At 34.6% G+C, this 72,089-nt stretch overlaps 4 protein-coding genes across 6 annotated transcripts; 1 reads left to right on the top strand and 3 right to left on the bottom strand.

Moving 5' to 3' along the window:
• The first annotated feature begins 17,404 nt into the window (after nt 1-17,404).
• On the top strand, nt 17,405-24,183 carry LOC110623970 (origin of replication complex subunit 4). Its single transcript, XM_021769009.2, has 17 exons — nt 17,405-17,557; nt 17,928-18,153; nt 18,305-18,395; nt 18,495-18,551; nt 18,982-19,029; nt 20,091-20,141; nt 20,217-20,260; nt 20,347-20,410; nt 20,612-20,698; nt 20,904-20,995; nt 21,071-21,152; nt 21,521-21,606; nt 21,711-21,820; nt 22,308-22,400; nt 22,505-22,569; nt 22,701-22,844; nt 23,873-24,183. Exons 2-17 carry the CDS (start codon nt 18,044-18,046, stop codon nt 23,900-23,902), a joined length of 1,254 nt encoding a protein of 417 aa, XP_021624701.1. The 5' UTR covers nt 17,405-17,557; nt 17,928-18,043; the 3' UTR covers nt 23,903-24,183.
• Nucleotides 24,184-24,406: 223 nt separating this feature from the next.
• Nucleotides 24,407-58,264, bottom strand: LOC110623972. 3 transcript variants are annotated; one of them, XM_043961005.1, is made up of 11 exons: nt 57,968-58,264; nt 57,406-57,481; nt 56,988-57,054; nt 56,537-56,790; nt 54,014-54,620; nt 45,878-46,531; nt 44,706-45,146; nt 33,849-34,043; nt 25,516-25,572; nt 24,927-24,989; nt 24,407-24,826 (listed from the first exon to the last, which is right to left on the bottom strand). In XM_043961005.1, the coding sequence occupies exons 1-11, from the start codon at nt 57,987-57,989 to the stop codon at nt 24,743-24,745; spliced, it is 2,520 nt and encodes an 839-aa protein (XP_043816940.1). In that variant the 5' UTR covers nt 57,990-58,264; the 3' UTR covers nt 24,407-24,742. The 3 variants fall into 3 exon arrangements, with proteins under 3 accessions (XP_043816940.1, XP_043816943.1, XP_043816942.1); XM_043961008.1 differs by lacking the exon at nt 57,406-57,481 and having other exon boundaries at nt 57,968-58,263; XM_043961007.1 differs by lacking the exons at nt 24,407-24,826; nt 24,927-24,989; nt 25,516-25,572 and adding an exon at nt 25,586-27,763.
• LOC122724901 (secreted RxLR effector protein 161-like) lies at nt 48,656-49,237 on the bottom strand. Its single transcript, XM_043961009.1, has one exon. The coding sequence runs from the start codon at nt 49,235-49,237 to the stop codon at nt 48,656-48,658; it is 582 nt and encodes a 193-aa protein (XP_043816944.1).
• LOC122724902 (uncharacterized mitochondrial protein AtMg00820-like) lies at nt 49,798-50,301 on the bottom strand. Its single transcript, XM_043961010.1, has one exon. It carries the CDS (start codon nt 50,299-50,301, stop codon nt 49,798-49,800), a length of 504 nt encoding a protein of 167 aa, XP_043816945.1.
• Nucleotides 58,265-72,089: the final 13,825 nt, after the last annotated feature.

The raw sequence follows: 72,089 nt of genomic DNA, 5'->3' as shown, positions 1-72,089 counted from the left end.
AATTTCCATATCGAACTTTGTGACAGGCCTGCGACATTCGTCACACTTTTGAAAGTCATGCATTTCAAAATTTCCTTTTCCGAAAAGCTATCGTGGGTCTCTATTGGACGTCGGCAGCAAAAGTTAGGCCCGGTTCAAGTCTACGGTAAAGTCTAAGGCTAATTGCTTCATGTCATTCCCTTCCACTTATAAAGAACTCGACCTCGAGTTGTTGTCATCAGGGTAGTACTGAAATAGATCCGCCACGTTAAACATCTTGGAAATTTTCATCTCATGTGGGAGGTTAAGAACATAGGCATTATCATTAATCTTCTGAATGATCCGGAATGGACCAATCTTCTTGGCATCAAGCTTTTTGTGTCCTCCACCATGCTTTTTGTGTAAATATACCATAACTTGATCACCGACATTGAAGAACTTGAAACGCCTATGTTTATCAGCTGTATCTTTATATTTTTCATTGGCTTCTTTAAGGCATTGTTGTACTTGTTTGAAAACATCCACGTGCTGCTTTGCCAAGTTGCTTGCTGCAATACTGTTGTGAGAACTTGTGGGAAGGGCAATAAGATCAACTGTATGCGTTGGGACTTTCCTGTACACAACAGCAAACGGTGACATCTTTGTGGAGCTATAGACAGCACTGTTGTAAGTAAATTCTGCTTAGGCAAGAGCAAGATCCCAAGCAGTTTTTTTGTTACTGCAGATGCAGCGCATAAGATTGCCAAGTGTGCAGTTTACCACTTCAGTTTGTCCATCAGTTTGGGGATGTGCAGCACTGCTATATCGAAGTTCAGTTCTAAAACGTTTCCATAAAGTCACCCAGAAGTGAGCTAGAAACTTCACATCTCTGTCAAAAGTAATGGTCTTAGGGACACCATGTAAGCGAACAACCTCTTGGAAAAATAGTTTTGCCACATGAGAAGCATCATTAGTTTTCTTGCAAGGAATGAAATGCGCTATTTTGGAGAACTTGTCAACAACTACAAAAATGGAATCAGATCCACGTTAAGTACATGGAAGACCAAGAACAAAATTCATAGACAAGTCCTCCCAAGGATGTGCTGGAATAGGTAGTGGAGTGTATAAGCCTGTATTCTGCGAATGTCCCTTCTGAGTTTGACACACTGGGCACTTCTGAACCATCCGACCTGTATCCCTTTTTAATTGTGGCCAGTAAAAACGCTCATCTAACCCAACAATAGTCTTGTCACGCCCCAAATGACCACTCAAACCTCCTCCATGGACTTCTCGAATCAGCTTTTCCCGCAAAGAAGATCGAGGAATGCATAACTTGTTCTCCTTAAAAAGAAAGCCATCATGTATCAAGAACCCATCAGTAGGCTGGTGAGTTCGGACTCTAGTCCATATCTCAGCAAAGTCATCATCTGTAGCATACAAATCCTTCAAAAATTCAAAACCTACAATCTCCTGATTAACTGTAATCAACAGAAAAGCCCTCCTACTCAAAGCATCTGCCACCTTATTACTATGGCTAGCCTTATGTTTGATGACATAATGAAAGGCTCCAAAGTAAGCTGCCCATCGAGCATACATATTATTCACATGTTTTTGAGTTTTAAAATGGATCAAAGATTGATGATCTGTGTGAATAATAAACTCTCACCCCATTAGATACTGCTTTCAAGTTTTAAAAGCCCGGAATACTGCATATAGCTCCTGCTCATAAGTAGACCACTTTTTTCTAGCTTCATTCAGTTTCTCACTAAAAAAGGTAATAGGCCTTTTAGTGTAACGACCCGGAAATCCGACCCGTTACCGGCGCTAGGATCCAGATCGGCTTAAGGCCGCCGGGACCCGTAGCAAGCCTACATACCTCCTGTAAACCTGTGGAATCCCATACATAACAACATATACATGATCTGTAAAATTTTTTCTTTTGTCTTATCCAAGCAAAACCTGTGCATGCACAAAATCATACATAAACCCCACACTGGAGTCCTCATCAAATACTCCAATGGGGTATCATCATCATACATATCAGCTTGGATAATCATGGTCATTAACATCATTACTCATTAAACATTCTGTACATAATGGGGATTCACACACCTCTAGGTCAAGCACTACTATAATCCTCAATACATCATCAAATCATTCATTACATTACATGGTCATAAATACTCATTACATCATGTTCATGTCCACTACTATCTATTACAACATACATGACTTGACTTCACTCTAGCCGACTTCTAGATCTATCCTGTACCTGCAACTTTGGGGATAAAGGGAGAGGGGTGAGCTACTAGAGCCCAGTGAGCAGAAACTAAAAACATTTGTTTTAATTCCTCCATTTTTAGGTATATTATTATTCATTTTATTATTATTATTATCATTATAACTTTTTCTTATTCATGCTTTCATGTATGCGCCATAACACAAACATTTCACAACTAGGATGAACTTGTCACCATTTAGCCCCTATCTTTCTTACTTATACATGCCGGGGGCGTAGAGCCGTAGCAGGCACACCCGGACTTCCATAATCAGTCATAGTGCCAGGGGCGTAGAGCCATAGCAGGCACACCTGGACTCACATAGGCTATCATGACGTACAAGGGCTAATGGATCATTCAACATTCATCCACATCAACAACCAAGTATGCAATGCAACATATTCGTGAATTCTAGTGCAACAACCTAATATTGCATGGCATAATGATGCATGGGCAATGCTTTATGATTCATTCATTTATTCATTTACTTTAAAGCTTAAGGGGTTGTTCCACTCACATGGTAACTGAAGCTTTAGCAACGAACTCTGAACGACTATCTCACAACCGGGGGTCTCGGTTCCTCGGGTCCGAACCTACACAGGTGGACTCAAATGAGGCACCAAACATACATGAACATGACTCTAAAATACTCCCCAAAGACCCCCTAAAACATCCTGAAAACATCACATGAAAACATGCAAGAAATGGCTGAACATGGCACTTTCGGCGGCAGGTTCGGCGGCCGAAAGTCCCTCTGCAGCCGAAAGTCATGCAGGTTCGGCGGCACTTTCGGCGGCCGAACCTCCCAGACAGAGACGAAACTTGAGTTTCGGGGGCAGGCTTCGGCAGCCGAAACTGCCTCCACAAGGGGGTTCGGTGGCCGAAAGTTACTTCGGCGGCCGAACCTGAGTTTCTGCCGAAGGGCAGAAACTTGGCTCCCTTGTGTCCACAGCCTCCAAAACGCCTCAAAACATGCATAAACTTGTTTCTACACAGGCATACACATCATACCTCGCACCTAGGGGTCTCAAACTATAATATACCCCAACTACAACACTTCAAACCACACATTTCCAACATACATTGTTCAAATCTCAACATAAACCTATAAACCTAACAACAAGCCTATACATGCATTCTACCCCATCAACTTGCATAAAACTTTCATAAAACATAAAAGAAGCATAGATCGAAGCTTACCTCTTGAAGATCGAGAGGAAGAACGATCCTAGCTCGGAAAATGGAGGGATTTAGCTCCAAGACTTCCAAGCTCCAAACTTGCTTAAAAACACTCAAAAACTTTTGTGGAACCTTAAAACTCAAAGAAAATGGTGGGGATTGAAGGAAAAACACAAGATTTGGGAGAGGGAGGTCGGAAGCTCGCTGTGGCTGAAAATGGGAGAAAACTCTCCCATTTCGGCTAAGTGCCCCTTTTATAGGTGGCTGGCCAGGCCACGTTCGGGGGCCGAAGGTGCCTCCGCATGCATGCAAGGTTCGGCGGCCGAACTTGGAGTTCGGCGGCCGAACCTGCATTTCCTCACTCAAAACTTTCGGGCGCCTAAAGTCCCTCCGAAAGCATGCATGTTCGGCGGCCGAACTTCGGAGTTCGGCGGCCGAACCTGGGTTTTCCTCCAAAGATTTTTTCACGCAAAACTCATTTAATTTCTTACTTAAAAACATGAAATACATGAAAACATTTCATAAAATCATAGTTTTACCCTTCTAGAGGTTTCCGACATCCGAGGTCCCACCGGACGGTAGGGATTCCGATACCGGAGTCTAGCCGGGTATTACATTCTCCCCCCCTTAAGAACATTCGTCCCCGAATGTTCCTCACTAACATACAAAGCATGGCATGAATCATAACATACAACATAGCATACAATATCTCATACATGCAACACATAGAACGACTAACACTCACCTCAAAACAGATGGGGGTATTGCTGGAGCATAGACTCCCGGGTCTCCCAGGTGCATTCCTCTAAGTTGTGGTGGTTCCAAAGGACCTTTACCATCGGGATTTCCTTGTTCCTCAGCTTTCTGATCTGAGTGTCTAGGATCCGCACTGGCTGTTCTACATAGGTGAGATCCTCATGGATCTCCATATCAGGCTCACTAAGAACCTTTCCAGGATCCGACACGAACTTCCGTAACAGAGAAACATGGAAAACCGGATGGATTCTCTCCATCGAAGCAGGCAAGTCTAGCTTGTACGACACATTACCGACCCTCTGAAGCACCTCGAAAGGACCGATGTACCGTGGAGCTAACTTACCCTTCTTCCCGAACCGAACCACTCCTTTCATAGGAGACACCTTGAGTAAAACCAAATCCCCCTCCTGAAACTCTAGCTGTCTTCTACGGATATCTGCATAACTCTTCTGCCGACTAGCAGCAGTCTTGATCCTCTCTCTGATTATGGGTACCACCCTGCTGGTAAGCTCTACTAACTCCGGACCCGCAAGAGTCCTCTCACCTACCTCCTCCCAGCAGATAGGTGATCTGCACTTCCTCCCATACAAAGCTTCATATGGAGCCATCCCTATGCTAGCATGATAGCTGTTATTGTAGGCAAACTCCACCAAAGGTAGATGCTGCCTCCAAGAACCGCCAAAATCTAGCACACACATTCTGAGCATATCCTCTATTGTCTGGATGGTCCTCTCTGACTGTCCGTCTGTCTGTGGGTGGAAGGCAGTACTGAAGTCTAATCTGGTACCCATAGCGTTCTGCAGACTCCGCCAAAACCTGGAGGTGAACTGGGGCCCTCTATCTGACACTATAGATACCGGGACCTCATGCAGTCTGACAATTTCATCTACGTACACCTGTGCCAACTTGTCCACAGAGTAACCACTCCTGACAGGGATGAAGTGAGCAGATTTGGTGAGTCTGTCCACAATCACCCATATGGAGTCCAATCTGTTGGACGTTGCCGGTAACCCCACTACGAAGTCCATAGCTATATTCTCCCATTTCCACTCTGGAATCGGTAGTGGGTTCAACATTCCAGCCGGCTTCTGATGCTCTAGTTTCACCCTCTGACACACATCGCAGGCTGACACGAACAGTGCCACGTCCTTCTTCATAGCTGGCCACCAATACACTCTCTTCAGATCCTGATACATCTTGGTGGCTCCAGGGTGAACACTATACCTGGTATTATAGGCTTCCCCCATAATATCTCCCTTCAGACCAATGTCATCTGGCACACATAATCTGTTCCCGTAGCGGAGGATCCCCTTATCATCAAACTTAAACTCATTACTCTGGCCTGACTGAACCGTTCTGGCTATCCTGACCAACTCTGGGTCCTCATGCTGTTTCTGAGCTACCTGCTCCAGAAACACGGGTGTCAGTCTCATCTGAGCCACTAAGGCACCTGTGCCAGACAACTCCAACTGTAATCCCTCACTCATAAGTCTGTGGAACTCCTTCACCACCGGCCTCCTCTCTGCTGAAATGTGGGATAGACTGCCGAGTGATTTCCGGCTTAGGGCGTCTGCCACAACATTCGCCTTACCCGGATGGTACTGAATCTTGCAATCGTAGTCACTCAACAGCTCTACCCATCTCCTCTGCCTCAAATTCAAATCTCTCTGACTCAAGATGTGCTACAGGCTCTTATGATCTGTGAAGATCTCACACTTTACCCCATAAAGGTAATGCCTCCACATCTTGAGTGCAAAGATCACTGCTGCCATCTCTAGGTCATGTGTGGGGTAATTCAGCTCATGCTTCTTCAGCTGCCTAGAAGCATAAGCGATCACCCGCTCATTTTGCATTAGCACACAACCCAGTCCCACACGGGACGCATCACAATATACTGAGAAGTCATCATCACTTTTTGGTAGAGCTAACACCGGTGCTGAAGTCAACCTCCTCTTAAGCTCCTCAAAGCTTTCCTCACACTGATCGGTCCATATGAACTTCTGATTCTTTTTTGTCAATTTGGTCATAGGAGCAGCAATCTTTGAGAAGTCCTGAACGAACCTCCTGTAGTAACCTGCTAAACCCAGAAAACTTTTGATCTCGGTCACTGTGGTGGGTCTAGGCCAGTTAGCTACAGCCTCTACCTTCTTGGGGTCTACTTCAATACCCTGTTCTGACACAATGTGCCCCAAGAATGAAATGCTCCTAAGCCAAAACTCACACTTGGAGAACTTGGCATACAAGCCATGCTCTCTCAAGGTCTGCAAAACTGTCCTCAGGTGACGGGCATGCTCCTCTGCATTTCTGGAATACACTAAGATATCATCTATGAAGACAATAACGAAGTGATCCAGATACTGACTGAATACTCTGTTCATGAGGTCCATGAATGCTGCAGGGGCGTTGGTCAACCCAAACGGCATCACAAGGAACTCATAGTGCCCATACCTGGTCCTGAAAGCTGTCTTCGGTACATCTTCATTCCTTATCCTCAACTGATGGTACCCTGATCTCAGATCTATTTTGGAGAAACAACTTGCTCCTGCTAGCTGGTCGAATAGATCATCGATCCTCGGCAAAGGGTACTTGTTCTTGGTAGTGACCTTGTTCAACTGTCTGTAGTCGATACAAAGTCTGAGGGATCCATCCTTCTTCCTCACAAACAAAACCGGAGCACCCCAAGGTGAAGTACTCGGTCGGATGAAACCCTTATCTACCAGCTCTTGCAACTGTTCCTTCAGTTCTTTCAATTCAGCTGGTGCCATCCTGTAGGGAGGGATAGAGATCGGTCTGGTACCAGGCATTAACTCAATCTCGAACTCTATCTCCCTAGCAGGTGGTAACCCTGGCAGCTCGTCTGGGAAAACATCTAAGAACTCACTCACCACAGGCACTGAGGCGGGCTCTCTGACATGACTATCTAACTCCCTCACATGAGCTAGAAACCCCTGACATCCCCTCCTAAGCAACCTACGAGCCTGAAGAGCTGAGATCAGACCTCTAGGTGTACCCCTCTTGTCTCCTCTGAAGACGACCTCTGACCCATCCTGATCTCTGAATCTGACTACCTTGTCTCTACAGTCCAAGGTAGCACCATGGGTCGATAACCAATCCATCCCTAGAATGACGTCAAAATCTGTCAAATCTAGAACCACAAGGTCGGCGGAAAGGCATCTCCCCTCTATGAAAACTGGACTACATTGGCAGACTGCCTCTGCCACTGACGGGTCACACTTGGGTCCACTGACCCATAGGGGACACTCTAACCCAGAGACCATCAATCCTACCCTCTCCACGACTCTCGGAGCAATAAAAGAATGAGATGCACCCGGGTCCATTAAGGCATACACATCAGAACAACCAATGATGAGATTACCTGCCACCACGGTGTTGGATGTGTTGGCCTCCTGCTGAGTCATAGTGAAGATCCGTGCCGGAGCTGATGGACCTTCACCTCTGTATCCTGCTGATGAAGAGGCTGACCCTCTCTCTCTGCCTCTGCCACTGGCCTGTGTTGCGGCTGGAGCTACTGGCTGCACCACACTGCCGGAGGTTGTCTGCTGAGACGGTGCTGTAAAGGCTCCTCTAGGACAGTCTCGAGCCAAATGACCCGCCTGTCCGCATCTGAAACATGTGTTTGTCCCTGCCAGACATACTCCCTTGTGTGGTCTCCCACATCTCATACATGTTGTAACCTCTGCGCCAGAGCTTGAGCCACTGCCTAAACCCAGACCTGACTTGATCTTGTTCCAGAACTTATTCTTCTTAGATTTTCTGTGGCCTCTGTCCCACTTCTTACTGCCTGCAACTGCTGCACTTAGAGAAGAAGAGTCTACCCTTTCCCCACCTGGGGTCTTGGAACCAGAAGACTGTGCCACTGACTGTTTTACCTTCCCCTCAACGATAGCACTAGCCTCCATTCTCCTAGCCATATCCACTATGGCATGGAAACTCTCTCTCTCTGCTGACTGTACCAAAGAGGAATACCTGGAGTGCAGCCTCATAATATATCTCCTTGACTTCTTTTGATCTGTGTCCAAATTCAGCCCAGCATATGGCAACAACTCCAGGAACCTGTCTGTGTACTCATCTATACTCATGTCATCAGTTTGCCTCAACTGCTCGAATTCTATCATCTTCAATTCCCTTGAACTATCAGGGAAAGCCCACCCTGCAAACTCGTTTGCAAACTCTTCCCAATTCATGCTGTCCACTCTCGGGTTCACATAATTCTTGAACCACTCCCGTGCCTTCTTGCACTTAAACGTGAACCCGGCCATCTGAATGGCTCTACTGTCATCAGCCCCTATCTCATCTGTAATTGCCTTGACCCGCTCCAAGTACACGAACGGATCATCACCGGTTTCAAACTGGGGAGCACCCAGCTTCATATAATCGGTCATCTTGACCTTGCTCCCTCCAGATGAGGTAGGTTTGGGTACTTGTGTTTCCGGGACAGTAGATACTGGTGGTGGTGGAGGTACAACATCCCCTGGGGTAGGGTTTGCTGTACTAGTATAGGGAGGTGGAGGTGGGTACATGGGGTACTGAGAGTATGGTGGGTAGTAAGGTGGGTATGGCATATGTGGAGGATAAGGGCTAAAACTGGGGTAATCCGATGTACCTCCCATCGAATACCCTGGATGGTGTGAATAGGGTGGGTAGTGATGTGGCTGGACATAACTCGAGGCCTGAGTGCCTCCTTCTGATTCTCCCATGCCCTCTTCCGGCATGCTCACACCGAGACTGCCATCCCTCCTTTGATCTACTTCCATATCCTCAGACATTCCTCCCTGCACTGTTCCCCTTACTGATCTGCTTCTACCCAGATCCAAAGACCTTCTAGGGTCTCTAGCTACTCTGTCTCTGTTGGACCTACTGGACATTGCCCTAGGCAAAGCTGAAGGACGGGCATCAGCGCCCTCGTCCTGAGGTGGCACTCCAGTCAATCGTGCAGATCGACGAGTTCCTCTCATTCTATTTTCTGAAAAACAGCACATAGTATAAGCAATCATTAGCATCATATGGTTCATGTGGAAACACATGAACCCTCATCACATACATAGCATCACATCATAGCATTTATGCACATGCATATTATCATGGCATATCATATCATCATATAGACAGGACTCTACATCCTATCCTAGTGGACATGATTTTCCTAGTGTGCTTGACCTTCTAGAACATCTATGAGCCCGACACTCTAGGTCCGATCATATGAACCTAGGGCTCTGATACCACTCTGTAACGACCCGGAAATCCGACCCGTTACCGGCGCTAGGATCCAGATCGGCTTAAGGCCGCCGGGACCCGTAGCAAGCCTACATACCTCCTGTAAACCTGTGGAATCCCATACATAACAACATATACATGATCTGTAAAATTTTTTCTTTTGTCTTATCCAAGCAAAACCTGTGCATGCACAAAATCATACATAAACCCCACACTGGAGTCCTCATCAAATACTCCAATGGGGTATCATCATCATACATATCAGCTTGGATAATCATGGTCATTAACATCATTACTCATTAAACATTCTGTACATAATGGGGATTCACACACCTCTAGGTCAAGCACTACTATAATCCTCAATACATCATCAAATCATTCATTACATTACATGGTCATAAATACTCATTACATCATGTTCATGTCCACTACTATCTATTACAACATACATGACTTGACTTCACTCTAGCCGACTTCTAGATCTATCCTGTACCTGCAACTTTGGGGATAAAGGGAGAGGGGTGAGCTACTAGAGCCCAGTGAGCAGAAACTAAAAACATTTGTTTTAATTCCTCCATTTTTAGGTATATTATTATTCATTTTATTATTATTATTATCATTATAACTTTTTCTTATTCATGCTTTCATGTATGCGCCATAACACAAATATTTCACAACTAGGATGAACTTGTCACCATTTAACCCCTATCTTTCTTACTTATACATGCCGGGGGCGTAGAGCCGTAGCAGGCACACCCGGACTTCCATAATCAGTCATAGTGCCAGGGGCGTAGAGCCATAGCAGGCACACCTGGACTCACATAGGCTATCATGACGTACAAGGGCTAATGGATCATTCAACATTCATCCACATCAACAACCAAGTATGCAATGCAACATATTCGTGAATTCTAGTGCAACAACCTAATATTGCATGGCATAATGATGCATGGGCAATGCTTTATGATTCATTCATTTATTCATTTACTTTAAAGCTTAAGGGGTTGTTCCACTCACATGGTAACTGAAGCTTTAGCAACGAACTCTGAACGACTATCTCACAACCGGGGGTCTCGGTTCCTCGGGTCCGAACCTACACAGGTGGACTCAAATGAGGCACCAAACATACATGAACATGACTCTAAAATACTCCCCAAAGACCCCCTAAAACATCCTGAAAACATCACATGAAAACATGCAAGAAATGGCTGAACAGGGCACTTTCGGCGGCAGGTTCGGCGGCCGAAAGTCCCTCTGCAGCCGAAAGTCATGCAGGTTCGGCGGCACTTTCGGCGGCCGAACCTCCCAGACAGAGACGAAACTTGAGTTTCGGGGGCAGGCTTCGGCAGCCGAAACTGCCTCCACAAGGGGGTTCGGCGGCCGAAAGTTACTTCGGCGGCCGAACCTGAGTTTCTGCCGAAGGGCAGAAACTTGGCTCCCTTGTGTCCACAGCCTCCAAAACGCCTCAAAACATGCATAAACTTGTTTCTACACAGGCATACACATCATACCTCGCACCTAGGGGTCTCAAACTATAATATACCCCAACTACAACACTTCAAACCACACATTTCCAACATACATTGTTCAAATCTCAACATAAACCTATAAACCTAACAACAAGCCTATACATGCATTCTACCCCATCAACTTGCATAAAACTTTCATAAAACATAAAAGAAGCATAGATCGAAGCTTACCTCTTGAAGATCGAGAGGAAGAACGATCCTAGCTCGGAAAATGGAGGAATTTAGCTCCAAGACTTCCAAGCTCCAAACTTGCTTAAAAACACTCAAAAACTTTTGTGGAACCTTAAAACTCAAAGAAAATGGTGGGGATTGAAGGAAAAACACAAGATTTGGGAGAGGGAGGTCGGAAGCTCGCTGTGGCTGAAAATGGGAGAAAACTCTCCCATTTCGGCTAAGTGCCCCTTTTATAGGTGGCTGGCCAGGCCACGTTCGGGGGCCGAAGGTGCCTCCGCATGCATGCAAGGTTCGGCGGCCGAACTTGGAGTTCGGCGGCCGAACCTGCATTTCCTCACTCAAAACTTTCGGGCGCCTAAAGTCCCTCCGAAAGCATGCATGTTCGGCGGCCGAACTTCGGAGTTCGGCGGCCGAACCTGGGTTTTCCTCCAAAGATTTTTTCACGCAAAACTCATTTAATTTCTTACTTAAAAACATGAAATACATGAAAACATTTCATAAAATCATAGTTTTACCCTTCTAGAGGTTTCCGACATCCGAGGTCCCACCGGACGGTAGGGATTCCGATACCGGAGTCTAGCCGGGTATTACATTTAGACTGTGACAATACTCCACCAATTCCAACCCCATAAGCATCATATTCAACCTCAAACAGTTTATCAAAATCGGGTAGAGCAAGAATAGGGGCAGAAGTAAGCTTATCTTTAATCTCTTCAAAACTCTTGTTGGCAGCTTCAGTCCATGCAAATTTTTGCACTCTCTCTTTCTTCAAGCAATCTGTGATAGGAACAATGATGCTGCTGAAATTTCTGATAAACCGTCAATAGAAAATAGCAAGGCCATGAAAGCTGCGAACTTTAGAAATAGTTTTGGGGATGGGCCAATTCCGTATTGCTTCTACCTTCTTCTCATCAACATGTATCCCTTCTGCACTAACAACGAACCCCAAGAACAGAACGCGCTCCGTCATATAAATGCGCTTCTTAAGATTAATAACTAGCTCACTTTCTTGCAAGGCTGTCATGACTTGACGGAGATGCTGTAAATATTCTTCTTCACTGCGACTAAAAATCAAGATGTCATCAAAATAAACAACCACAAATTTGCGTAAGAAAGCACACAAAACCTGGTTCATGAGTCGCATAAAAGTACTAGGTGCATTCATCAGATCAAAGGGCATAACCAGCCACTCATACAAGCCTTCCTTAGTCTTGAAGGCAGTCTTCCATTCATCTCCCTCCTTGATCTGAACTTGGTGATAGCCACTTTTAAGGTCAATTTTAGAAAAGACTTTAGACCCGGATAGCTGATCCAGCATGTCATCCAATCGTGGAATAGGAAATCGATACTGAATTGTAATTTTGTTGATGGCCCTGCTATCCACGCACATTCTCCAAGTTCTATCTTTCTTTGGAACTAATAGGGCAGGTACTTTGCAAGGGCTAATGCTCTCTCGAATATGCCAATTCTTTAGTAATTCTTCAACCTGTTCTTGGAGGATTTTACTCTCCTTTGGACTCATCTTGTAATGAGGCAGATTCGGTAATTTTGATCCAGGAATGAGATCAATCTGATGTTGGATATCCCGCAGAGATGGAAGCTTGGATGATTCCTCCACTATCTTAGGAAACGCTTTCAACAGCTTTTTGACGGGTGGTGGTAAAGATGGTGCATCCTCCATTGTACCTTTTGCTCTCACCAATAAAGCCATTGTGCCTCCAGATTTCTCAATTGTGCCTGATAGCCCACTCCCGTGGAAATAACAACAACATTCTTCTCTTCCACTTTAGAATATTTCGCAGAATCGGAAGGCAAGATAGTAATATTCTTTTGATTCCATGTGAACATGTATGAATTCTCCTTCCCCTTATGCAAAGCATCAACATCGAACTGCCAAGGGCGACCTAGCAAAATTCCATAGCAATCCATATCCACATCATCATAATTAATAGGTTCAGTATAAGATTTATCGATCGAGATAGGTACGCTGCAGATTCTATTGACCTCAATTATCGGACCTTCCTTAATCCATTCGACCTTGTATGGCGAAGGGTGCGGCTGTGTAGGCAACTGCAATTTCTCCACCAATTGCTTAGCTATCAGATTCTCACAACTATAGCTATCTATAATTAGCCTGCAAGTTGCCTCTTCTACTCGACACTTTACCTGAAAAATCTTCCTCCTTTGCGTCTTATCCTCCTGTTTTGTTAAGCATAAGATTTTCTTTACCACATAGGTGACATTTCCATCTTCAGAACCAGCAATAGATTTGTCGTCGTCATCCACTTTCTCGTCAGTTTTAGCCACCTACTCAACTATATTAACCTGTCAGCGATCAGTATTAACTCCTCTACATTCTGGACAATTATTTGATCGATGACCAGGTTGCTTGCAGCGGTAACATATATCTCCCGTTGGCTTATGATAAAGATTGGTTCTGCCTCCTTTGTCTGCTATAGTGGTGACTGCCTTTCCCTTATTGTCTCCCTTTTCTTCCATGGTATTCTGAGGATTGCTAGAATTTACAATCTTAGAAGGCTGCCCGCTGTAATTGCCTCTATACTGCTGCGTCCCTATTGAACCAGAATTTTTGTAATTGAAATTCCGGTTGTACTACTGTCGTGGCTGCCAATCAACACGCTTTTCTGCCCTTTTTGCCATCTCAATAACGTCTACCAAGGTGAAAATCGCAGCTACTCCCATCATACAACGAATTTCGTGGTTCAGGCCCCTCTGATAATGAGCAACCTGTTGGGCTTCGTTCTCACAGTTTTCACACCTCGCCTGCAACCTCAAAAACTCCTCGGTATATTCATCCACCCGTCGGTTCCTCTGTACACAGTCATGATACCGGTTATACAAAACCTGAGCGTGATTGCTAGGCAAGAACCGTTGTTCAAATATCTGTTTCATCAACATCCAGTTTCGTATGGGTTCCAGCCTCCTCCGATAGCGTTCGTTTTGAATCGAATTTCAATTTCACCAGGCTGTTGCACCCCCTTTTAACTTATAAGTCACAATCAGAACCTTGCGATCCTCTTCCATGTTCATAACTTCGAAAAAAACGTTCAACCTCTGCCAGCCAATCAAGAACAGATTCCACATCCAGTGAACCAGAAAAGTTTTGAAATTTTATCTTGATCTTGTAACCTTCCTGATAATTCTGATGGAGATTTGCAGGCAAAGGATTGGCGACTGGATGGGGGTGTGCGCGGCGGCGGGTTGGTGTAGTCCTTGCTGCTAGGTAAGCTATCCGATCATCTTCCTCAATTTTGCCAAAGATGCCTCAATCGCAGCAAGTCGCACCTCTTGGTTATCTGCCATGGTCAAACTTAGCTCTGATACCAATATGATAAAGGACTATTTAAACTCCGTTAGGACTTTTAACCAATATCGTTTGGTTAAGACGAAATAAGAGAAAAAATAGGTTAGAAAACTAAAAGTCTTATTGAAATTCCTCAAAAAATGAAAAGTGAGTTTCTAATAGTCATGAGAGGCTATTTATAATAGAAAATAAAACCCTAATATGCAAAATTAGAAAATATCCAAAATATCTAAAAAAATAATTAAAATGCAAAATTGACTCCTAAACAATGGAATTTCCATATTGAACTTTGTGACAGGCCTGCAACCCTCGTCACACTTTTGAAAGTCATGCGTCTCGAAATTCCCTTTTCGAAAAGTTATTGTGGGTCTCTATCGGATGTCGGCAGCAAAAGTTAGGACCGATTTAAATCTGTCGTAAAATTCAAAACTAATTGCTCCATGTTAATTATTAATCTATTTAAATTGATTGAAAATATTCTTCATTAAATTTTATTATAGCAGTTTTTTTTACATTTAAATTCTATTTATTGAAATTTTATTGTAAATTAAGTTATTTTTTAAAAAAATAATAAATTAAAAATAAATCATAAATAAAAATAATTTTAAATTAATGATTGGCGTGAATTGATGTTTATAAAAAAAAATGCAACTACATGATTAGATAAATTTATATTATTATTTTTAATTAATATAAAGAAATTTATTGTATTAAATTTAAAAGGAGTATTTTCATTTGTTTAGAAAATTATAAGTTATTTTTAGTATTTTTATTTATTTATAAAATTATAAATTATGATAATAATAAGTTTTATATTTTTAAACGCCAAAATGAAAAGAATAATTGAATTTCTAAGGATATTTTTGAATTGATTATATATTTTAAAATTAGATCTGTCTTCTATCTTTTTTAATTTTACAAATTAAAATATTTAAATTATGCAAACTTAATTCATTTTAAAAAAAATTATATTAAATGTTATATAAATCCAGTAATATTATAATATTTAAAAAATAAAATTTTGTAATATATTAAATTTATGATCACTATTAAATAATAAATTTAATAGTAGATAATTATTACTTATTTCAAATATTTAAAAAATTTGATTAGTATATAAATTCATGATGTTTTGGATATATATACTATGAATATTTGAAAAGAACGATTTTTATATTGTAGAATGAAAAGAACGATTTTTATATTATAGAATAAAAAGAGAAAAGATAAAATTTCAATTTAGTTATTATTTGTTTTTGTGGTTAACGAAGGGTTTAAATAAATTAAATTTAAATTTGGATGAGTTTTAATGAAGAAATATTGTACATGTTATTACTTTTCAAGTATTTTCTTTTTACTATTAAATTTGTACCATTAACTTTTCAATTTTCAAGCACAGATTCCATTTCTTAACTTTCAATTGTATACTCTCAATTTTTTGAAATATCATTTGTGCCTTCTTTTAATCTCCAATCATTTATGTATAATTTTATTTAATAATTTCAAAATCACCTTTTTATTGTTATTTTAATATATAATTATATATTTAATAAAAATTAGAAATCGCTCAAGTTATAAATTATAAGTTAATATATATTATTAAAATAATTACATTTACTTTAATTTTTATTTTAATAAATGAATGAAATATGTATATAAATTTAAAATTGAGATTAAAAATATTTAAATAAATATTTACTGAATATTAAATAATATGTTGTTCTTTTAATTATCAATAATTATATTTGAATATTAAAGTAAAAAAAATAATATTTATTATAAATAAATATTTATATTTTAGTTATATACATTAAAAAATAAAAATATCAAAATTAAGATAATATTATTGAAATAAATTTAACTTTTGATAATATTAAATTATTAAATAAAAATTTTAAATTAAAAAAAATGATAGTAGAATATTAGATGAAAATATATAACAATTTAAATTTTTAATGAAAATATTAAAATATTATTATAATTCTAATTATTTAATAAAACGTTTAAATTTATAAGATTAAAATTATATATATATATATATAGCTTTTAAAATTATTAATAATAATATTTAATATATCATTTTAAAATGGATGATAATTCAATTAGATTTATAAAATAAAAATTATAAATTGTTAAAGTGATAATGATAATATAAAATTATTAGATAATTTTATAAATAACTTGATAATTAGAAGAAAATCAAAATATAAATAATTTGATAATATAAATTTTTTAGATAATACGGTGTTTTTTTAATTACTAATAATATATTTAATTTTAAAATAAAAAATTATAACTTATTAAAATAATAAATCATAATATAAAAAATCAATGTTAATAATTTAAACTAAGAATTAATACAAATGTAATTTAAATATAATAAAATTTATTCTCTATTTTTATAAAAATTCATTATATTAATTTTAAATTTTAATTTTATAATATTAAAAGAATAAATTAACTTAACGTAGTATTTATTAAAAATAATTAACATTATCATTTGATTTATTAAAAAATAATGATAAAATATTAAATAATTTAAATAATAAATTTATTTAATTTATAAAAATATATTAAATATTAAATTATTAGAATAATATTAAAATAGTAAATAATAAATTTAAATTTTAAAATTTTTTATTATTTATACTTAAATTATTATAATTAATTTTTTATTATAATTTAAATTTATAATATATATAAATAAATAAAATTTATAAATATTATAACAAATTTAAAAATGTAAAACGAAGATTAAATAGCATTAATAAAATATTAAATTTGTAGATAGCAATAATTTTGGTTGGTTCTGGTATAGTAGTATCATTTTTTGTTGGCCTAATAATAAGACTTGATTTTGGGTCCGGTCCGGATCATCATTGGCCCTGGTGCATTCCAACTCCACTCGTTTGGGTCGAATTGGTTAGGGGGTTCGTTCGCCTTTTCCTGAATTTATTCTTTTTAATATATAAAAATAATTTAATAATACGGCTATTCCCATTCTATTTCGATCCTTCCCGCCACACTCTACTTCATCGTCCACAGCTCTCACTCTCCACCGCCGCTCCTACCGCCAGTGAAACGCTAGTGCCTAGCGTCACCGATCAGGAGCTACTTCTCAGGCAATGACTCTCTCTCTCTCTCTCTGTCGCCTATTTGTTAATATTGGTGCTTTGTTGTTCGGTTCTCGAAAAGTAACTTAAACATTATTTGATTCTTTTAAGTGTTTAGGGTTACTTTGATTATCAGGTATAATTCGTTTTTTTATAGGTTTAATCAGAATTTAAATCGATTCAGAATTTCAAAGCATTTAAGAGCAAATAATAGGAAAATCTCTACAAGTAAAGCCTTTTTTAGCAATTTCTCTGCAGATTTTCATTTCAAAGTACAGATTTTTGCATCTTCTCACTTGATTGTTACATTGCTTGCTTTTCTGTGTTGTTGATTTTTCTTTACCATTGTTATTTATTTTCTGTTTCCTGTGCTTTCTAGAGTTATGCATGGAATATTGACGAGAGTCAGGAAGAAGAGAGCCTGGATGGGTGAAATTTGACGCTAAAATGTGCTGAGGTTCACTTGTGGCTTAGTCAAGATATATATTCTCCATAATGGGATTTCAAAGTCAAGTAGAGAAAGCTAAACATCTCATCAGGAGCAGGCTCTGTAACCCTAATTTCATCATCAAGCCTCTCTCTGATTCTCCAGACAGCAATTATAGGTACTGTTTTCAAGAGAATCCTGAATAAAACCAAAAAGAAAATTTGCAATTCAAGAGAATTATTCCAAGTGTGGATGTTTTAAAACTGTTCTGCAGTTTGCAGGTTTTTCTCTTACTATTTTATTATTATTACTTATTTTTTCTTTTGCAGCAAGTTGAAGTTTACAATATCAAGCTCAATCACAGAGGCATGCAACAATTCAATTCTGCTTGTTGGCCCCCGTGGTTCTGGAAAAATTGCAGTATGGATAACACATGATTAGCCTTTATTGGGCCTCAGTTTATATTTTTATATTATTTTTTATTATTCTTATTCACATATGTATATCATATATTTTTAGGTATTGGAGCTTGTTCTCAATGATTTGCTGCAGGAATATCCAGATACGATATCCTTAGTATGTATAATTCTTCCACATTTGGATGTTTGTAATTGTGAAAAAAGACGGTTTTTCACCAACATTTGTACTTCCAATGTCCACAGTTTTGTTTAAACAGTTCTGAATGAGAGAGTCAATGCTCCACCCCCCTGCACACACCCGCAGAATGTAGCTATGTCTCCATTTAGTTGCTGAGGAATGCGGAAGAAAGAGAGAGAGAGAGAGAGAGAGAGTGAGAGTTGTGTTTCCTGAAATAACTAATAAAGCTAGACTACGGTGGTCAATTGGAATTATATATTCCTTGATACGTGTTTATATTTGCTGATTGTAGACAAGATACCATATAGGATATGATAAGCTGATTTGTACTGGTCCATTGATGCATATACCCCTTTGTTATTAAACTCTGACCCTGACGTTGATTTATAATAATGGGTTTCTGTTGCAGATAAGATTGAATGGGCTGTTGCATAGTGATGAAAATTGCGCCTTTAAGGTTATAACTGCTTGCTATAATTTTTTTTCTCCTTTTTATGATCCTGTTTAACTTTGTAAATTTAAACATGATGGTTTGCAATTGATTTATGTTTTCATCTTGTTAAATTGCTGCTCTTGTATGGTAGGATTAAGTAGGATCCTTTCAACGTGACTTTGCCTCATGCTTTACTTTTTTTGTTCAACTTGATGCTGGTGATAACAAGTGCCATGAAATCTACTTATTTATGCAAATGAGGCTGGAACTCCAGTTGCATTCTAGGAGAAAAGAAAGCAAGGTGCATAACTAGTACAATGTAGAGAGTTGTGAGAAGGAGCTATAAAGCCAATCCAAGTCATTTGGATTCAAGCTTAGTTGGGTTGAGCTGAGGTGACCAGGCTGGAACTCCAATTTTAGTACTTAGTAAAGTGATGAAAGATGGTGAATTTAAATTTTAAAAGCTTAATAGGTGTTAGGTGCTTATCTTTGGAAAAGGATATTTAACCAGCAAATAGAATATTTCAGGACATGTTTTTGCATTGCTTATGGAAATGGATGATCATATAGACTATAAACAGGTTTTTCCAGTGCAATTCATAGAGTTGGATTTGTTTTTTTTTTTTTAATTGTATTTTGATGGATATACGATGCATATCATCTATGGAAACCATGTGAAAGAACCACTTATGAAATTATTTTCAAATTTGTAAGCAAGTCAACAACTAATAAAATGCACTTATAAAGCGTATTTAGGCTTCTTGGATAAGCTAATTAAAAACAGTTAGATCTTGAGGGGATAGTTTAACATTCACTAATGACAGTATGAGGGAGATTATGTAGTGTGTTGTGCATCTCAACAATGACTTATTGCACACTGATGATCATCAACAGTGGGTGAACTGCTTAACTTCATGTAAATTTCACTCGAATACAGAAGGGTTCAATTTTTTTGTGATTCTGACCATCCGTGTAATTTGCTGTTGTTGACGGTTTACCCTGCATTGAAATGAAGTTTAATTGCTACTTCTACTTTTTCTTCTGGCAATAACTCTTGTACATTTTTAATGTTTATATCTGTGTAGGAAATTGCCAAACAGCTATGCTTGGAGCATAACTTGCTGTTTTCAAAAATGGTAACATGAAATATGCTTTTGAATTCACTATAATTAATTTGTGAAGGCTTAATATTTCTTCATTTTGTGATATAGGCATCATTTGATGATAACTCCCAGTTCATGATAGCTATGTTACGGTAAGTGAATAATCTTTTATATTGCCAGCACTTATAACTCATGTTAAATTGTTTTGAGATTTGATATATTTGTTTCTTGTTGTCAGAGAGTGTGGATTAGCACATAAAACAATTATTTTCACACTAGATGAGTTTGACCAATTTGCACAGGCAAGAATGCCTTGTACCCTTCCTTTTTGTAATTGCGGAATCCTAGCGTTAGATGTTTCAAATTCTACATGGGTTTCATATTTTCTGTTGATGATGGTCTGCACTTTTAATCATCCTCACATCACATAGAATAAACAAGTGATTTTAGGTTTGAAATCTCTGATAATGGTGCTACCAATTTCCATTGTCTGGTATTTCCAGGGAAAACAGCGATTACTTTATAGCTTGCTGGATGCAATGAATACAGTAACTTCCCAAGCTGTTGTCATTGGCGTGAGTTGCCGATTGGTATGTTGTTTGTTCTGTTTTCCTACATTCCCTCTTCTGTTTGGTATTGCCATTATGTATTATATGTTTATTAGTATTATGAGGTTCCTATGTTCTAGATCAGAAAGAGAAATACGTCCAAATTAGATAAAATTAGCAATAAACCAACTAATGATAAAATAAATGGTATTAGTGAATATTCATGAAAAAGTAAACTACATTGCAGGATGTTGATCAGCTTTTGGAGAAAAGAATAAGGTCTCGTTTTTCACATAGAAAGTTATTGTTTCTTCCTCCATCTAAGGAAGATGTGCAAAGGTGATTTTCCTACTCTGAGATAGTAGAGTATGGTGCTTACTGCCAGAGATGATATCTTTTTTTCTGGTTATGCAGGTTGCTGGAGCATGTGTTATCTTTGCCAATGGACTCAAGTTTTCCTCACGATTATGCTGCTCAATTCAATGGAAAGCTTCAAGTATCCTTTACATAGTCTTTTGTTCCTTATTGATAATAGAAGTGAATGTCTCTTATGGTAGTTTTTGTTGAATAATTATGTCCATATCCAAGTCAACATCCATAATATCTTCCATGAGGTTCATGAGCTGATAACTTTTCCAGAGAAAAATATGGTAAAAATTTTAGCACAGAATTGCTCCTGTGATAAGAGGCATATGCTAGTAATTTGTAAATTGTTATTGTATCAGTGATAATCATTTGAAGCATCTAAATATTGTATACAAGGTTGTCATTTGTGTATTCCAGAATTAGTTTTACTTGCTGTCATTTTCTTACTTTTTAATGGTTGCTTTTCTCCAAAATTAGTGGAGTCCTTGACTTCTGCAGAATCTTTTGGCAGACGACAGATTTAAAGAAATTATTAGTAGTTATTTAAATTCCAATTCTACCATCAACCATTTGGTGAGGTTTCTGTAAGTTTTTCTTCCTCCATCTAGAAACATCAAATCTTATTTAATTCTACACCTGTCAAAATTATTGTACGCCATAATCTTCTAAAGTCTGTTATTGATGCCAGGTTTATTGTTGTCTCTTTCTGGGAATCAAAGTCTGGCTTCCTGTCTCTTGAGAACTTCAAAAGTGCACTTTCAAGCATCCTAAGGCAGCCAAAGCAGGAATGCATAAAAGGTCTGAGAATCTTATTTTTTGTCCATGGGTCTTTTTGTTCACAATATGATTTTTGCCTCAATAAATATTTAATGCTAGTATGGTGGTTCTCCTTTGTTTCACATCAAGTTATGCCATTACATCTCGCAGAGAACGCATCCCTGCCCAACATGTGATAATAGTCCATTCTTTGCAATTTTTGTTCCAGTTTCCATTGTTGGGCAGATTATTCTCTTGCTACATAAATGAACAAGATTAAGAATGGTACTGTTTCTTGAAAAAGTACTCAATAGTTTAGATCTTTTTAAAGATGTGGCCCTAAATTGGGAAGAATATAGCCAAACCCAGCTAGCTTGGGATTAAGGTTTAGTCTAGGAGAGTTGACCATTTTATTGCTTGAACTTCTAATATTTTTACTAGAAAGTATTGCAAACCAAACGATTTCATTGCTTTTCTGATGCAATTTTATGGGGAACGTGATATAATGACACTTTTTCTTGTCAAGCAGACTGCTCAATATTAGAACTTTATGTCCTTGTGTGCATGAAGCGGTTGGAAGTTAAAGAGCAGAACTCGTATAACTTCAATTCTGTAATGAAAGGTCTATTTCTGATTCTTTTTGAAAGTTCATTTATGTATTTGTATTCTTGTTACATAACTGTCGTTGTGTATTTGCAAATTCCAATGCGTACATGGCATGTGCAGAGTACAAAAGCGTTCAGGATTCATTCCAGACGTCTGACTATTATGCACGTAATGTATGCTTACGGGTACGTGTAGTTCCTAATGGAACTCCTTTTTATATGAATGAAAGATGTAATATAATATAATATGATATAATACTAGTCTACTGAGAAGTTGCTATTCAGTTTAAACAATATTTTTGTCCTAATTTCTGCAGTCATTCGAACGGCTCATACAACGAGAATTAATTTGTTTCACGGACAACAGAGCTCAAGGTCAATCTGTTGAATTTCGTCCAGTGAAGCTTCTAGTCTCATATGCTGAACTACAAGAGGGGCTGAAATCATATCGTTCTTGTCCTGTAAGTTACTCCCACAATAACTGAAATGTAACTGCATAGTGATGTCACAACGTATTGTTTACCTGCACAAATAAACAAGTCAACATTGTGTTTCGGAAGTCGCCTGGTGCTGTTGAGATCATGGTTTTAAATAAAGGCGCAATGACCGTTTTTTATATGTTTTTAACCTCCCCTTTTCCCGTTATTTAAAGGATAAGAAAAATTTGTTCTTGCAACGGCCGATATATAATTGTAATGGCGGTTATTTGCCGTTAAATTTCAGTTACCTAATACCTAATTTTCTTTTAAGTCATATGGGAGTAACAACTTTTTCTAGATCAGAAAGTTTTATACTGATATATCTCACTTCTCAAATTTTCATCAAAAATTGGTCTACAAATCTCACTTCTTTTGTCGTTAGCTAAGATAATCAAATATTTTTTTAATTCTACACATTTATATCTTATAAATTTGAGCTATTTATTTTTGTTTTTGTAATTTTTTATTGTCTACAAATCTCACTTCTTTTATCGATGATCAAATATTTTTCTAATTCTACACATTTATACCTTATAAATTTGAGCTATTTATTTTTGTTTTTGTAATTTTTTATTTATATGTTAAAGAAAATAATATTAATTGCAAGTTCTTTTTCTTAAATTTAGCGTAAAAAGAATTATTCTTTATTATTATCTACACTGTTATGTAGTTATAAATTAATTATTGTTAGAGATGTTTAATAATGATGGATTGAACGTCGTTATTTGATGTATTAATACTTATTATTTAATTGAAAATTTTAGTTAAATCACACTTTTATATGTTTTTTTATGAGTTTTATAATTTTTTTAAAAAAATCAGTAATAGACTGTTATCGTTATGGTATAGCCTGTCATAGGCCTGTTTTTGTCACCTGTGACTGACCGCGAATGTGGCCACGATTTTTAGATGCTTATATTTTCCTCACTTCTACCCTCCAAAGTTTATATTCGTTAGCAATTGATATGTTAAAAGCGAGTGACTGGTGCATCTTTGGATTGTTTTGGCAGATTATTCTTCAAAAATTAATGGAACATTAGAATCAGAAGGGCGTCATCAGACAACATCAATGGTTGATTAGCTTCAAGTATAGATGTCCAGAGAATTGCGGAATCTGCGAATTCATCTCTGCTGACTCACTTAGGATCACCGAACCGATCCTTTCTGCAGCCACTGCTGGCGGTAACCCAGTTTTATAGTCAATGTTCACCTTACATAATTGTCATTTGTTATCTTCTCATTGTGTCTAGCGATTGCTATTGACCATTCAAGGACAACGAATTTCTTTGGTGAAAAAAGAAAAAGCTATTTTATTATTTTAATATTCTTTTAATTAAAGTACGTCGAGTTTAATTTTAGATCAAATTTTAATACTATCAACGATGGTTACATGATTTTCTTAATGCTCAAGTGCAATCAAAGCTTTCACCAAATTAGCTCCACCCACAAAGGCCGTCTTGAGATGAGAGGAGATTGACATATTACAATATTTAATTAATTTTTTTTACCAACTTATCAATTGATAATGGGTGCGCATCAAAACAAATCAAGCAAACTCCAAGAAGTTGCAGTATTAATGAGAAATTACCAGACGTTCCAAACTAAACTGACCCGATAGATGCAGGTTCTTGTTAGTATCGGATGATTTTGGTCATTAAATGTATCGAATGGGCTAACACATAAACAAACCTAGCTGCAATATCAATACATTGTCCTAGAAAATGGACATTTGCCATTCCCAGAACTTGTGTTTATTAAACAACAGAATCTGTCTCTTTTTTTATTTTTCTTAAATTATTTACATTTAATTATACAAGAATGATGGGCATTGGAATGCATTTGTGATGTATAGTTGTGTGTGCGTTAGCAAGTAAATGTGATCAGCCTCCCATACTATTGGATGATTGTGAATGTTGGCTATAAGAGCATTCCTTAGTACGGTCACCAGATGCTAGCAAATTGACCTGCAAATCGAGTCTTATAGCTTAGAGCCTCTAGGGGAACTAGAACATATAAACATGTAGAGATGGTATAGAACAAAGAATCACAAGGCATGAGTCGTACCTTGACGATTTCATACTTCGAGTTTGGACGCATGTATGCTGCTAAGATGCTCATGTTGAAATCCTGTAAACAGGCATTAAGAAAACACAAAGCAAAATGAGAAGCGAAGCAACATTCATAGAACCCAACTCGAATGGGTGAGTTGTGACAGGTAACCATCTTTTGACACATGTTTTGTGTCTGTTTAGCATGGAATGTTCCATTAAAAACAAATTAGTCTCTTTGGCACTAATGCTTGGTGGGAGGGAAGACTTTACATTTTCAAAAAGTAATTTGCAAGTATTAATTTTCTGTTTTCGAAATTCTGTGTTAAAATGTGTTAGAAAATTGTCTTTTAAGTGGAAATTCAAATTTGTTCTTTTCTCGAGAAACTAAAACCCAACAAACACTTAATCTTATGAAACTCAGGTTATAGAACAACAACATGAGAAACAACTTTCAGCAACATGTAAATAATAATAAAGAAATTCAAGTCTCATTAGTAAAATTTACAAAAATGCAGAAAGTTAATGGAAATGTGAAAGATTTAAAGGACATAATTCCAATTACCAAAAGCATGCTGAGAGTAAATAGGAAAATTGAAACTCACCCTGAAAGGATCACCCCTCAAAGACTGCACATACATTGAAGTCCCGGAGCCTCGTCCCTTCATGAGAAACATATAATATGAAAACATACATGAGAACGAAAAGCTAATCATGTTAGTTTTAAAATGTAACCCAAACCCACTTTGGCATAAGATCAATACTGGTTAATGAAAGGACATTTATGGTTAAAATTCAATTGAACAACTCTTTTTCCTCTAACCTTGATCCTTTTGAATAAACTCTTATAGTTTGATCACTTCAGAACATAAAATATGATAACATAAAACTATAATCTGGGAGGATCATAAAAGTATGAAAACATAAAACTGTCATCCAGGACAAAGACCAAGAAACCATGAAATAATATAAAGCCAACTCCAACAAGGTACCAACTTAACTGTTACTTATTATTGAAAACCTATTTTAAATTTTTCATAATTATATCATTTTAAATTTTTTTACTTCACTGTACCAATAAATGATTTAACACATAATTTGAAAAATAGATACTATACATAATTATAGAATGTTTAATTATTCGGGTGGGGTAGCCATTGAATTTGAAGAATTTTAGGAGAGAATTTTTATTCTATTCCAATTGAACTGATTTTTACAAAGTTTCAGTATTTATATATAAAGAATCAACCTAAATTAGAAATATTTACAATAAGAATAAAATCCCTTAAAACAAGCCTAATTAAGATCCCAAAAATTTGAATTCTCCTAATTAGGAACTTTCTATGTTACTTCCCTTCAAGTTGATGCATAGATATCACACATGACCAAGATATGATAGATCTTGTTGCTGATCCCTTTAGTAAACACATCAGCTAGTTGTTCATCGAAAGTCACGTGATCTAGCCTCCAGACACTATTTAATAACTTCTCTTTAATGAAATGTCGATCAATCTCTATATGCTTCGTTCGGTCATGTTGAATCGAATTGTAAGTTATACTGATGACAACCAGTACAAGAGGAGTTTCTCCCTCTCCAATAATTTCAATTCCTAAAACAATCTCTGCAACCATAAGAGTTCACAAATACCTTATGCTATCACTCTATATTCTGCCTCAGCACTTGATCGAACAACAACACTTTGTTTTTTGCTTCTCTAAGTGACAAGGTTTCCTTCCACAAGTGTGCAATAACCACTAGTCGACCTTCTATCGTCTAGGGATCTAGCTCAATCTGCATTTGTGAATGAATGTATACAAAGATGATCGTGTTTAGAGAATAGGAGACATTTTCCAGAAGCAGACTTCAAGTATCGCAAAATGCGAAAAACAGCTTACATGCGAGACTCGCGAGAATCATGCATAAATTGACTGACTAAGCTGACTGCATATGCTATGTCTGGTCAAGTATGCGAAAGATAAATCAATCTGCCTATCAATCCTTGATAGATATCCACTGATTCACCAATCCCTGCTTATAGCTTGTGATTGCTCTCAATGGGAGTTTCTACTGGTTTGCAACCTAACATACCAGCTTCTTCTAAAAGATCCATAATATATTTTTTCTGAAAAATAAAAATTTCCTTCTTTAACCTGGCAACCTCGATTCTCAAGAAATATTGCAGTTTTTCTAGATTTTTAATTTTGAACTCCTAAGCTAAAAACTTTTTCAGCCGAGTCATCTCTTTATTGTCATCCTCTGTCATTACTATGTCATTAATATAAACTATAAGAAGAGTAATTTTATCCTTGTAATGTTTGATAAATAGGGTATGATCAGTATTGCTCTGTTGATAGCCAAAGGAAATCATAGCTCTACTGAATCGATCAAACCAAAATCTAGGTGACTGCTTCAACCCATACAAAGCCTTCTTTAGCCTACACACCTTTCCTTGTGTTTTTTCATCAGTAAATCTAGGAGGGATTTCCATATACACTTCCTCCTCCAAATCTCAATTGAGGAATGCATTTTCACATCAAATTGTTGTAGATCCCAATCAAAGTAGACAGCACAAGATAGCTATACTCTGATTGAGTTCACTTTAGCAATAGGGGCAAATGTCTCCTGGTAATGCACTACATAGGTATGAGTGTGTCCCTTGACCACTAGTCTAGGATTGAATCTTTCAATTGATGCATCTACTTCGTATTTCACAGTGAACACCAATTGCAGCCAACAAATTTCTTCTCAGGTGGGAGAGTCACAAGCTTCCAAATCTCATTTTTGGCCAGTACATTCATCTCTTCAATCATTGCTCCCTTCCATTTATGATCTGCAAGAACTTCCTTTCAATCCTGTGCAATAGACACAGAGTAAATAGATAAGACAAACGCTCAATAGGATGGAGACAACGAATCATAAAAGAGAAAGTTAGAAATAGAGTGCTTCGTCCAAGATCTAACTCTTTTTCTTTGAGCAATTTATTTATTTAGATCATCAAAAGGCTCAAGATTTAGGGATGACTCACCAGATAGAGAAGAGAAAGATTTATGACACTGAGTAGACTGCACAATGACTTTTTCTGCTTCTATTTTGTCTCTTCTTGAGTATCTCCTTAAATCTAGTTTATCCAAACGCCCAATTTGGTCACTAATAGTCTCCCCCTGTATAATAGTCTTTAATGACTAATAGTCTCCCTCTGTATAGTACTCTCCTCTAGAGTAAAACGTTCTAAAGTTATAGGACTAGGAATCATCTTTTCTCTCTCATTGTCTTCCCCCTGAAGAGGTGCTGGGGTAATACTGAAGGAAGTAAGGTTCAGTCTCTCTAAATGTAACATTCATACTGAGAAAATATTTTCTAGATGGAGGTTGGTAACACTTGTAACCCTTATGTGTGAGAGAGTACCCAACAAACACACATTTAATAGCACTCAGATCGAGCTTTCCACCTGTCCTAGTATGAAACACATGCATCCAAATACCTTTGGTGAAACAATATAAGCTTTTTTTGTAAGGTTCATGGTGAAAAAGAAAGATCGGGCTACTTCCAATAGGTATCTATTTTTTCTTTCAGCAACACCATTTTGGGCACTAGTATAAGGAGAACTAGTTTGATGCAGTATCCCATTAGATTCCAGATAAGTAGAAAAACGGTCATCCATGTACTCTGTACCATTATCAGTTCTCAAAACTTTTATCTTAACATCAAATTGAGTACAAATCATCTTGTAAAAAGATTGAAAGTAAGAAACCACATCACTCTTTGCCTTTATCAAATAAACCCAAGTCATACGAGTGCAATAATCAATAAAAGTAACAAACCAATGATTACCAGATAATGAGACCATTTGAGTAGGTCCCCAAACGTCAGAATAGATGGTCACAAAGATATCGTACTCCTATTGTTACTGAAGGGCCTATTGTTACTGGAGGGATAAGAGGTTCTTGTATGCTTAGCATACTCACAAGCATCACAAACTAAAGAACCATATTGCGCCTTGAAAAATAAATCAGGATAAAGTTTCTCTAAAACAAAAAAGGATGGATATCCTAACTGTCGATGCCACTGTATGATTTCCTGGTTGACATCTTGATTTCTTCCAAAAAGAGTCCAAGGTAAATTCAAACTCAGATTTCCTTTTAACATATATAAGCTATCGTGCAGTCTACCATTAGACTCTAGATGAGCAGACAACGGCCATCTATGTGCTCTGTACATTATCAGTTCTCAAAACTTTTATCTTAGCATCAAATTGAGTATAAATCATCTTGTAAAAAACCACATCACTCTTTACCTTTATCAAATAAACCCAAGTCATGCGAGTGCAATAATTAATAAAAGTAATAAATCAATGATTACCAAATAGTGAGACCGTATAAGTCTCCAAACGTCATAATGGATGGTCACAAAAGGGATCGTACTCCTATTGTTACTAGAGGGATAAAGGTTCTTGTATGCTTAGCATACTCACAAGCATCACAAACTAAAGAACCACATTGAGCCTTGAAAAATAAATTAGGATAAAATTTCTCTAAAACAAAGAAGGATGGGTGTCCTAACTGTCGATACCACTATATGATTTTCTGCTTGACATCCTAATTTCTTCTAAAAAGAGTCCGAGGTGAATTCAAACTCAGATTCCCTTCCAACATATATAAGCCACCATGCAGTCTACCATTAGACTCTAGATAAGCAGAAAAACAACCATCAATAAACTCTGTACCATTATCAGTTCTCAAAATTTTTATCTTAGCATCAAATTGAGTACAAATCATCTTGTGAAAAGACTGAAAGCAAGAAACCATGTCACTCTTTGCCTTTATCAAATAAACCCAAGTCATGCGAGTGCAACTATACATAAAAGTAACAAACCAACGATTACCAGATAGTGAGACCACCTGAGTAAGTCCCCAAATGTCAGAATGGACGGTCACAAAAGGGATCGTACTCCTATTGTTACTGGAGGGATAAGAGATTCTTATATACTTAGCATACTCACAAGCATTACAAACTAAAAGAACCACATTGAGCTTTGAAAAATAAATCAGGATAAAATTTCTCTAAAACAAAGAAGGATGGGTGTCCTAACCGTCGATACCACTGTATGATTTCCTAGTTGACATCCTGATTTCTTCCAAAAAGAGTCCGAGATGAATTCAAACTCTGATTCTCTTCTAAAATATATAAGCCATCATGCAATCTACTATTGCCAATTCTCTTTCCAGTTTGAAGATCTTGAATAGGACAATGGTAAGGAAAAAATTCAATTTTACAGTCAAGTGCTTTGGTGAGAGCACTAACAGGTAAAAATTAATAGGAAAACAAAGAACATAAAAAACAGAGGATAGCTTGATATTTGGAGCATGGTTTTAAAAAATGGCCATTATGTAACGGGTTTTGGAGGGGCCGTTACCCGTTATCTGTTATACAACGGCCCCTCTTGATTTGCAGGCGTAACAGCCGTAACGGTAACGGCCGTTACCGACCGTTATATAACGGTAACGACCATTACTAATAATTAAAATTCTTTTATATCCTTTATCTTCTGCTCCCTATTCTCATTTTTGTTAGTTTCTACACTTTTCAGTAGTTTCAAAGACTATACTTTTAAGTTTTCTCTTCCTTTTCTCTTTCAAATTTCAACCTTCCCTGCATATTTCTCGTATAAACTTAGATCCATTATAAACTACTCTATTTTCAAGTTTATTTCTTCTAAAAAGTTAGTTAAATTTTATCTATTTTAGTTTTTAATTGTTTTTTTTTTCCTTTTTTTTTAAGTTTTTGTGGATTAAAGTGTTAATTTGAGTTAAAATTGTACTTTAAGCTATTAGTTTACTCGATTTATAAAGATTATGTTGATTTTTCTTATTTTAGACTATATGATGTTTAACTTAAGTTAAATAATCTATATTTTATATATTTATATTTATTATGCATTTGTATACATTGTTCTAAATTACATCTAATCAATATCATTTTATTTATGAACTTTGCAAATTTTTTTTAAAAAATTTGCGTAGCGCCAGGTCGTTACCATTATGTTACGGTCGTTACAGGCCTGTTTCTGTTGCCCGCGACCACGACCGCTATTTAAAACCATGATTTGGAGTACAAACAATAGAATTAGTTCCAGATATAGGAGTGAAAGAACCATCTGCGATTCTGACATTATCTTTTTGTAGACATGGAAGATAATTAAAGAAGCCTTCAGAAGAGTCCGTCATATGTCTATTTGCATCAGAATCAATAATCCATAGAGCAAAATTAAGAGACGAAACAAAAACATTATCAGAAGTCCTTACATTACCCATATAAGTCACTGCCTTTTCAAGAAAAAGTTTTTCTGTAAAAATCAGTGAAAAATTATTGTTATTGAAGAAATAATTACTGTTCGCTGGTGAAAAAGGCATGGGTCCAACAGATTAGAAGCACGACTTAAAGGCAAATCTGTCGGAAAGGATCACTGCTAGAAAAACCACCGGAAAATGTACCCCATGCCAGAAAAAAGTGAATCAAGTCATGGATCCACACAGGTTAGAGGCACGACTTGAAAGTGAGTCTGCCGAAAAAGATCGCCGTCAAAAAAGACCATTGGAAAACACGACATGCGCCAACGCATGGGAAAGACGCAGAATCTTTTCGAGAGCGTGTGAGCCTCACGCGCATGACTTTCCTGCGTCGGAGCTGGACGGCTGGCCGACGACGGTCTGGTGACCCTGCTAGTAGCAGCGGTGAGATGAAAAAAGATTCCTAGATAGGGTAGTACCAAAAAGGTAGATCTAGGGTTTTAGAGACCCTAAGAGAAAAATTGAATTTAAACCCTAAAATTAAGAAAAAAATTCCGATACCATGTATCAGAAAAATTTTGGGAGAAATTTTTTATTCTATTCCAATTGAATTAATCTTTACAAGGTTTGAGTATTTATACACAAAGAATCAACATAAATTAGAAATATTTACAATAAGAATAAAATCCCTTAAAACAAGTCTAATTAGGATCCCTAAGATTTAAATCCTCTTAATTAGGAACTTCTATGTTGGTCAATAGAATTCCTTTTTATATCTTAGAGGCATACTTAAATTCACAAAATTTCATAAAAGCTTCTCAATAAAAAATATATTTTCATATTATATACAACGGTGTCTCATTATGTTCAATCTACGGTGCAACACAATTTAATGCAGTACTTAAATTATATAAATAGCGTTTGTAAAGATAAAAGCGGAAAATACCATCGCAAAAAGTTGAAAGAAGACAACTCATCAAACAACACGGCTACTCCTTATTCTTATTATCAAAGTTGACACAGAAATGAATTTGAGTTCAAGAAAGCATTATTTACTTTATTCTCTTGACACAATTAAAATTTCAAAATTTATAGTTAAAAATTACTAAATAAAGGCATATGTGGGAAGGGAGGGAAAAAAACACAAGAAATTGATTGTTCAAGGGCAAAAATGACATCACAAATTGTCAACTCATGTAATTAACTCTTAAATTAAGGGTATATTTGGAAATTAAAAATCACAACAAAAGTTTCACGCTATAAGCCTCTTTTATTGTATGGCATATATTCCTATATTTTGGAAAACACATTTCTTTCTCAACTTCTCTGTTTCATAATATAGAACCTTTGATGCAGAAGCAGTTGGTCTCAATTTCGTCAGAATGGTCACACAGTATGCAGTCTTTCATATGATATGCATTTTGATCTTATATGATCTTCCGCATTTTTATTGTTTTTGAATGTGTTGATATCATGTTTGATTTGCAGCCTACAGGCCAAAATAGCCAAACTTTTGTATATTTTGCAATTTAATCCAATTCTTTAAATCTTGATAAAATCGTCCTTAATTTCAAAATTGAATGCAATTTTATATAAGACTGAAATTTGAATTTGAGGAAGTGTGCCCCATCCCACATAGCATGATATGTGCTTTTTTATTTCCAAGAAGTCGGTCTAACATGCCACATTTGCAAAAGGAAAAAAAAAAAAAAAAGAAAACACTTTGGTTTAACCGATTAACCAAAGGCTGAGTTTGTATATTTACAATCAAAATCTCTCAGATAAAAAATGGATAAAGTATAATTTAATCCCTAAAGTTCAGTGAAACTACATTTTAGTTCTCGTATCTTTAAAATCTACCTACTTAATCCTTGCTATATACATATATATATTCCCTCATGATGAAAAATTAAAAATTTGAAATTATATGTTAAAATTTTTTAAAATCGATAGTTAATTTTACAAAATTAACTAGTAGGTAATAGGGAAACTATACTTTCACAAAATACTACTAATAAATTCTCATTTTTTGTGTTAATTGCATTAATGTGTGTTTGAATATGGACACATCATGCACTGTTTTATTAAAATGCAAGGATTCAACAGGTGAATTTAAAGATTCAGTGACTAAACATTAGGTTTCATTAGACATTAAGGACTAAATTTTAATTTAGGAATTTTGATTGTGAAGATACAAAATTACCTTGGTTAAATAGTTAACCAAAAAGTTAAATTTTTTTTTTTTAAAATTTCCAATGTGATGTGCAACTCACTTCTTAAGAATAAAAAAAAAATCAACTATGTCATGCCGTGTGGATGAGGCACAGTTCCCCTAATTTCAATTTTGGATAAAAATAAATTGCACCAAGTTCGAAATTCTAGTCGATTACTGACAGTTAAAGAATTAGATTAAACTGCCAGACCATGCAAAAGTTTTGTTTATTTTGATTATTATTTTTTTATGCCAATAGGCCTTGATTTGCTTTAGAAATGGGAATGTCTGTAATTCTTGAAAAAGGACTATTGTGATGTAGAACTAAGCAAAGAGAAAACCAGCTAGTCCTTTCTTATGTGTCTCTAACTTCTCGTTGCTTAGTTCTACATCACACAAAGCAATTTAATGAGATATTTAATGAGAAGATCATTATACCTCCAAAGATATGTCTTTGAGACGCCTTCCAGTTTGAGCACAGCAGACACGGACCACATGTTCATCACAACTCCCACTTATAATATAATCCCTTCCATTCATGTAGTAGGAGCGAGTATAATTCTGTGAACTTGCAGTTGGTGATATCTCAAAATTCAAGTGTGGCCTCCCATCAACGGCCAAAAGTTGTCGAACCTGACACAATCCACAAGTTGATTTCAAGCCAATTAATTTGCTAAAAGAGTAAGCAAAGTTATATCCAAATAAATTATCCATGCACAAGATATCCTAGAAGAAAGAATCCATCTTTAACAAGGCCACTGCAAGAGAGCTTGAAAACCATCTGTACAGCACTCAAGAAAGCTTGAAAACATCCATCAACCAACAAAATCAATATCAATCTGGAAAATTTTGCTTCTGTGAAGATGTCAGTTGATTTGAGGAAAAGATTTTAGATAATGAAAGGACTATGGCAGCTTTCATTAGAAACATTTTATAAAAAAATGATAATACCACAAATAGTTGTTTTAGTTCATTTAAGGTATTACTATTTTTATGTTTGTATAAGCACTTCAATTATAAATTGATAGTCCACTAGTTTCTGGACATGAAGAAGGGTAAATCCAATGCATTTTTTCTTTTAAAAAAATGTTTCTGAAGGATCTGAGTGCTTCTAGTCTATCTTTTAGATGAGATTTTTTTTCCTTTTTGGATTTCATTTGACCATCCTTGAGCCCCATATCAATCTTTGCCAAAATTGACCAACTACAACTGGACCAATGTTTTGAACTTACTTCAGTTTTTAATAGCATTAACACAGCCTCAGTTTTAAACTGTACAAACCGATGACATTGGATAGGTTGAGAAAAATTCACCAGTCAGACCCCATGAACTGTATTCAACCTGACCATTAAGTCACTCCATACAGCTAACAATGTATACCAAAAGAAACTATGTTCAAAAGCCAACTTGCAATTATTTCCACCGTATCAAATTCTTAATTTTTCTCCAAACAGCCACAACACCATGAATAGTAATCTTCCACAGCAAATAATCCCTAAGTGGCCAGGTTAGACCTGCTCAAGTCAGAGAGTGGGCTAAATTTGGGCAAATTGTATCTGTGAAGAATTTTTGGGAGGAATTTTTAATTCTATTCCAATTGAATTGATCTTTACAAGATTTGAATATTTATAGACAAAAAATCAACCTAAAATAGAAATATTTACAATGAGAATAAAATCCCTATAATCAAGCCCTATAATCATGCCTAGTTAGAATCCAAAAGATCTGATCCTCCTAATTAAGAACCTTCTATGTTGGTTAACACTCCCCTCAAGTTGGTACATATATATCAAACATGTCCAACTTGCAAATTAAGGCATGATAGGTCTTATTGCTGAGCCATTTGGTAAACATATCAGCTACTGTTCATCGAAAGTCACATGATCGAAAGTCACGTGATCTAATCTCAAGACACCATTTATTAACTTCTCCTTAATGAAGTGTCGATCAATCTCTATGTGTTTCGTTCGGTCATGTTGAACCAGATTGTGAGCTATACTGATAGCAACTTTGTTGTCACGGTACAAGAGAAGTTTGTCCCTCTCCAACAGTTTCAATTCCTCCAACTATCTCTGCAACTAACCCAATTTGCACCTGCATCTGTGAATGCGTATATACGAAAATGACCGTATTTAGATAATGAAGAATTTTGGAAAAATTTTGAGTAAATTTTGAGTATTCTTGTATTTCACTCTTGATCTTTACAATTGGTCTACATGACTATTTATACACAGAGAATCATACCAAAACAGGAAGCAAATCTAATCAGATCAAATCAAATCTCTAAAATCAGCTAGGATTAGTAAATAAGTCAACACTCCCCCTCAAGTTGGTGCAAAGATGTCACACATGCCCAACTTGCAAATCAGATTATGGTAGATCTTGTTGTTAAGTCCTTTAGTAAACACATCCGCAAGTTGCCCCGTAGAAGTCACATGAACTAGGCTCAAGACACCGTCTATTAATTTTTCTTTAATGAAGTGCCGATCAATTTCAATGTGCTTGGTTCGGTCATGTTGGACTGGATTTTGTGCTATACTTATAGCAGCTTTATTGTCACAATACAAGGTTATCTTGTCTCTCTCGGACAATCTCAACTCTCCCAATAACTTCTGCAACCATAAGAATTCACATACTCCTTGGGCCATTGCTCTATATTCTGCTTCCGCACTTGATCGAGCAACAACGCTTTGTTTTTTGCTCCTCCAGGTGACAAGGTTCCCTCCCACAACTGTGCAGTAGCCAGAGGTGGATCTCCTGTCATCGAGAGATCCTGCCCAATCTGCATCTGTAAAAGTTTCAATTCGGAGGTGACCATGTTTGGAGTAAAGAAGCTCTTTCCCTGGCGCAGACTTTAGGCATCTCAAGATGCGAAGTACAGCTTGCATATGAGTCTCGCGAGGGTCATGCATGAATTGGCTGACTAAGCTAACAGTATAGGCTATATCCGGTCGAGTGTGTGAGAGATAAATCAACCTTCCTACCAATCTCTGATATCTTCCAATATCCACGGACTCACCAGTTCCTGCTTTCAGCTTGTGATTACTTTCAATGGGAGATTCTGCTGGTTTACACCCCATCATACCAGTTTCTTCCAAAAGATCCAGAATATACTTTCTTTGGGAGATGAAAATTCCTTTTTCTGATCTAGCCACCTCGATACCTAGAAAATATTACAGTTTTCCCAAATCTTTAATTTCAAATTCCTGGGCCAACAACCTCTTTAGTTGAGCCATTTCCTCTTTGTCATCACCTGTCATCACTATATCATCAACATACACAATAAGAAGGGTGATCTTACCCTTATGATGTTTGATAAACAGAGTGTGATCAGCATTGCTTTGTTGGTAACCAAAGGACATCATGGCTCTGCTAAACCTGTCAAACCAAGCTCTGGGAGATTGTTTTAGCCCATACAAGGCCTTTTTTAACCTGCACACCTTTCCTTGTGTCTTCTCATCAGCGAACCCAGGAGGAATTTCCATGAACACTTCTTCCTCTAAATCTCCATGGAGGAAAGCATTCTTCACATCAAACTGTTGCAAGTCCCAGTCCAAGTTGGCTGCGCAAGATAACAAAATTCTGATTGAGTTCATTTTTGCAACTGGGGCAAATATCTCTTGGTAATCCACTCCATAGGTTTGGGTGAATCCTTTAGCAACCAATCTGGCCTTAAACCGTTCAATTGTGCCATCAGCTTTGTGTTTCACTGTGAACACCCATTTACAGCCAACGAGTTTCTTCTCAGGTGGGAGAGTGACAAGCTCCCAAGTCTCATTTTTAGCCAATGCTTTCATCTCTTCAATCATTGCTTTCTTCCATTTAGGATCTGCAAGAGCTTTCTTCCAATCCTGTGGAATAGACACAGAGGAAATAGACAAAGCAAAGGCTCTATAGGAAGGAGATAAAGATTCATAAGAAACAAAGTTAGAAATAGGGTGTTTAGTGCAAGATCTGACCCCTTTTCTTTGTGCAATAGGTTTATCTAAGTCATTGAAACATTCAAGAGTTGTGGGTAACTCATCAGAAGAAAGAGTTGTGGGTAACTCATCAGAAGAAGATTCATGACTAGGTAACTCACCAGGAGAAGATTCTTGACTCTGAGTAGACTGCATAATGGCTTTTTCTGCCTTGTCTCGTCTTAAATACCTTCTCAAATCTGGCTTGTCCAAACGACCAGTTCTCTCTCCCTGATTGGACATCTCCCCCTGTCTACTAGAACTCAAACTTTCTAGTTGGACCATATCATTCAGAATCACAGAATTCGGGATCACCTCTTCTTGCTCATTATTCTCCCCCTGAAGAGGTGAGTGGGTGGTATTGAAGTAGGGTTCAGTTTCTCGGAAGGTAACATCCATGTTAACGAAGTATTTCCTAGAGGGAGGATGATAACACTTGTATCCCTTCTGTGTTGGAGAATACCCAACAAACACACATTTAAGGGCCTTGGGATCCAGTTTTCCTGCCATCCTAGTATGGACAAAGCAAACACACCCAAATACTTTTGGTGGAACAACGTATGAATTCTTCCCTTGTAGAACCGTCAAAGGACTCATAAAGTCAAGGGTCTTGAGAGGCATTCTATTGATAAGATAAGCAGGTGCAAGAATTGCATCTCCCCAATATGCTTTGGGTAGATTCATGGTGAACATAAGAGATCGAGCTACCTCCAATAGATGCCTATTTTTCCTCTCAGCAACGCCATTTTGAGCACTAGTATAAGGACAACTAGTCTGGTGTATTATCCCATTACTCTCCAAATAAGCAGAAAAGCTACTATCCATGTATTCTCTTCCATTGTTAGTTCTCAAAATTTTCACCTTAGTATCAAACTGAGTACAAATCATCTTATGAAAGGATTGAAAACAAGAAAAGACATCACTTTTAGCTTTAATCAAATAGACCCAAGTCATTCGAGTGCAACAATCAATAATGGTGACAAACCATCGATTACTAGATAAGGAGACCATTTGAGTAGGCCCCCAAACATCAGAATGAATAGTTGCAAAAGGAATTTGACTTTTATTATGACTCAAAGGATAGGATGTTCTAGTATGTTTAGCATACTCACAAGCATCACAAAATAAAGAGCCAAACTGGGTTTTAGCAAACAACTCAGGATAAAGTTTTTCTAAGACAAAAAATGATGGATGTCCTAACCGCCGGTGCCACTGTATTATTTTCCGATTGGCATCCTTATTTTCTCCAAAACAGGCTTGAGGTATCGAAGAAGCCGGATTACCCTCCAACATGTATAAGCCATCATGCAGCCTACCATTGCCAATCATCTTCCCTGTGCGAAGATCCTAAATAACACAATGATCAGGAAAGAATTCAATTTTACAGTTAAGAGCATTGGTGATAGCACTGACAGATAAAAGGTTGACAAGAAAGTGGGGAACATGAAAAACAGATGATAATTTAATGTTGGATGTGCAAATAAAAGAACCTATTCCGGATATGGAAGTAAAAGAGCCATCAACAATTCTGACACTATCTTTGGTTAGAGGAGAATAATTGAGAAAACCTTTATAAGAGCCTATCATATGTCTATTCGCACCAGAATCGATAATCCATGGAACATTATTAAAAGAGAAAGCATTACCTGACTTTACAAAGTTAGATGTGGCACCAGAGGATGAAGAGGTGTCAATATGAGACAAGAGCCGCTTGAGACTCTGAAGTTCATTAGGGGAAAGAAACTCAGTCGTTGTTGTCTCCTTAAAGGGCTCCTCCACAGTTTCTGCTAACTTAGCTTGATTTTTGGAGGTACCTCGTTTTCCTCCACAACCTCTAGTGGGACGACCATGTAACTTCCAACAAGTCTCTTTGGTATGCCTCGATTTCCCACAATAGTCACAGTGTAAGTGATCTTTCTCAGAAGTAGGAGGCTGTGGTGTGCTCAAACTAGTAGTCAACCCAGCCTTTTCAACTGGTGCAGTATGGAGCATAGCATGTCGACGACTTTCCTCTTGTTGAACATGGGCATGGGCCTCTTCTAGAGAAGGAAAATGATTTCTTCCCAACACTTGGACCCGAATTGGATCATATTCGTTATTCAACCCTGCAAGAAAATCATAGACCCGCTCCTTTTCAATCATTCGTCGAAATTTAACTGCATCTCCAGTGCAGTCTGCCTGGAAGTCTTGATAGTAATCAAGCTCCTGCCATAAGCCACATAACTCAGAATAAAATTGAGAGATAGTCATTTCTCCTTGCTTGGTACCATGAATCTTATTCCGAATATCATAAATTTGGGCATCATTCCCAATCTTGGAATAAGTTAAGGACAAAGCTTTCCATATTTTTGCAGCAGTATCAATTAACAAATAGGACTTAGAGATATGAGGTAGCATAGAGTTCAGTAACCATGTCATAACAAGACAATTATCCGAGTCCCATTGAGGAAATTTGGATCACTCTCATCAGGTTGCTTTTTATTACCAGTGACATAACCCTGCAGTCCTCTAGCCTTGATAAACAACAAACAAGACCTTGACCAAGCAAGATAATTGGTTCCATCAAGTTTTATGGGACTAATTTGCAAGGAAGGATTATCAGAGTTAGGAATCGAGATCCTTTTACCTTCTGCCATAGTAAAGATTTATGAATAGTGAAAGAATAGGAGGTACTCAAGATTGTACACACAAGAAAGCCCAATTGATTCACCAAAAGGCCGGGTAACAGCACGGGAGGGCCGGAAAGATGGTCGGAATCGTCGCCGGAGTGATCGGAGCGGCGAAACAGTGACAGACAATGGATCATGCGCCGGGAAGCGACGTGTCACACGCCGGGAAGGGTTGGCGCGTGAGCCTCACGCGCAGGCTTTTCCTCGGCCGGCGGCAGTCCAGTGGTTCTCCTGGTGCCGGCGGTGAGAGAATAAGAGGCTCCTAGATGGGTTAGTACCAAAAATGGTAGATCTAGGGTTTTGAAACCCTAAAAATGAAAAATTGAATTTGGCCCCAAAAAATCAGGAAAAGGCTCTGATACCATGAAGAATTTTGGGAAAATTTTGAGTATTCTTGTATTTCACTCTTGATCTTTACAATTGGTCTATATGACTATTTATACACAGAGAATCATACCAAAACAGGAAGCAAATAATCAAATAATAATTACAGAGATAATTAAGGATCCTAATCAGATCAAATCAAATCTCTAGAATCAGCTAGGATTAGTAAATAAGTCAACAGAGAATAAGAGACCTTTTCTAGGAGCAGACTTCAAGTATCGCAAAATGGAAAAAACAGTTTGCATGTGAGACTCACGAGGGTCATGCATAAATTGACCGACTAAGCTGACTACATATGCTATGTCTGGTCGAGTATGCGATAGATAAATTAGTTTGCCTACCAACTTCTGATATCTGCCAATATCCACTAATTCACCAATCGCTACTTGTAGCTTGTGATTGCTCTCAATGGGAGTTTCTGCTGGTTTGCAATCTAACATATCAGTTTCTTTCAAAAGACCCAAAATGTTTTTTCTTTGAGAAATAAAGATTCCCTTCTTTGACCGGACAACCTCGATTCTCAGGAAATATTGCAGTTTTCTTAAATCTTTAATTTCAAACCCTTAAGCCAAAAGCTTTTTCAACCGAGTCATCTCTTCAGTGTCATCCCCGGTCATTACTATGTCATCAACATAGACTATGAGAAAAGTAATTTTACCATTGTGATGTCTGATAAATAGGGTATAGTTAGCATATCTCTATTGATAACTAAAAGAAATTATAACTCTGCTGAATCGATCAAGCCAAGCTCTGAGTGACTACTTCAACTCATACAAAGCCTTCTTTAGCCTGCATACCTTTCTTTGTATTTTTTCATCAGCAAATCCAAGAGATATTTCCATGTACACTTCCTCTTCCAAATCACCATGGAGGAATGCATTTTTCATGTCAAATTGTTATAGGTCCTAGTTAAAGTTGGCAGCGGAAGATAGCAATACTCTGATTGAGTTCATTTTGGCAATAGAGGCAAATATCTCCTAGTAATCCACTCCATAGGTTTGAGTATATCCCTTGGCAACTAGTCTGGGCTTGAATCTTTCAATTGATCTATCTGCTTTGTGTTTCACAGTGAACACCCATTTACAGCCAATTGGTTTTTTTCCAAGTGGAAGAGACATCAACTCTCAGGTCTTATTTTTAGCTAAGACTTTTATTTCTTCATTCATTGCCCTCTTCCAATTAGAATCTTTGAGAGCTTCCTTCCAATCCTGGGAGATAGACACAAAGGAAATAGAAAAGGCAAAGACTCTATAAGATGGAGACAAAGAATTATACGAGAGAAAGCTAAGAAATAGAGTGCTTTATGCAAGACCTAACTCCTTTTCTTTGAGCAATTGGTTTATTTAAATCATCAATAGGTTTAGGGATGACTCACTAGATGGAAAAGAGGAAGACTCATGATACTGAGCAGGCTGCACAATGACTTTTTTTGCTTCTGTTTTCTCTCTTCTTAAGTATCTCCTTAAATTTGATTTATCCAAATGCCCAATTTGGTCACCAATAGTCTCCCCTGTATAGTAGTCTCCTCTAGAGTAAAATGTTATAGAGTTAGAACTAGGAATGATCTCTTCTTTCTCATTGTCCTCCCCTGAAGAGGTGATAGGATAGTACTGAAGTAAAGATTCAGTCTCTCTAAACGTAACATCCATACTAACAAAGTATTTTCTAGATAGAGGGTGGTAACATTTGTAACCTTTTGTGTGGGAGAATGCCCAACAAACACACATTTAAGAGCCCTTGGATCAAACTTTCCACCTGTACTAGTATGAACAAAACACGTGCATCCAAACACTTTTGGTAGAACAGTATAAGCATTTTTCCTTTGCAGCACCTCTAAAGGGCTTTTAAAGGCAAGAGTTTTGAAGGCATTCTATTAATGAGATAAGTTACAACTAAGACTGCATCTTCCCAATATGTTTTTGAAAGATTCAAAGTGAAAAGGAGAGATCTGGCTACTTCCAACAGGTGCCTATTTTTCCTTTCATAAAGACAACTAGTTTGATGCAGTATTCCATTAGACTCCAGATAAGCAAAAAAACGTTCATCCAAATAGTCTGTGCCATTATCAGTTTTCAAAACTTTTATCTGAGCATCAAATTGAGTACAAACAATATAGTGAAAAGATTGAAAGCAAGAAAACACATCACTTTTTACCTTTATCAAATAAACCCAAGTCATACGAGTACAATAATCAATAAAAGTAACAAACCAACGATTACCAAACAGGAAGACTTGTTTGAGTAGGTCTCCAAATGTCAGAATGGATGATTACAAAAAGGATCGTACTCCTATTGTTATCGGAGGGATAAGAGGTTCTTATATACTTAGCATACTCACAAGTATCACAAACTAAAGAACCATATTAAGTCTTGAAAAATAAATTACGATAGAGTTTCTCTTAAACAAAAAATGATGGGTGTCCTAACCGTCGATGCCACTGTATGATTTCCTAGTTGACATCCTGATTTCTTCCAAAAAGAGCTCGAAGTGAATTCAAACTCAAATTCCCTTTCAACATATATAAGCTACCGTGCAGTCTATCGTTGTCAATTCTCTTCTCAATTTGAAGGTCCTGAATAACATAATGGTCAGGAAAAATTTAATTTTACGGTTAAATACTTTGGTGAGAGCATTAACAAATAAAAGATTAACAGGAAAATGAGGAACACGAAGAACAGAAAATAGCTTGATATTTGGAGTACATACAATAAAACTGGTTCTAGAGATAGGAGTGAAAGAACCATCTGCGATTCTGACAGTGTGTTTTTGTAGACATGGAAGATAATTAACGATGTCTTCAGAGGAGCCCGTCATATATCTATTTGCACCAGAATCAATAATCCATGGAGTAGAACCAATAGACGAAATAAAAACATTATCAGAAGCCCTTACATCACCCACACAAGTCACTACCATTTCAAGGAAAAACCACCCTTTTCTATAAAAAAAACAGTGAAATTACTGTTACTGAAGAAAGAATTATTATTCACCGGCAAAAAGGCACGGGTCTAGCAAATCAGAGGCGCAACTTGAAGGCAAGTCTTCTAGAAAGAATCACCGTCGAAAAAAAGCTACTGGAAAACATCTCTCATGCCGAAAAAAGGTGAACCAAGTTAGGGGTCCACACAAGTCAGAGGTGACTTGAAAACGAATCTGCCGAAAAGAATCGCCATCGAAAAAGACCATTGGAAAACATCACACGCACCGGCGCGCTGGAAGGACGCAGAATCTTGCGAGGGCGCGTGAGCCTCACGCACGTGGCTATCTAGCGTCGGAGCTGGACGGCTGTCCGACGACGATCCAGCCACCCTGCTGGTGGCGGTGGTGAGATGAAAAAAAGGCTCTAGATAGGGTAGTACCAAAAAGGTAAATCTAGGGTTTTAGAAACCCTAAAAAGCATAAATTGAATTTAAACCCTAAAATCAGAAAAAAAAAAAAAAAAAAATTCTGATACCATGAAGAATTTTTGAGAGAAAATTTTTATTCTATTCCAATTGAATTAATCTTTACAAGATTTGAATATTTGTACACAAAAGATCAACCTAAAATATGAATATTTATAATGAGAATAAAATCCCTATAATCAAGTCTAATTAGGATCCCAAAGATCTTATTCTCCTAATTAGGAACCTTCTATGTTGGTCAATAATCTGGGCCAAGTCTAACCATTCAGGTCTAATGACATTGAATAAGACCAAGCCAACCTTTGTGGATGTTATGCCAAAACCACTACCCGACTTAGCAAGAACAACTTAAAAATTGAAGTTACTGATAAGGTATTGCGTCCCCTTATCAACCCTTTTCACACGTGTATTAATAAACTAGCATATAACATATTGTTCTTAATGTTACAACTAAATATAACATAATATAACATCTTCTTATGTAAGATACTACGTAATCTGGGGGAGGCTTAAATGACAAACCCATTCCATCCCAACATATTTCATATACTAGGTGAAGTTCAAGAGAAAAAGATACCAATGAGCAAAAACAGAAAATTTCTGACTGGACAAGGTTCCCAGACACATGAATAGGTCTATGCCAGCCCAATCATAGATTGGCAGCATAATAGCATAACCATGTTGGTCACATCCTTTCTAACAAGAAAGGCTTTAATAGGCTGGTGGTGGAATCCTAACCTTTACATGCATCAATACCCTGTATCATTGAGTGCAAATCATAAACAAGAAAAAACGATTCATGGGGGCCACATATGCAATTCCAAATTATGGAAATGCATTCATAATCAAATCAAGCAATAAAATCAACTAAAAAAATACCTCATTGTCAACAGCAGACACAAGAAGATAGTGATCATCTGGAGAAAAGCAAACCATCACATTTCCATTAGAGCTTGAAGTTGTATAGCAAGGCTGTATTGGTCTCTGTCTCAAGTCCCATAGTTTGACATCCCGATCAAATGAAGAAGTAGCAAAAACTGATGGGGAATGGTTTGAGAACTTCACCACATTGATGTGTTCCCTGTGCATATCAGTGAACATCTGTATTCTCCTTCCAGAATTGATGTCATACAGAGCAACATTTTTTGAGTATCCACTTGCAAGAAATAGCTCATCCGTAGCATTAACATGAACAGATGTCAACTGGTCAAAATCATCAAAGGTGACTGAGCCAGCACCTGAACACATGCCTGTACGTGTTGGGATCATATGCTCAACATCATACAATTTCAGTGAGCCATTATCAGAACCAGCTATGAGCTGATATTCAACAAGAAAGAACCAAAATATAATCAGAAATAGTCATATGATGAGGAACTTGATAATCACATAAGCAATGCTCTAAGAAGGTTCATGATGGAAAATGTCAAATGATCATATTGTAAAGACTATTTTCATTGTCTAAGATGAAGGTTGTCCAATGCAAACTCTTTGTCTGTGGGTGTTTGGTCTCATGTAACATGCCCTTGGGGGGTTGACTTTTTGTGTGCTAAAATTAGCTCTCCCTTCCCCCCATGGCATATGATGTGCATCCAAGATTTTAAAGGGATTTCTTTCCTCCAAGGTAGTTACAATAATATTCTGAGGCTTATATGTATAAACCTACAAGCTCCTTGTGATAGCCAATGTTAAACTTATCTTAAGGCTCAAATGGTTTTCTGTAAGGGCACAACACTATTAAAGCATGATGACATCATATTCTAGAATTTGAGCTAGCAATAATTGCAAAATATATATCCATACAGACTACATATATGAAAGAGTGAAAAGAAGAAACTCTTTTTGGGAAAAATTAATTAAATTAAATACACCCTCACCAATGTTATTCAGAGAAACTTTAACCAATTAAATTTCATCCTCTTTTTCCTTGGAAAGACTAATCAGTTGGGAAATAGTAGTATGAAAATTAAGAAGATGAACAACTAATTGCGATAATTTAGTCAAGCCTAAGTAAGACATGTTACCACTCAATGCAGTGAACATTCACATACCTTGGATGGATAACTCTTGAGCCAGCATAGCCCCAATACACTGTTCATCGCTCCAAGTGAGGGCACATAACTAACTATTTTATCATTCTCATGATTGACAACAACTACCTCACCATCTAAAGTTCCAAATACCAAAAGGCTAGAGATAGAAGGATGATACTCAAACTGTCTTGGTCGAAAGCTCCTTCTTCCACCCCCCAAATCACCACCTGACACAGAAAGTGGATGCAAAGAAGGCCAAGCTGAAGAACTCACTTTAGCAGCACAAAAAGATCGGGTATAGAAGGATTGTGAGTTTCTGCAAGGATATGAAGGCTTATGGTTCTTAGTCTGCAAAGAAGTACGACTTTCCTTTATTTCACGCTTATTCAAAATATGAACAACACTCTCTTTATATTTTCGATTGTATGGTAAGTACTCAAAATATTGTGAATATGTAACAGCAGCCCTTTCCCTGTCAATCTTTCTTATTGGCAAGTTATCTAAAGTTTTCAAATGGGGCAATGAAGCTATCATGTATTCTTTATAATGCTTCTCATAGCATATGGGCGAAGCATGACATGAAATATACTTCAAAGCAACATCTGCAATATGCCTTGTAAAAGCACCTGCCAAGGATTCTTCACTGTGATTGCACATAGTACCAAAAGACACCTAGAATAAATTAGAAATTTGGAGATCAGGACTTCAAAGTGAACGGAAATGGATAACATAAGAAAATAGCATGAATCCAGCATGGAATATAAAAATTAATATTTCATAATCTAGAAATACTAAGTAGGGATAGAATGGCATGAGAAGAACATTAAACCAACACAAAACATCTGATACTTCACCCATATAATGACTCCCCCCCCCCCCCCCCCAAAAAAAAAAAAAAAAAAGAGGTAAAGAAACAAGGAAAAAGTACAGCAGAGCAGAGCTGAAAAAAAAAAAGCAGAAAGAAAGATAAAATGCATGAAATCCTTCTTCTTTCACATTAAGATGTGACCCAGACAAGTATCAAAAGCAGTGGCAGAACCAGAAAATGCAATCCACATCCATATTCCATGGTTTTCAAAACTTAACCGGACTGGCCGACCATACTAGTCTGACCCATAAACCTGATTATCACAAATCCGCTTTGAACCAGAATGAACTGGCCCAATTACCGGGAGAGAGAGAGAGAGAGAGAGAGAGAGAGAGAGAGATAGAGAGAGAGAGAGAGCAGGTGCTGCTGGGGGACTTGAACACTAGACGGCTTGTTGCCAATTAAAGATATTGCTTACCACCGCAACCACAACCAGAGGCTGTAATAATGCTTTCCCAATTTATATGTATATGTGTATGTGTGTGTGAAAAATAATAAAGACTTCTCTTTGAATAATTAATAGCACTAGTAACCTTTCTTATTAGCATATTAACGTTTTTCTTTTTAATTTTAAAGTTTCTCTCTATTTTTTTATAGAATTTTAATATTTTAAAACTTATTCTTTATTAATATGAATAATCTATTACTATGAAAATTTTATTCTAAATACTTTTTATCGTACATTTTATAATTTAAACTTTTTAATTTTAAATTATTTTAATTATTATTTAGGATAAATTACACTTTGGTCCGAGTTTAGTATAATTAATGGATCGATCCCTGTATTTTTGAAACCGAACACTTGAATCCCTCTATAATCAGTCCGTCCAAATGGGAGGTCCTTCTATCCATTTTTACTGTTAAAAGTGTGAAAATGTCTTTATTATCCTTTCAAATGGGTAAACTACGCGTTAGTCCTTGATTTTTAATATAATTAAAAGATCTATCTCTATATTTTTAAAATCGAATATTTAAATCCCTTTATGATAAATCCATTTAAATTCCAATCTTTTCATCCATTTCTTGCAATTAAAAGCATGAAAATATCTTTATTGTCCCTTTTTTAAATTAAAATATTAAGGAGTTAGGATTTCATCCATTTTCCCTCATCTATTAAATTTTAAACATCTTGATCCTTTATTTTTCATTTGAAAGAACACTTATGTCCCCATTAACTTTTATCTAAATTATCATATTCAACTAATTTTTTTAATACTTTTTGTTCTTCAATTTTTATTCATTAAAGTACTCCAGTACTTGATAATTTCAAAAATTTTCAGACAACACTTACAACTTCAGCCATTTTTAAGTGGTACCAAGTGACTTTTAAATAGGTAATAGATTTTTACAAAAAGTATTTTAGAAAGAAATTGTACTTTTGGAAGTTTGACTACCCACTAACTTCAAATTAATGTCTATAATGGATGAAAGAACTAAAATTTTGGATGAACTGAATATAGAGGTATCTAAGGATTTAATTTTAAAATACAAGGACTAATATGTTAATTATGTTAAAATCAGAGACTAAAGTGTAGTTTACACAATGAAACTTTGATGAAAGGAAGAAAAAGAGAGCAGAAGATTTGAGAGAAAATACTTTATTATTCCCCTCAAGCCAATTGGGGTATATATACTACTTACAAGAGTACACATTAGGTAAGAAAATAAATTAATTCCCTAATTATAGCCTAATCATATCCCAATCATATCACACAATCATATCCCTAATTACCACTACAAATCTAGACTATTTATATAAATAATCTCAACACTCCCCCCCTCAAGCTGGAGCATACATATCATATGCTCCAAACTTGTTACAAATATACTTGATTCGTGGTCCTCCAAGTGATTTTATGAAAACATCAGCTAGCTGATCATTTGAGTTGACAAAGCTAGTAGAAATGCATTCGGACTCAATCTTTTGCCTAATAAAATGACAATCCACCTCTATATGCTTCGTCCTCATGAAAAATTGGATTTGATGCAATATGGAGGCCAGCTTGATTATCACATATCAACTTCATTTGGCCAGTATCACTATATTTCAATTCCTGGAGTTGCTTCAACCAGATGAGTTCGCATGTTGCTAAAGCCATAGCTCGATATTTTGCTTCTGCACTTGATCTTGCAACCACACTCTGTTTTTTACTTTTCCAGGATATGAGATTCCCTCCAATCATAATACAATATCCTGAAGTAGATCGTCTATCTGAAGGGGAACCTGCCCAATCTGCATCAGAATAGCCAACAATTTGTGAGTGACCCTTGTCTTCATAGAGTAGACCCTGTCCTGGAGCTCCTTTGATATATCTAAGAATGCAAATGACTGCATCCCAGTGACTACTGTATGGAGTTTGAAGAAATTGACTAACCACACTTACAGCAAAGGAAATATCTGGTCGTGTGATAGTGAGATAATTGAACTTGCCGACTAATAGTAGGATCTTTAAGTGGCTCCCCCTGTTCAGGAACAAGCTTAACATTTGGATCCATGGGAGTGGACACATGTCTACAGTCTAACATGTCTGTTTCTTCCAATATATCCAAAGCATATTTCCGTTGAGAAATTGCAATACCCATTTTAGACTGTGCCACTTCAATTCCCAAGAAAAATTTCAGTTTCCCCAGATCTTTAGTTTGGAAATGACTGAACAAATGTTGCTTAAGCTGAGAGATTCCATCATGATCATTTCCTGTAATGACAATATCATCAACATAGACCACAAAGTAGATGCATCTATCAACATTATAATGAAAAAATACGGAATGATCAGAATTACTTCAAGACATTCCAAACTGTTGAGCTATAGTGCTAAATCGTCCAAACCATGCTCTTGGAGACTGTTTTAGCCCATACAAAGAGCGCCGAAGACGACATACTAAGCCTGACTCCCCCTGAGCAACAAACCCTGGAGGTTGCTCCATATAAACTTCTTCAGCGAGCTCTCCATGAAGAAAGGCATTTTTAATGTCCAGTTGATGCAGGGTCCAGTGATTAATTGCAGCCAATGAGATAAGGAGGCGAACAGAAGTTATTTTGGCTACGACAGAGAAAGTATCACTGTAATCAAGCCCAAAAATCTGTGTAACCTTTAGCTACAAGGCGAGCTTTAAGGCGATTAATTTTGCCATCAGGTCCCACCTTAACCGTGTAAACCCATCGACAACCAACAGTAGACTTACCAGGTGGTAAGGATACCAGTTCCCAAGTTCCATTGTTATGCAGAGCAGTCATTTCCTCAACCATGGCATTACACCAACCAGGATGATCTAATGCTTCTCTAACTGTCTTGGGTATGGAGACAGCAGACACAACAGAGACAAAAGTATAATAGGAAGGAGACAAACGATGGTAACTTACAAAATTATAAATGGGATGAGGATTTCGGGAAGAGCGAATACCTTTTCGAAGAGCAAGAGGAGGAGTAGCTTCTGTAGTTGAAGGCATGACCGAAGTAGGTGATGACGGAACGGGAGGTGAGTCACTAGAAGTACCTGCATTAGGGAGAGAAATGTCATTGTTATTAGTAGATGGGTGAGATCGACGTGTATAGACCTGAAGAGGTGGCATAGGAGTGGGAGATGGACACACTTGCGGCAAAGAAGAAATAGGAGCCGGAGGTACAGGCAAAGCAATAGGGACAAAAGTTTTGTTGTTGGACTAGAAGAAAAGTAAGGAGAGGTTTCAAAAAAGGTGACATCTGCAGACACAAAATATCTGTTAGTAGTAGGATCATAACATTTGTAACCTTTTTGAAGCCGTGAATAGCCGAGAAAGACACATTTAACTGATTTGGGTTGGAGTTTGTCTTTGCCAGGAGTATGATCATGAACAAAGCATATATATCCGAAAACACGCAGAGACAACTGGGTGGTATTCTGGTTAGGAAATAGGACAGATTGAGGACTTTGATGCTGCAAACCAGAGGAAGGCATTTGGTTAATCAAGTAACAGGCGGTGAGGACAGCTTCCCCCAAAAAACGCAACCGAACATTGTGATGTAGGAGTAAAGTGCGGGCTGTTTCAATTAAATGCCGATTTTTCCATTCGGCAACTCCATTTTGTTGTGGAGTATAAGAGCAAGAAGTTTGATGAGCAATACCCTGAGTAGACAAGAAATGAGTGAATGAAGAAGACAAATATTCTCTTGCATTATCACTTCGCAGTATCTTAATGCGAACACCAAATTGATTATGGATTTCAGCATAAAACTTTTGAAAAATAAGGAACAAATCAGAACGATTCTTCATCAAAAAAAGCCAAGTGCAACGAGAATAGTCATCAATAAAGGTAACAAAATATTGAAATCCCAGAGTTATACTAACCCGACTTGGACCCCAAATATCTTAATGAACAATGTCAAACATAGAACTAGCCTTATTATTGATTCGCTTAGGAAAAGAAGCTCGAGTTTGTTTCCCGAGTTGACAAGACACATTCTAAAGAAGGTAAGGAAGAGAGGCTAGGAACCAGTTTTTGTAACTTGTTCAGACTTGGATGTCCCCAACGACTATAAATGAGTTCAGCGGAGGTGGAAGGCACAAAAGCAATTGAAGAGTTTGAAGTGGAAAAATAGTACAATCCTTGTGACTCATATCCTGCTCCAATCATCTTTCCAGTACTCCGGTCCTGCACAACCACAGATTCAGTAGTAAAAATGACTGAACAGTGAAGATCTTTAGTCAATTTGCTAACAGAGATTAGATTGTATGAACAGTCTGGGGCAAATAAAACATTAGTCAAGGGGATAGAAGGAAGGAGATATACGTTACCGATCCCTTTAACTTGAGTTTGTGAATCATTAGCTAATGTGACTTTAAATGGTGTGGAAAGTGAAACAAGAGTAGAGAAAATAGAGGGATTACTAGAGATATGATCAGAAGCACCAGAGTCGAGGATCCATGAACCAATGGGTAAAGACTTGGTTAGATAAGTTAAAGAATTACCAGAATGGGCAATATTTGATTAGGCCATAGAGACTGAATTTGAATCTGTATTGAGGGTGTTTTGATTCTCAGACATGTCGAGAGAGATTCTGAAACAACAAGGGACCGAGTAGGGACCCGAATCTGCAAAAAGGAGCCGAATCTGCCAAAAAGAACGCCTGTGAACAGTAAATCTGACGACCGCACCTACTGGGCTTTGGTCGCCGGCACTGGGCAAAGCTGGGAGAAGAATAGCCGGTGTGAAATGGTCACCGGAAAGTGGTGCACGCGTCCGAGCGTGGATGAAGGACGTGTGAAGGTGAGCTGATCTAACGATAGGACCTACTAGGCTTTGGTCGCCGGCGCCAGGCGAAGTTGGGAGAAGAATCACCGGCGTGAAACGGTCGCCGGAAAGTGGATCAGAGGCCGGCGGAGAATGGGCTGGGTGGTGAGACTAACTGATTTCCAGAAAGTCACCAAAGCAAGATGTCAGATCTGCAACTCAAAGGTGAACCAAATTTCTTGGCTCTGGTACCATGAAACTTTGATGGAAGTAAGAAAAAGAGAGCAGAAGATTTGAGAGAAAATACTTTATTATTCCCCTCAAGCCAATTAGGGTATATATACTACTTACAAGAGTACACATTAGGTAAGAAAATAAATTAATTCCCTAATTATAGCCTAATCATATCCCAATCATATCACACAATCATATCCCTAATTACCACTACAAATCTAGGCTATTTACATAAATAATCTCAACATACAATATAAAATGCTTCACCCACATTGGCAAGGATTTAAGTGTTCATGAAGATATTTTAGATATTTGAAATATTTATTCTCTCTTTGACTTGTTGACTAACGAAATTATGGATGAAAGGACCTCCTATTTGAACGGACTGATTACAAAGAAATTCAAGTATTCGATTTAAAAAATACAGGGATCGATCCGTTAATTACGCTAAAACTCAGGGAACTAAAAGTGTAATTTACCGAATTATTTATAAAATATATCAAACAACTAATTATAAAAATTCATTATTTTTATTTTTTTTAAAGAAGCTATTAATTTTGTAAGATATTTAATATTTATTTAATTATACCGGTTAAACCACTATTGAACCTTGGTTTAACCTTCTATCTTCATAGGTTCCTTGGTCTGGTAAAGTTTGAAAATCATGTTAAATCTTTTGGGAGATGGTAAGGAAGATATGAAGTTTTTCATTTCAAATACATTGCTATCATCCAAGAAGATGAAATTTTTTTCACCAAATTGTTTCTTTCACATGAGAACATTACAATACTCACGGTTGAGTTTTCTCCAACCAAGGGAGGATGCTGTAGTATTGGAAGAAGACTCAATTTAGGAATTATATTAATAGTAAAACTAGAAAAAAAATAATGAACATAATAGAGTTCCTAAATAATAATAAAAATAATAAAATTCTTTAATGACAGTGTATTAAACTTCCTAATTGATAGAATCCTAATCTGAATCTTCCTCCTTGAGTGTATCATATTGTATGAATAGTTTTCACATTCCAAAAAAAAAAAATTTACCACAAGAGAATTAGCTATATTAGGTGAGCAACTCTACATCATATTGAGAAATTCACTACGATTAGCAAAATAAACACACATAAGCGTATTGCTGCCTAGGCTTGTTCTATATTTCCCAGTTACCATTCACAATCTATTAAGGGAAACTCCATATTGGTGTTCCCAATTCAATCAAGCAAAGAACTTACAATGCATGCTCAAAGTAGTATATATAACATAGTAATTTTGTGTAAATAATTAAAGAATCAAAACAAAAAGAATCAAATAATTAACTTGCACATGTTTACTTTTGTAATGGGCTTAAAAAATGTCTAAAAAGATGGCTATATTTCTATGAATATTTTTTATTTTTTTTTACATTTAAATGGTAAATGTAACTTAATGCAAAGCAAATTAGTTAGTTGTAGTTTAACCCATTATCTGAGGAAAATCTAAAAATACAATCTGGACAAATGCCAAAATGAAAAAGAAGAAAATCTGATTCTTGTGGGCCTTTTTTTTTTCTGAGGGAGGGGCGGGGGGTGAGGGAATTGGTATTAAATCCAGCACTACCAAATAAAACTAAAGAGGACTGAAAAGGGAACAGATGTAGCAATCACTTAAAATTTTGTTGCACTTTGGAAATTTGCTAAAATCCTATAAAAGATTCTTCATTTGCTATGCTATTGAATTGGATAATAATCCAATAACCAAAAATAAACAACCGCACTTCCTTAGAGCTAAGACAGCCTCATGTCACCCAGAAGGTACTAAAGAGTAAAGACCCATATGTAGGGAAAAGATACAAGGTTTACCTCATTCTGCACATTGATTTGTCTGTTCCGCGCTGAAGTTTCATTAGACAATGAATCCATGTACTCAAATTCCTGCCAGTGAGTTGAAAAATCCACTTCACTGTCATCTGATGAATCTTCCATCATGCTTTGAACTTCTTGATTTATTGTTACATCATTGAAAGAGAACATATTCCTGAGTGCCTCTTCTGTGCCCAAGTTAAAATCTGTTTGCTCACTTCTAACAATGGGCAGTGCTTCATTGTTGGAAAAACTGCTCATCTGACCAAATTCACATTGATAATCTGACTTATCACCAGATGGTGCCGAAGAAGACCCAGCCTCATTACAGCACATCCACTTTTGAAACCTCAGCTCCACCAAAGACGAGAGTTTAGAAAGTGCTGCAATGGTTGTCCATAAATTTGCAACTCTTGTTGCACACATTGATAGGCAACTTAGATTGGGCATGCAAGTAAAACAATCCTCGCGGAAGCTAGAAAGTGAGGTATTGAAATCAAGATTAAGGGTGCATATTCGCATGAATTCCCCTGCCATGTTGAGCTTTCGGAAACGTGAAGATCTCAAGTTTAAAACTTGGCATGTCAACCCTCCTTGAGAGAGTTCCCTGATGATGAAACCCAAACTAATAATAATGTACCCAAAATGGTGCTTCACAACAAATGTTAATGGAAAATATATATGAAGAAAGAAAAATAAAAATAAAAGTCAAACGAAATATTCAGAAAAAAAGGTAGAACAACAATAAATCATATTGGATAGGAATTCAAACAATATGCAAAGAGAAAATTGTCCTGCAAAGACATGTTTAAACAAATCAACAATGCATGCTGATAAGATACCACAGAAAGTTATTGTTCAAAATGGCAATTGAGACATAACTTCTAAAAACTCTTGATGAGTTAAATTATTATAACATACTAAAAGTGGCGCACTTTTACTGTTTCTAAGAACAGTAAAAGTACACTCTTTCCCCTGTACATATATTAACGTATTTTTTTAACAAAATTTATTTTGTACTAACCCGCCACATCCTTAATCTTAATTACTTCTCTTTCCATTGTCCTACCACACTGTTTACTTGGCAAACTGCATTACCTTTCCTCTTTTCTTTTTTTTTTACTTACACTAAATATTAATAATTTATTTATGTTTTCATAAAATGCAATCATTTGATCATTTTTAATTTATAAATTAAAATGTCAGAAAAATTAAATATAAAGGTAAAATGAGATCCAATTTAAATAACAAAAAATAGATGAATGAATAAGTAATAGTAATATCTCAATTTAATTTCACATGAGATTATTTAATTTATTATTAAATTTCAAACTCTTGACTTGGATTTAATTTATTGGGATATGAAATTATCTTTTTTTATCTAAATGAATAATACCAAATTTTAATATTTGAGTTCTTAAGAATAAAATTGGACTTCAAAAAACATTTAGCTAGCACATAAAAAAAATTAGTGGAATTATTATTATTATTACTATTATTTGAGTTTTCATTATTGCTAAGAACAATGAAAGTATTTTTTTTAAAACAACAATGAAAGTGGAAATATGCTTTAATGTATTCGTCGATCCATGCTTAATTATGGCAATTTCATAACGTTTCTTTCTATTTATACCTTTTTTCACCTTTCTATATATTTTCTTTTTTAAGCTACTTATGGAATATATTGTGGTTGACATCATACTCTACTTTTCCTTATTTATATGTAGCCACGTTTATAGTTGTTATTTTAAAAAAAAAGGAAGTAAGGATGAAATTCATACAATAGCACAAAACAATTATTTTGTTAATGTTACAATAAGTATGACAAATTATATCATAAAAACATAACACAAAATAGAACATGAGTAAGTTATCGAAAAAATAAAAAAGATCTTGAAAACATTTATATTTTAAAGATGATAATTTTATGTTACTTTGCACATGCTATTATTTGTACTTTTTCATATTCCTTCAGTACATTCAGCAGTAATCCAGAAGTAATAAATTTCACTTTGAAGTTAGTTTTATATGTTTTAGTCATAAAAAGTCCTAAAAAACAACTAAGAGCAGTTTCAGACGGCTTTTGCAATAACATCTACAAGTAAGCTCCCAGCCCCCACCCAGAAAAAAACAAAAAAAGGGGTTTGAACCTCAAAACCAAACAAGTACTTAGTACGACACCTGTGAAACTATAAGTCCTCACCTTACAAGTTTCTACTTTTCAGGGATTCAGAAGTTATTTGATTTCAAAACTCAAAAGGTTAATGGTTAAGGAGAAAAATAATATTTTAGCATATGAAATGATGTGGAATGAAATTAGAAAATTAGAAACATTTAGTTCACTTTTAAAAAAGCAATGAAGTAAGTTTTTTTCCGGTCTAACTCTCAATGTAATTAAGTAATTTCCCTAAATACAATTACACTAGTTTTTCATTAAAAAGTGACAAGAAAGATGCATAAATACATTAAATGAAATACAAAATGAGATAATTTTCTCAAGAAATTGGATGAACAACCATATACCTTAAGAAGTCCTTTCCATACAATGAATCCTGAAGATCTACCACTCGAAGCTTTTGATTAAATGCACGCATCAAAGATAAAGCATAGTCTCCATTCAACACACGTGATGATCCATTATGTATGTCAACAGCTTCAATCTCAGAAGTTTCAATTGACAAACAAACATCGAGAAGAGGAGGAAAGTCAAAATCATTAAGTTGGTCCAAGAATATGTCCAAGCTACATAATTCGTTGCAAGTCTTTTTGACCTCAGCCTGAACAGTGAAGTATTGATCAGATTCAACTTCTTATTTCCATTGATGGAAAAAAGAAGGGGAAAGAATGGTGCTAGATTAAATTAAATAGTGAAGGCACCACTTCCAACAGATAAGCAATATATAAATTAAAAATTAATGTTTGCTCGGGCTTTATTGAATAAACAAGAGGTGATGTAATTCCAATTAACACCTACCTTGAAGAAGCCAGATAAAATCGCAGCATTAGGTAGGACCCCATGTCTTTCACAGGAATCAACATAACTGAAACAAAAGCCAAGAAAGATATAATGGTAGAAGTTTAACAAATCAACATTTTATTGGCATTGAAAGAGCAATGACTACATTAGTAATTAAGAAACTGTTTGTTATTCTGCACTTTTAGGTCAGAAAAAAAAAGTAGCAAACTTGGTTATTTTTTTCCTTTTTTGATCATTTTTTCTCATACTCAATGACCAGCCAGCTTCAACTTCAACTTGTCAATTCGTGTAAAAACTTGATGTATATAAATCGCGGTATGAAATTGTGATTAGGGATTGCAAAAAAATAACTATGGACGTTATATTGCAGCTTGCAACCATTGTAAAACCAGTAGTTTGAATTCAACTCTCTTACCTTGCTTTTAGATTCTTGGCTTCAGAACTGAAAATTTGCAAGTTTCCATGTTCATAGGCAAGTAGCAATTGACAAGCTAAAAATTAATTTAAAAAATAATCATTAAAAAAAAAAAAAGAGGCAAATGGTGCTGCATTAAAATAGACTAGTACCTTGAACCAAAAAGGCAAATTTGTAAAATTAGTTGGTAGAAAAGGAGGCCAAATATATATAAAATTGTAAGCCAGACTCGGAAGGTCAAGGACCGACTGTATTATTAACCAATTCCGTCGTTTGATCACCAAATTCCTACTCGGGGCACTCTATAACTTGCAAAATGGAACAACAATTTGAATATATTTTAAGAAAGCAAAAGAGCGCATAACAGCATTTTTCATGGGTTAAAAAAAAAAAGAAAAGAGCTTTTCAAAATTCAGCGGAAACAGAGTCCTTTATCCCGTAACACTTTCTATAACCAATTGAAATTCACTGATCAAAAAACAGAATTAGAAGTGCTGATCTATATAGTTATCTAAAATTCCAATAAAATCAACAAATCCAAGCTAAAAAATAAAAGACTTACATATTTTGCAAGGATGAAACATCCATGGCCATGATCAGAATTTGATAAGTCAACTTTGAGAGAAAAGAGGATTCTAATCAGCAATCACAAATACTGCAACAAAGGCAACAGCGGAGGTGGATCATCGAAGTCTCTGCCCCTTGAACAAATACGCAGAGAGGGAGAGAGAGTGAGCGGTTGAGCTTGCGTCCGTGCAGCAAATGTAAAGCAGAAGAGGAGAAGAAAGTCGCTATAGCTGTTGCAGCTTTGGGTGCCACGTCTGGGCTTTCTTTCTTCCTTTGTTGTCAGAGTTCAGGAAAAAGTATTACTACTCTTTAAAAAGAAAAACTAAATGTTCTATATTTTAAAAAATACTTAAAAATATCATTTAAATTTTAAAAATTTATTAATTTGACTTTTCCATTAATTTTAAATATTAAATATTTTATTATCTATCTTAAATCATTTATCTCTTATTTGATATACAATTCTTTTATTAATAGAATTTAATTTTTTTAATTATAAAAAAATTTATTTATTTAAAATCAATTTAAATATAATAAAATTCAATCAAAATCTTTTATATTAAATAAATTAATAATAAAATTTAAATTAATTTAATTTATTCACCATTTTTATTATGTTTATACTAAACATAAATATTTATTTTTATAAATAATAATCATTATCAGAAAAATAATTATGAATACTTCATAATATTTAAAATTTAAATTTTTTATAATTAAAAATATAAAAATTATTTTTAATTAATAAAATAATATAATAAATTTTATTAATTATAAATGTATTAGATTAATAGTGACTATTAAATTAAAAATCATTTAATTTAATTTTCAGAATTGAATTTTTATATTATTAATTTTTCTAAATATAAAAATCATTTTTTAAAATTTCTTTAAAATTTGACCATTCAAATAAGAGATTAAAAAATCTCTCAATTTTATAAAAATTTATTAATTAAACTTTTTATATTGAATGCATTATATTTTTATTTATAATTTTTTTTACTCTATTTTTTCATATATGTTAAGAAATATAATTTTTTTTATTAATCTAATTTATTCATTTCAATTAATTACATAAAATATAAAAAAAATATTATTTATTTATTTATTTATTTAATTATATAAAAGTATATTAATTGAGATAAAATAAAATTAAATATAACTTACATTGAAGTTTTTTTAGGGGAGATTAAGAGAAAGGTAGAGAGAGAAAAGGGTAGGGAGTGGAAATATTTCTTTGAGTTTTTTCGGTGTGGATTCATTTTTTTCTAGCTGTGATTTTACGACTTGGTTGCTTGTTTTTTTTTGGGTGATTATGTTGCCTTTTTTTCTTACTCGAATTTTATTTTGCTTTATTTTTATTTTAGATTTACTTTTATTTATTTTCATTTGTTTATGAACTGTCGTTAAAAGAGTTATTTGATGGGTCTTTTTATAAAAATATATTTTTTTCTTATTTCCAAATAAGCTTTTTAACTATAGCCTCGATATCTTGAAACTATACCAATGCATCCGATGATATTGTTCCTATAGGCCATTAGTTGACTAAAACTCTACCTCATTATCTCTTATTATTTGGTCAGTGCATTTTCATTGTTTAGTTATATTATGGAACTTCATTTTTATTTTTTTTTCTCTTGTAGGTTTGTATATTATTTATTGTTGTTTATTGTTGATGTTTATTGTTGATGTTTATCGATTTTAAATTGTGATTTATCTATATTATTAATGCTAGTGATGGCAGGTTAGTTTGTTTAGGGTGATGTTAATTTGATTTGATTCGATATTTTAAATTGCGCGTTGAATTTGATTCAAAGTGTCATAAGTGTATTTATTAATTTCTTAGTTTGTATTTTAGTTTCTTGACTGGATTTGAGCTTTTTTACTTGTATTTGTAACTCCTTCTTTATATCTCTCTTCTGAATTTTACAAATGCATCTTATTGTTTAATAAAAAAATTTTAATGTTTTTTAAACAATTAATCTCAAAATTAAAAAGAAAAAGCTAAATTAGACAGATGAACATTAATATATATTTTAATAATGCTAAAATAAAATAATATGATATTTCATCAAATTTATATTTGAACACTAACACTTGGTATATTAGCAGAAAATAATTTATATTTAAAAAATATTTTTATAAAAAAATGTTTTATGTTAAAAAAAATTTTCATATAAAATATTTTTAATAAGTTAACATTTTTTATTTTTTAATTTTAATTTTTTAAAAAATATATTAATAAATTTATATATAGGTCTTAATAAAATTTTTAAAATATGGAAATGGCTCTTTTTAAGAGAGAAAATCATTTTCTTAATTAAAAAATATTTATTGACTAAATTATTTGAGTATCTTACAAATTAGAAAATATAAAAAATATTTTTCCAAAAAATCTTTTTCATGAAATAAATATAAATTAAATGTAAATTATATAAAATCTTTGATTTTTTTTGTTAATTTAAATAATATTATTAATGTTATATCAATAATTACTTCCTTTATTTCATAATTTTTATATATTTTATTTTTTTACATATGAAAAAAAATAATTTTTTTATTAATTTTTCAATTATACAAATCTTAAACATATTAAATTTCATTTGTTTTTGAAATGACATTAATTTTAATTATATGTATTATTTAATTCTTATAAATTTAAATATATAGACTATTTAAGACTATGTGACTAAAAAATAAACAAATTAACTAACAATTTAGTTAACAAATGGGGACTAAATAATATAAATTTTCTAAACACTTAGAAACTTGATAGTAATTTTTTTATAGATAAAATCTCAATCCCACTACTATTTTTATTGTAATCACCCTTATTTAAAAATTAAAGACAATGTAAAATCAAAAAAAAAAATTTATATATAATAGTTTAAACTACTCATTATAAAAATTAAAAAACAATTCTTTGCATTTTGTGAACAAGTAGAAAAAACTATACCATTCTTTACATATTTAAAATATTTTCATGAAAAGAAGTTAAATATATTAGAAAAGAAAATACATAAATGGCACAAAGTAAATAATGATGGTGGACCTAGTGATATAGCCCATGAATGTGAAAGACCACCACTAGATAGAGTATTTTTCAAAAAGAACCAAATATCTCATGGAATGCAACCAATTGTAGATACTAAAAATATACAGAGTAATGACATAAGGGATATTAATTTACAAAATAATTGGACTAATGTAACATTACATATAATAGGACAACAATTAGATCGGATGGAAGAAAAAATAGATAGAAACCATGATGAAATCACAAATATAGAACACATAGAAACACCACAAGCACCATCACCTATAACTCCTAAACCAAACACTACATATTTATCTCAAAGATATAGTAATCCAAAACCATATGATATAGATCCGGCTAAAAAACAAATCAATAAACCTTTTCACAAAAATGATACCACCTTCACAGAACCCCATTGATACAGTAACACTAAGTCCAAAGACAGAATTAAATGACATGTCAAAATTATTACAAAAAATAATAAGCGAACAAAGTATGTCACCAACAACTAGCACTACAGGAGGAATAAAAATAGAAAAATCTAGTACTAGTAAAGACAAAGGTAAAATAACCATTCTCACAGAATATAATGACACTTCTTCTTCTTCAGATGATGAATCTATATACAATCCCTTGGAAGTATCAGACTCTGACCAAGACATTAATGTTCCCATAAATACCATTGAAAGACAAAATAATAGACCAGATGATTTAAAAATCTTAGACAGAAAACAAAAACAATATAATGCAAAAAATATTTATGAATGGAACATAGATGATTTATCAGAAATAGAAATAATACAGATAACCAAAGAAATGGTTATTGTAGGAAATATTTACAAACAAAGAGTTGGTATTACTGAAAGAGATGCAGCTGAAAACATAATTTTAGGATTCACAGGCGAATTAAGAACTTGGTGGGACAAATTACTAAGTAATGAAATAAAAACCAATATATTAAATGCAAGAAGAATTGATAGTACCACAGGTGAACCAGTTATTGACCCAGCAACAGGACAACCACAATCTTTTACCTTAGCATATCTAGTATATAATATTATATCACATTTCATAGGAGACTTAGACCTATATACAGAAAGAAACAGTGAAATTCTACAAAACCTAAAATGTAGACAACTAGAAAATTTTAGATGGTATATATAAAGACAATTTTCTCAAAAGAGTTTATGCTCTCGCAGATCCTAATGCATATCATTGGAAAGAAAAGTTCTTAACAGGACTACCAAGATTATTTGCGACAAAAGTAAAAGAGACAATTGAACAAAAATTTGGCCATATATCATACGATGATTTAACATATGGAGATTTAATAACATGTGTCAATTTAACAGGAATAAGATTATGTAGAGATATAAAATTACAACAAAAATTAAAAATAGAAAATAGACAATCTAGAAGAGAACTAGGAAATTGGTGTGAACAATTCGGTTTCGGAACTATAAAGAAACATAAACAGAAGAAATATAGACCTTTTAAGACAGATAAGATTTATAAAAAATATAATTACAAACATAAACGATATAATAAACAAATAGACAAGAAACCCTTCAGAAGAAAACAATTTAAAAGAAATAATTATAGAAAAAATAACTTTAAAAGACCAAATAATAAAAATAATATAATATGTTATTTATGCAACCAGAAAGGACACTATGCAAAAGAATGTCATGCTAGAAAGAAAATATATGAATTAGGTTTAGAATTAAAATTTGATAACATAGAACAATTATTAGATAAGATTGACCAAATTAAATTATCTTCTTCCGAATTAGATGATGAATATAGTCGTGACAATTCATCAGACACAATAAGTAGTACCGATAGTAACCATAATTGCCAAGGAGAAATTTGTAATTGTAACAATAAAATAAATGTCCTAACCGAATACCATCAAGTATTAGAACAAATAGAACAAGTACAAGATTCTAATATAAAACGTAAAATGTTTAAAAAATTAACCAAATTAATCAATGAAGAAATAAAACAAGAAACTGAACCTCCAACAAAATTTGAAGATATTGAACAAATGTTTAAAAATAAAAAATCAGTAACCACAATTTCTTCTATGGATTTACAATCAGAAATAAGACAATTAAAATCAGAAGTAAGACAATTGAAATTAAGATGTGACTATTTAGAACAAAATCAAAAATTAACACAGAATTTAGAAATAGGACAAAGTTCCAGAAAAGATAAAGAACAAAAACCAACAGAAATAACTACAGACAGTGAAGGAGAAACAACATTAAAATTTAATGATATTACGAGAATAAGATATCAAAAATGGTATGTAAAAATAAATTTGACAATAAAAGATTTTACATTAGAAACTATAGCCATGTTAGATTCAGTTGCAGATATGAACTGCATAGACCAAGGAATCATACCAAGTAAATACTTTCATAAAACTAAACAAACTCTATCTGCAGCAAATTCGACTAAAGTCAAAATAGATTTCAAAATACCTAGTGCACATATTTGTAACAATGGAATTTGTTTTAAAACCAGTTTCATGTTAATAAAAAACCTTAATACACAAAATCCATTCTTACAAATGCTATATCCCTTTAAGGTAACACAATTAGGATTAGAAACCAATGTGTTAGGACAAGATATTCTTTTTCAATTTATATCCCCAATAAATTACCATGATGTAAATTTATTTCAACAACAAAATATAAGTAAGATTAATAATCTGGAAAACCAAATAACATTTTTAAAGAAAGATTTACATTTCATAAAAATAGAAGAACAATTAGAAACATCAAGGGTTAAACAACATATAAAAGAAATTCAAGAACAATTTGAAAAAGATTTATGTTCAGAATTACCAACAGCATTTTGGAATAGAAAACAACACATAGTAACTCTACCATATGAACCAGATTTTAAAGAACAAGATATTCCTACAAAAGCAAGACCTATACAGATGAACCAAGAAATGTTAGAATTCTGCAAAAAAGAAATTCAAGATCTATTAACAAAAAATTTAATTAGACCAAGCAAATCACCATGGTCATGTGCAGCCTTTTATGTAAATAAAAATGCTGAAATAGAAAGAGGTGCACCTAGATTAGTTATTAATTACAAACCCTTAAATAAAGTTCTAAGATGGATAAGATATCCAATACCAAACAAACAAGATCTGTTAAACAGACTTTACAAAGCAGAAATTTTTTCAAAATTTGATATGAAATCAGGTTTCTGGCAAGTACAAATAGATGAAAAAGACAAATATAAAACTGCATTTACAGTACCATTTGGACAATATGAGTGGAATATAATGCCATTTGGATTAAAAAATGCACCAAGTGAATTTCAAAAAATTATGAATGACATTTTCACACCATATGATTTTATAATAACCTATATCGATGATGTTTTAGTATTTAGCCAGAATATTGATCAACATATTAAACATTTACAAATATTTTACAAAATAATAAAAAGAAATGGACTAGTATTAAGCAAATCAAAAATGAAAATATTTCAGACAAAAATTAGATTTTTAGGATATGAAATATATAAAAATACAATAGTACCAATCCAAAGAAGTATAGAGTTTGCTGACAAATTTCCTGATGAAATTAAAGATAAAAACCAATTACAAAGATTCTTAGGATCATTAAATTATATCTCTGATTTTTACCCGAATTTAAGAATATTTTGCAAACCATTATATAATAGGTTAAAAACAAATCCTAAACCATGGACAGAAGAACATACTAAAATTATTCAGGAAATTAAAAGGTATGTCAAAAGGTTACCATGTTTAAACATTTGTAACCCTAATTTTCCTAAAATAGTAGAAACAGACGCATCTAATCAAGGATATGGAGGTATCCTTAAACAAAAAATAAATGATAAAGATTATATTATTAGATATTATTCAGGATTTTGGAACCCCACACAAGAAAAATATTCTACCATTAAAAAGGAAATTTTATCAATTGTTTTATGTGTAACAAAATTTCAAAGTGATCTATTAAACCAAAAATTTACAATTAGAGTAGATTGTAAAGCAGCTAAAGATGTATTAACCAAGGATGTCAAAAATCTAGCTGCTAAACACATTTTTGCTAGATGGCAAGCCTTTTTATCTATATTTGACTTCGAAATAGAACATATTAAAAGCACTGACAATTCTATTGCTGATTTTTTAACCCGAGAATTTTTGCAGGGCCAATGACGGACAAAGGAAAGGAGCCTGAAAAGATCTCTTTAAGATCTCAAACAAATATTCCTAAAACAAATCTGACAAATGCAAAATTATTTACTTCTGGACAAACTTCTATTACTAGACCAATATACACCAGTACTTCAAGCATTATGCATAGACCAATGAGCCCAATTTCTAGTGCTTTAATTGTTCAACCAACCTACCCAAGGCCCAGGTCGCCAAGGCCCAATTTTGTTTCACTAAATAAATTCAGTCCACTTAATCCACTAAAGCCTCCTCCTGACCTCATAACTCCCTCTACTTTCAAACAAGCAGTTACAGGATCTTCTTCATCTAATCCAAGCCCAACAATATCCCAAGACCAATCCCAGACAGATTACAAGTACAAAACCATCGAAGACTATATTCTCACCATTGAACCTGAGTATTGGGCTCAGAATCCTAATCTTAATGAATACCAACTTTGTGATACTATCTTTCCTAAAACTCATTTTTATATACCAGATAATTTCCATAAATCCCAACAATTTTATGAAGCCATTCTAGTTAATACCAATTCTCTTATTATCTATAATAATTTTGATCCCCAAATCCCAAATAAATTGAGATATTGTAAGGTACGAATATTAAAAATATGGACTCTCACAGATTGGGGACAAGAGCCCCATAAAACCAGAGAGATGGTAATGACAAACGGACAAATGAGACAAACTATCAAATACAATTATTATGATTACCAAATTGCTTGGGAAAGAACTTTCCTGAAGCAAAACGACCAATTATCAGTTTCTTTCTTTTTCTTTTTTGCAGACACTTTCACATATCCATTACCATATTGGTTCCATCAATGGTGGAACAAATTTGGAATAGATGAAAAAATAATTCCTGACCAAGTTAAGATAGCAAAAACCCAATTTTTTGAGCAAAACCAATTACCTGATACCATTATATATTCACCCCAATGGGCTATTTATTGCCACTATTTCCATATCCCGTGGATCCTCATGATAGAATATCAAATAAAAGACCAAACTCTTGATAATTTCCAGATCCCAATTTTGATTCGCAGATATAAAATGAAATGGTGGAATAAAACCAATCTGCAGGCCTGTGGCCCCCAAGCCATAGAACAATTCTTCCTTGACCATCCACAATACAGCAAGGCTCCAAGCCCATCTACCATAACCAAACATGAGATTTTCCTAGCTCGAAAACAACAGTTAATAGCACAAATGGCAGCTTGTACCTCAGAAAAAGAATATGACAAATTACTAGAAGAACTCAAAGAAACCAGAAGCTCAACAGCATCACCATCACCAATTGATCTTGCAGACGATAATGATGATTTCTTTACACAAGCAGAAATGTAGGACCCACCATAAGCCTACACGCTGATAAGCAGCAGATAAGTATCAAACAAAGACAAAAACAATGACGTAAGCAATGACGTCACCCAGACAAGTGGCCGACACCGACACAGACATAGGGACCCACCATTCACTCAAAGATCACGGATCGCAAAAAGACAAATGACTCATCTCGCACAAGGATCTAGTGGCAGACACCGACACAGACATAGGGACCCACCATCCACTCAAAGGTCACAGACCGCTAAACCAAATTGAAGAATTGCTTGACATCCGCAGCTATAAATATAGAAGTCCAAACCATTTGCAGGACACACCAAAATTTCCATCACAAAAATTTTCTCTCAAATTCTCTCATGTATTCTAAGATAGTTGTATTTTCAATCTGTAAGGAGTTCCAAGTTTACTACAACTGGAACGTAGCAGTATATGTTTAATTGTATTTACAAAGTAAGTTTGTAAGTTTGTATTCAAATTTTAATACAAAAGTATTATACCAACTGTTACTGAGTAAGCCCGTGTTGACGGCAAACTATTCTCTCTCTCCGTTTATCATTCTGAGTTAACTCTGGGATTCCAGGTTAACAGTGCAGGAACCCTAACCACTAAGTATGCTCTGTGCTTGCAGTTCAAACTGATATGGCACATCAGAAATCATGAACATTGAAATAGGAATATTTTACTGTCATCTTTGTAACCAATTTTATATCGAATACTATTGTTATGACTGTAGATGTTTTTACACTATTGATTTTACGGATCCTTATCTGGATCTTGATATTGTATAAAATTAAATCAATAATGGAATATTTAATTTTAGTTTATGTTTATGAATCAGACAATGGATATATTACTGAATATATTGTTTATTATGGACCATCTCTTTATGTATTCTTTCATACTATATTAGATTTTGCATTACAATTCCTCAATCATTAATCATATAATGAGATTTATAATAAGTGCATTAGAACAATTAAGTTTAATAGACCTAACAAATAAAGGTGAAGTAGAAATTTTCAGACATTGTTTAGCACGACAAGGAACACATATGTATGAGTGGCATATAACCAATCATAACCAATTCTGTGACTGTAGAGAAACACAAAGAACATTAGATTTATTTAATTGTATTATAGCCTACTTAGATCAATTATTAAGAAACAATAATTTTTAAAAGAAATAAATTAATCTGTATCAATAATTAAATCATACCTGGGTACGTTTTATGGTATCAGAGCCTGTGAAGGCTTTATTTGTCTTAGATAAATTCAAATTAAACGCTTAGGGTTGGAACTGTGTCACGAAAGTCATAAGTCAGGCAAAAGGTGTAAGTCTTGCAGAACGAGTAGAGAAGGAAGTGTATGCGAAAACCCTAGACTTTTAAGATGAGTTTATTTAGGAGAAATAGATCTTCTAGGTCCAGACAACCTGATGACGAGCTCATAAATGATTTAAATATTAATACAGATAATACAAAAACAATATTATCAAGAGAAAGTATGTGGAATAACCAACGATTAACAAATTGGAAACCACCCAAAACTCCCATAGAAACCATATATAAAAAAGGAATTTTAGACTTTAAGGCAGCTAGAGCAATTAAAACCAAAGAGAAAGTAGTACCATTATATGCAGAAAACCAATCAATGAGCTTATTAAGTAAGAAAACTATACTAAAATATATTAACCAAGGATATAGGTTTATGCATATAGGATTAGTACAAATTGCTATTAAACCATTAACTATAGAAGGCTTAAATACAAGTATGCATGTAGCGTTATGATATTTAAGCCACCATCTACAGTCTCGTAACGCTACATGCATACTTGTATTTAAGCCTTCTACAGTTAATGGTTTAATAGCAATTTGTACTAATCCTATATGCATAAACCTATATCCTTGGTTAATATATTTTAGTATAGTTTTCTTACTTAATAAGCTCATTGATTGGTTTTCTGCATATAATGGTACTACTTTCTCTTTGGTTTTAATTGCTCTAGCTGCCTTAAAGTCTAAAATTCCTTTTTTATATATGGTTTCTATGGGAGTTTTGGGTGGTTTCCAATTTGTTAATCGTTGGTTATTCCACATACTTTCTCTTGATAATATTGTTTTTGTATTATCTGTATTAATATTTAAATCATTTATGAGCTCGTCATCAGGTTGTCTGGACCTAGAAGATCTATTTCTCCTAAATAAACTCATCTTAAAAGTCTAGGGTTTTCGCATACACTTCCTTCTCTACTCGTTCTGCAGGACTTACACCTTTTGCCTGACTTATGACTTTCGTGACACAGTTCCAACCCTAAGCGTTTAATTTGAATTTATCTAAGACAAATAAAGCCTTCACTGGCTCTGATACCATAAAACGTACCCAGGTATGATTTAATTATTGATACAGATTAATTTATTTCTTTTAAAAATTATTGTTTCTTAATAATTGATCTAAGTAGGCTATAATACAATTAAATAAATCTAATGTTCTTTGTGTTTCTCTACAGTCACAGAATTGGTTATGATTGGTTATATGCCACTCATACATATGTGTTCCTTGTCGTGCTAAACAATGTCTGAAAATTTCTACTTCACCTTTATTTGTTAGGTCTATTAAACTTAATTGTTCTAATGCATTTATTATAAATCTCATTATATGATTAATGATTGAGGAATTGTAATGCAAAATCTAATATAGTATGAAAGAATACATAAAGAGATGGTCCATAATAAACAATATATTCAGTAATATATCCATTGTCTGATTCATAAACATAAACTAAAATTAAATATTCCATTATTGATTTAATTTTATACAATATCAAGATCCAGATAAGGATCCGTAATATCAATAGTGTAAAAACATCTACAGTCATAACAATAGTATTCGATATAAAATTGGTTACAAAGATGACAGTAAAATATTCCTATTTCAATATTCATGATTTCTGATGTGCCAGATCAGTTTGAACTGTAAGCACAGAGCATACTTAGTGGTCAGGGTTCCTGCACTGTTAACCTGGAATCCCAGAGTTAACTCAGAATGATAAACGGAGAGAGAGAATAGTTTGCCGTCAACACGGGCTTACTCAGTAACAGTTGGTATAATACTTTTGTATTAAAATTTGAATACAAACTTACAAACTTACTTTGTAAATACAATTAAACATATACTGCTATGTTCCAGTTGTAGTAAACTTGGAACTCCTTACAGATTGAAAATACAACTATCTTAGAATACATGAGAGAATTTGAGAGAAAATTTCTGTGATGGAAATTTTGGTGTGTCCTGCAAATGGTCTGGACTTCTATATTTATAGCTACGGATGTCAAGCAATTCTTCAATTTGGTTTAGCGGTCTGTGACCTTTGAGTGGATGGTGGGTCCCTATGTCTGTGTCGGTGTCTGCCACTAGATCCTTGTGCGAGATGAGTCATTTGTCTTTTTGCGATCCGTGATCTTTGAGTGAATGGTGGGTCCCTATGTCTGTGTCGGTGTCGGCCACTTGTATGGGTGACGTCATTGCTTACGTCATTGTTTTTGTCTTTGTTTGATACTTATCTGCTGCTTATTAGCGTGTAGGCTTATGGTGGGTCCTACATTTCTGCTTGTGTAAAGAAATCATCATTATCGTCTGCAAGATCAATTGGTGATGGTGATGCTGTTGAGCTTCTGGTTTCTTTGAGTTCTTCTAGTAATTTGTCATATTCTTTTTTTGAGGTACAAGCTGCCATTTGTGCTATTAACTGTTGTTTTCGAGCTAGGAAAGAAAAAGCTAAATTAGACAGATGAACATTAATATATATTTTAATAATGCTAAAATAAAATAATATGATATTTCATCAAATTTATATTTGAACACTAACACTTGGTATATTAGCAGAAAATAATTTATATTTAAAAAATATTTTTATAAAAAAATGTTTTATGTGAAAAAAAATTTTCATATAAAATATTTTTAATAAGTTAACATTTTTTATTTTTTAATTTTAATTTTTAAAAAAATATATTAATAAATTTATATATATAGGTCTTAATAAAATTTTTAAAATATGGAAATGGCTCTTTTTAAGAGAGAAAATCATTTTCTTAATTAAAAAATATTTATTGACTAAATTATTTGAGTATCTTACAAATTAGAAAATATAAAAAATATTTTTCCAAAAAATCTTTTTCATGAAATAAATATAAATTAAATGTAAATTATATAAAATCTTTGATTTTTTTTGTTAATTTAAATAATATTATTAATGTTATATCAATAATTACTTCCTTTATTTCATAATTTTTATATATTTTATTTTTTTACATATGAAAAAAAATAATTTTTTTATTAATTTTTCAATTATACAAATCTTAAACATATTAAATTTCATTTGTTTTTGAAATGACATTAATTTTAATTATATATATTATTTAATTCTTATAAATTTAAATATATAGACTATTTAAGACTATGTGACTAAAAAATAAACAAATTAACTAACAATTTAGTTAACAAATGGGGACTAAATAATATAAATTTTCTAAACACTTAGAAACTTGATAGTAATTTTTTTATACATAAAATCTCAATCCCACTACTATTTTTATTGTAATCACCCTTATTTAAAAATTAAAGACAATGTAAAATCAAAAAAAAAAATTATATATAATAGTTTAAACTACTCATTATAAAAATCATTTTAAAAATTTGTTTAGAACAAATTACTTTAAAAAATTTCATTGAAATTTTACACAATCATTTAAAATAAAAAACTAGAATTGATTTATTACAAATATAAGAATTAACAAAAATTAATAATTAAATTGAGTTATTATAACTTTTTATTCCACAAAAAGATATTTAGAAAAAACATTATCACCTTTTAATTAGAGAAATGATATATGTTTTTTGAAAAACAAAGAGAGCTTAATTTTTATAAGTATAATACTTCAAATATAGGTAAAAAAAATATTTAATAAAAATATTTTTAGTTATTAATGCTCCAATAAAAAAAAAAATAAAGTTGAAAGTTGAAATTTCATACATAAGAAAGAGTTAAAGCTGGTCAGTGAGCCCATAATCAATAGCCCAATTCCCACAGCCCATGTAGCATTGTGGCTTGAGAATAATATTTTAAATATTATAAAAACTTTAAATTTTCTTTTATTATTTAATTGTTTTAAGAAATGAAATTTGTTAAACTTAATTTAATTTAATTTATTTTGTTAATATCTTTAAAAAATAATAATAAATTTTATAAAATTATATAAAATTTTAATTTTTTTAAATAAAAATTTTTAAAATTAAAAATAATTAAATCATTTTATTTTATAAAAAAATTATTAAAAAATAATTGAATTGAATTCTTGCTTGATTTCAAATTGATTGAATTTTAATATTAAAATAATTTTTTAAATTTATTGCCTCTGATTAGTTGTCTTTTCACATATTTTTAGCTAAGAAATAATAAAGACTTGTTTACTTGCACTTAATTCTTTGTTTTTTATTTTTCATTTTCTAAAAAAGTA

The sequence above is a fragment of the Manihot esculenta genome, chromosome 10 (genome assembly GCF_001659605.2).
Source record: "Manihot esculenta cultivar AM560-2 chromosome 10, M.esculenta_v8, whole genome shotgun sequence".
Classification (NCBI taxonomy): domain Eukaryota; kingdom Viridiplantae; phylum Streptophyta; class Magnoliopsida; order Malpighiales; family Euphorbiaceae; genus Manihot; species Manihot esculenta.
Note: the sequence above shows the minus strand (reverse complement) of the source record. Positions and strands in the feature narration are given on the sequence as shown.

Coding starts and splice junctions, on each gene's coding strand:
- LOC110623970 (XM_021769009.2), top strand. CDS start 18,044: ATGGGATTTCAAAGTCAAGTAGAGAAAGCTAAACATCTCATCAGGAGC. Junction 20,411..20,611: donor AGTTTGACCAATTTGCACAG/GCAAGAATGCCT, acceptor TGGTATTTCCAG/GGAAAACAGCGATTACTTTA. Junction 20,996..21,070: donor TCTAAGGAAGATGTGCAAAG/GTGATTTTCCTA, acceptor CTGGTTATGCAG/GTTGCTGGAGCATGTGTTAT.
- LOC122724901 (XM_043961009.1), bottom strand. CDS start 49,237: ATGTGTCCACTCCCATGGATCCAAATGTTAAGCTTGTTCCTGAACAGG.
- LOC110623972 (XM_043961005.1), bottom strand. CDS start 57,989: ATGTTTCATCCTTGCAAAATAT. Junction 57,055..57,405: donor GCCAAGAATCTAAAAGCAAG/GTAAGAGAGTTG, acceptor CTTTTGTTTCAG/TTATGTTGATTCCTGTGAAA. Junction 25,573..33,848: donor TCAAAGACATATCTTTGGAG/GTATAATGATCT, acceptor TTTCTCATGAAG/GGACGAGGCTCCGGGACTTC.
- LOC122724902 (XM_043961010.1), bottom strand. CDS start 50,301: ATGCCACCTCTTCAGGTCTATACACGTCGATCTCACCCATCTACTAAT.